General features: G+C 42.8%; 2 protein-coding genes across 2 annotated transcripts; both read left to right on the top strand.

Annotated features, from left to right (window-relative positions):
- Positions 1–7,644: 7,644 nt before the first annotated feature.
- LOC308488625 (lysozyme-like protein 6) lies at positions 7,645–11,069 on the top strand (the record flags this gene model as incomplete). The annotated part of the gene is made up of 4 exons (XM_081028526.1): positions 7,645–7,783; positions 8,682–8,840; positions 9,759–9,837; positions 11,000–11,069. The coding sequence occupies 4 exons, from the start codon at positions 7,645–7,647 to the stop codon at positions 11,067–11,069; spliced, it is 447 nt and encodes a 148-aa protein (XP_080884652.1).
- Positions 11,070–14,939: 3,870 nt separating this feature from the next.
- LOC308488371 (leucine-rich repeat-containing protein 37A-like) lies at positions 14,940–50,121 on the top strand (the record flags this gene model as incomplete). The annotated part of the gene is made up of 13 exons (XM_081028034.1): positions 14,940–15,661; positions 18,022–18,093; positions 24,132–24,203; positions 26,835–26,906; positions 27,564–27,644; positions 32,325–32,396; positions 38,493–38,611; positions 40,222–42,014; positions 42,383–42,484; positions 46,455–46,504; positions 47,868–47,922; positions 48,004–48,146; positions 48,256–50,121. 13 exons carry the CDS (start codon positions 14,940–14,942, stop codon positions 48,299–48,301), a joined length of 3,399 nt encoding a protein of 1,132 aa, XP_080884160.1. The 3' UTR covers positions 48,302–50,121.
- Between the last annotated feature and the right edge of the window lie 2,734 nt (positions 50,122–52,855).

Below are 52,855 nucleotides of genomic sequence, written 5' to 3'. Positions count from 1 at the left end.
TTCTCGTGGGTCAGCTCCCCTTTCCCACTGACCTGGGCACAGTGATCCCAGCCACTTCCAGGTGTGTGCTGTGCTGGGGGAACAGAGGCAGGGAGAGCTGAGGAGAATTCAGGCAACAAGGGCCATCCATCTGTAGAGGGAATAGCATCTGCTAAGGCTCAGAGGCCTGGAGGAGCACGTGGCTGTAGTCACAGAAGGGGGAAGGGGAAGGCAGTGAGGGGGAGTGTCAGCAGAGAAGGCTCCAGAGTAGGCTGGAACCAGGACATGAGAGACTTTCAGTGGGGAGGTATTTACATTACCCTGAATTAAAAAAAACAACAATTTTGGATTTTCAAACTGTTGACAATGAACAAGCATAGCTTTTATAAGTAAAATGATATATTTTTAAAAAGAAAGAAAATGATCACTCTTGCAACCATGTGGAGGTCAGTTGGGAGGCCACCGCTAATGACCAGGCAAAAGGTCATGATGGGGCCCTGTGGCTCATAAAGTCTAAAACATGTATTATCTGGCCCTTTACCGGAAAAGTTTGATAATTTGTGGTTTATCATGATAAAAACTAACAAATTAAATGCCCAAGAAAAGGAGATGGATCAAATTACAGGACCTCCCTTTAGCAAACCCAGTGCAAAGCCACTACTGGAAAACGCTGCTGGAGCACAGGGGCTCTCAAACTTGGCCATACTTTGGAACCACCTGGAGAGTCTAAAAATCCCACAGCCCAACCCCATCCTGACCATTAAATTCGAGTCGATATTTGTTAAGCTTTCCCCGGGGGTGTCTAATGCAGAGCCGCTGTTGTGGGAGAATACTCAGTGACATAGAAATATGGCTACTATATATTGTTAAGTGACGCAAAACACTTTACCTAACAGAGTGTTCTAGTTGACTCCTTGCTGGTAAATGTCTTCAAGCGCCCACACAAATGCACACTGCTGCCCACGTATGAACAACAGATGCCGAAATTCACACTGCTCATCTCTGTAGTGATGAGCAAAAATCTCTGAGATTTTTTTTCTGATTATCTACACTTTCTATGTGTTCTACAATGAACATTACAATCTTGTAATAAGTACAAAAAAGATTTTAAAAATCATATAGTTTGTTTTGGGACAGGGTATAGAAATGAGCATCTAATTAAACAAGGGGTCGCCAGGTCATTCGTGTACACAGCACAGCCTAATGGCTGCTGGCCCTGCAGCCCAACAGAGCGGCACGTCCCAGCCTCATGGAGACACCAGGGCTCTGTGTTTAGGCAGGCCCTGTGGCCTCTAAGCCTCAGACCCCACCAGTGTAACATGGGGGGAGTGTGGCCACCTCACAGGATCAAAATCAAGCATGAATGCTCAGAGTCTGCCACAAAGCAGGTGCTCAGCAAAGGTTGTGTCTTTCTCCATAAGCGGCTCAGAGTCAGCCTGCAGCCAGGCAGCTTGTTGCCATTCTTGCTGAAGGACAAGGGTTGGCTTTCCCAAAGCTGGGCCTGCTCAAGTTCCTCCACAACTGCTGGTCTCTGATGCTGTTACAGCTGAGCTAGCTGGCAGCCACCTCTCATTGACTTTGGCTTGGAATCTCTGCTGCCCCTGGAATTTTCCCACGCTCCCTAGAAAGACCCTGGCTTCTCATCAACACAGCCTTATCCACTGTCCCCAGATGGGTCCCATCTGCACAAAGAAGGGCTTGCAGTCTTCCCGTGGCTGCTCACTTTTAGTGAAAATGACAATAGTAGCTGCCACATAGCGACCCTACCTGTGCCTGGGCTTACAGCCTCTATCTCTCAGCCTTACCTCTGCAGGGTGTGTGACAGGATTCCCATTTCACAGATGAAGATCACAGAGGTGAAGGAACTCAGTCAGGGTCGCCTGGCTAGTAAGTAGCAGTCCTGTCTGGCTCCCAAGTTACTCCTCTGCACCACATGGCCTCTTAGTCGTCTCCCTTCCCTCTTCTACCTCAGAAGGCAGAGGTTCCCTAGCTGATTCTGACATGCAGCCAAGTTTGATAACCATTGTTTTAAAAGCAGTGATTCTCCATTGACTATGGAAACCCCCGGAAAGACATTTTAAAATCATGGTGGGAGGGAGGGGAAAGTATGTGTGCAGGTGTAGTGGGTTGGAACTAGAAGGAGACACTCGGGGATTTCTGGGGTTGTGGTAATGTCCTATTTCTTGATCTGGGTGCTGGCCACTTGGGTGTGTTCATTTTCTCTGAAAATCATTGAGCTGTATATTTATGATTTGTGTACTTGTCTACCTGCATATTATTCTATAGCAACAATTTTTTAAATACGTTTTTTTGAAGTAAAGAAAAAAAGGCAGTTGTCCTCAGCCACTCACGGACTCCCGGGCAAGGCAGCCTGGCCCAGGACACATCGTCTCGGGATGCTTTTCACAGCATCCAGCATTGTTGGCCTTGAATCGGTACCCGTCCTGGACAACAAGGACACCTGGTATCTTGTCCTGACGCTTCTCCCGGGCTGATGCCATGTTTAGCTAAAATGCCCATGCGGCTGCAGGAGCAGGGATTCCCCACAGCCAGGCCCTGTGGGAGCGTCCGCGGCTCCTCCCTCCCCACAGTTGGACACATATGACCCCATCCTGCACAAGCTCCAGGACCTAGGGCAACAGGGATGGAAACAGCTAACGCCCAGCACCTGGTCTAAGCCGTGAGTCCCCTGCTGACCTCTGCCTGGTTACTACATGCACTGTTTACCCTGGTGCCTCAGGAACTGGGAGGGCTGAATATTATCAGCAATCATTTTTACTGAGAGGCCTCCATTATGGCGTCCATGCGTGCTCCATCATCACCCCCACTCCCAATTAAAGCTTCTCTTCCTTATAAAAATGACCTTTCCAGGGCTTCATTCTTTAGCCTGGTTGCCTAAGCCTATGATGTTGCAATGTCTGATGATGGAACCTTGCCTTGCTCTAAAATCGTGGGGTTTAAGGCAAGGTGAAAGGTCAATACAGAGTACCCCCAATCTGGGAGGTCTTCTAAAGGCACCTTGAGAATCACAAGTCTTTGTTTCCAGGTCCAGCTACTTCACATCAGCCCTGCAGATGACAGACTGGAGATGGCTGCTGCCCCACTGCACACAGGACACCCTTTCAAAAGATATGGTAGCACGAGGAGTTCTCTGGGTGTTTGTTCAGGGAGCAACAACGTGTAATCGGGGGCTAAAGGGGGCCCAGCCCAGATCCCAGCTCTACTATACTACTGCGCAAAAGGGAGGTATTGACTCCCACCTCCCTGCTAGTGAGCACAGAGGAAGGAATTCTGTGTTGTGTGTCCTGCAACCCCACTTCCTGTGCGTGGGCCGATGCTGTCCTCTAGTGGTAAATGGATAAATTGCACAGCGAGTGACCTGAACATGGGCATTTGGGAGAAGCTATCCTGTGTCTGAGTATGTTGTGCTGGAGTCTCAGCCTTTTGGTCCCATACTCCCTTTTCATAAACGGACATCAACCTTATGATTTCATAAACTTGATATGTTAATGTCATGTTCATGGTTTAGAAACATGTTTTCTGGATTTTAATTTGCCTTTGACCCAATAATTATATAGGTGGGAAAGTTTACAAGAAACTGAATTTTTAATAATTGCTGCCAGAGTATGGGGCCTGTATAATTTATCCTCTTGGGGAACTTGAAATATTAGTTTTAGTCGGTCTTTTTAATCAATCTGTAAAGAATTGGAGAAGGTATACACGCCGTGTGGTAAAGTACAAGACTGATAATAGAGCCAACATTTCAGCCTCGTTAATACATGTACGTGTAACTGGTGACTGTCCTTTTATCTATTCTTCCTGGGACGGAGCGTAGCCGTCAGCTCTGCACACTCACCTTTGTCAGCGCTGCTGTCCTGTCCAGTGGAAGTCTCTCATCTCCCTTGTTCACCTCCATCTTTGGTCTCACTGTTTTGCACACATCTGTCGGGGACCTTCTGAAATGGGCACCGACAGCCTGGATGGACTCGTGCAGGGTGCTCTTCTGCCTTCAGTGCACATTTTATTTCTGTCACTGGATTTTAGTTCTTTGAATTCTGCATTTCTGCAGGTAGTATTATTTTGGGGGTTTCTCATGTTTCATTGCAAAGTCAAAGCGGGCATTGCCTCAAATTTTCCTCTGTTTTCTATAGCAATTTATTTCCAGAAGCATACTTTTCCAGTACTGCCCTTAGAACCGGCAAGAAGAGCCCCTAACTGGCCCTGTACTTTAGAGTCCCCACATACAAGACAATTAGATTTATTAAGGACCTCAGAGGCCTCTGTCAGTCAGGACCTGGCGCTCAGCACGGGCACAGCAGGATCCAACCGGAAACATCCACTCTCTGGAGTAAGCATTCAGGTCTCAGGGAGGTGCTTCTTCACAGCTTATCCCTTATCCATGGGGAAAAAATACAACTGATTCTGAAGGTTTAATGAAAGCTTATTGGGGCCTCCTGTTATGCTCTGAGGGAGCACAGAGGCTCTGAGTAGAAAATTACTTAGGTAAGAGAAACAAATGAATGAACTTGTCAGAGCTTTCCTCTCAGATAGCCTGAATGCAATAGATTTCAACACAATGAAATATCACTTTCTAGTAGTGCTGAGTGTACAATTTCTTCTTGTTTTCGTGTTCCTGTTAGTGGTTCTGGGGGTACACATGAATTACTACAGTATTTGCCTGAGTTGTAAATAGAAGCTGGAACTATTTTTGGAATATTACATAAGACCCATTACACAGTACTCTTATGTTTGTCGATATATCTAGACTTTAGTCACACGTGATACTGATGATTCTTTATATTGACAACTAGATGGACATTGAATATTAGAATTCTGAATTTTAACATTTTAAAAAAAGAGTTCCTTAAGTTTTCAATTAAATTTTAAGTTAAATTTATAATTTAAAAAATTTTTAAGTTAAAATCTAAAATGAAAAGAGTGAAAATGTTTGGATGTATCTGAATAATTTTGATATGAAAATTTGATATGCATTATTTCTAATTTGTATTTTGCCATTTGAATTATTAAATACTCTTCGATATTTAAAAAAGCTAATTTCTGGGAAAATGTACTGGAAATATTTAATTAAAAAATTTACATATGTTTATATATTTATGAAAATATAAATTTTATACTTTGATTATAATTGCTCTTAATCCTTAAATATATTTTTAAATCTTGATAATAACATGATTCATGATTTTGCTGAAAAGGTAAGAAAATAAATTTCATGGGATAGTTATGCATATAATTCTTTATATACAAATCATAGCTTCATGCACACTTAATAATTTTGCCCTTTATCGGAATTTCTGTCAGAATGTGAGGATAGAACATACTTCATTTAACAGCTTGTTAGTTTGATTTATAACTTGTAAATATTTAGACAAATGATCTGTGGCCTCTATTTGCCTTTATGCCCCAGCCTGTGACTTTCAAAATTTATTCATGGGCCCCAGCTTGGGTTTTCCAGTTCCTTGAGTAGGTAGGAATCCATCCTATGTCGTGTCTGTCACATTTGGGGCAGTGGGGGTACAGGGTCCTTCCGGTCCCCCTTAGAGTCTCACATCATGCCTTCCAAGATTTTAAGAAATTTAGCCTCTCCTAGCCAAATTTCCAGCATGTGGTCCTGGGCTGCAGAAGCCTCTCCCCTCCACACACAAACCCCGGGCTCTAATTCTGTACAAGTGAGTTTATTAGGGTCACAAAAGGCTGCTCATCAAATGGTACTCCCGGAATACCCTCCTCCCAGGACTCTACCTCTTCCCAAGCTTTCTCTGGCTTCACATCCCCAAATGCAATGTGCTGCTGCCCTACTGGGCGAGGGCCACAGGCAGAGGGTAGGGGCAGCACAGCCCCATTAGAAATCGCTCCCTAACTTCCTTCTGTCACACACTGCCATCCTGTCTCAGAAGGTAGAGTGGCCACTGGTAACACAACTTTCTCTTGTCTCCTTTTGCTGCAGTTGGTGGAAATGTCTCCCAGCCTTCCTTGGTGACTAATGATACTAACATGAGTGGCCTTCACGGGGAGGTGACAGGATGTCAGGTCATCAGGTTAAGTCCAATCCGACTCTACCAGGCAGGTCTTTTGGTTGCAGGTGACAGAAACCCAACCTAAACTTGCTCAGACAAGAAGGGACATTTATTGAACTGCAGGATTGCAGTAGGACAAGAGTGTGTTAGGATCTCAGAAAAGGCGAGCTCTGGGACTGGAAGCCTGTGTGGCTCCGCTTCTCCGCTGAGAAGAGGCTCATCTTCTCAGATGGGCTGTATCCACAGGATTCCATACAGTTGGCCTCTGGCTGCCTCATACCAGCAGGCTTCCTGGGAGAAGCTGAGCTGCTCCACGTAGTTTCAATTCAAAATATACTGTCACCTGGAGGGCTCAGCCCGTGACTGGAGCCTCCACTAAAACCCCAAGGGGAATGGAGCTCACCCAAAGGTGGTACTGCTTCCAGAAGGGGAAGGCGGCGGCAGAAAGAACAACCAGAGCTCTCTACCCTTTCCCACCCAGTGGTCTTCATCACAGTTGTCACCTATCCTTCCAGGCCCATCTGCCATTTCTGCCTGAAGCTGCATCAGGCCTGAAGACAGAGCCAATTTGTGTGGTCAAGACCAGAGCATTTCCAGGAGGGTGATGACATCACAGAGCTGGGGTTCCAGAAGGCTGGGGAGTAGGGTGGCTTTACACTCCTGCCTTCTTTAGAATTGGAGAACCGTGACCTGGGTGAGGCTAGAGTATATATAGTTCATGAGGAAAAGCAGGCTCCCACCCAAACGACTTTCTTATACAGATTCTCACAGAAATCCTTGGCTGGCTGCGACCTGGGGGCGGAGAGGGATAGGAGAAAGATAAGCTTTGCAAGGGGAGGTAGCCATGGACGGTATTCCCCCAAGGGGACCCCAAAGGGCACAGCATGGGCAGAGATGGAGCTCCCTGCTTCCCAAGGCTCAGTGACTCCTGTCTGAAGGAAACTACTGAGGCAGGGCAGCGTAAGGTTGCATGAGACATGCTTATACTAAAAGGGGTTTGTTGTTTATCTGAAATGCTAATGTAACTGGGCATCCTGTAATTTTATTTGCTGAATCTGACAACTCTAGGGTGGGAGAGAGACACAAAAGAACGGTTATAAGCTCAGGCTAGTATGGAGTGAGTCTTAGGAGACCTAAGATCTGTGAGGAAACAAGGCCATCTTGTCCAAGCAGAACCTGCTTCATGCCTTACTCGTGAAGCTGGTGGATGAGACACTAGGCATTTGCCCCGAGGAATAATACCTCGTTTAAGGAGAAAGCACACACACACACACACACACACACACACACACACACACACACACACACCTGGTAACAGAAATAGCTCCTTTTTTTATTTCATGTCATTGACTGTTTTAAAGAATATAGGCCCTTTATTTTATGGAAGTTCCTTCTGTCTGGCTTAATCTGACGTTCCCTCAGGATTAGACACAGGTAACGCATCCCTGGCCAGAATACTACATAATAAATGAGAAGAAAGAGACTGGAAACAGCCAGGTGGGGAGCAGTGAGTGACCCAGGACATTTGGCTGCTTTCTCCAGATTCCTCAGAGACTCAGAGAAGACCAGCAGAAAGTCTGTGACACCCAGAGAACCGCGGGCCCTCGGCTGCACCTTGTCCCCTCCAAGGATGAGAAGGGCGCTACTCATCTCCATGGTCACCTGCCTCGTTACCGTTCATCAGGCCAGGCTCATCGACCGCTGTGACCTGGCCAATCTGCTGCACCAGGAGGACATGGACGGGTTTGAGGGGTACTCCCTGAATGACTGTGAGTGCCATTTCCTCACCACCCTCATCTCCCCCTCTCCTGGTCATGCCCTACGTGACCATCTTTCTTTCTCTCTTTGTCTCTCAACCAAGTTCAAAAACCAGCCCTCTCCAAGAAACCTTTCCCGGCATTCTATATTCATTTAACAGTTAATAAGTGAGCACTTATTATGTCCTAGGAACCGTTTCGGTGTTGGGGATATAAACAAGGCCACTTCGCTTATAGTTTCACATTCTCCAGCACAGATAAGCAATACACTCACACAAAAATACAGGAATACTTTTATCACCTGGTGGTGAAAACTGCTAAGCAGAAGAATAAAGCAGGGGAGAGTGGTAGGCGACGCTGTTCCAGAAGGGGAAGTAAGGAAATCCTCTCTGAGGAGGCGACAGTGAGCGGTGCTGAATGAAGTAAAAGACCTGATCATCCAAATGTCTAGGGGAAGAGCATTCCAGGCAGAGGAACAGCCAGTGCAAAGGCTTCGTTCTACTCCATGGGAGGGATCACTCCTTTGGAGCAGGATTGTGCACCCCTGTTTTACAACACTTTCCCCTTTGATCTCGCTTTTTTTAGGTTCACATCTTCATTCTTATACTATAGGCCCCTGAGCGCAGTATCTATGTTTGTTCCAGCTAAACATCCCTCACGGGCTTTGCACAGTTCCTGGTATACAGTAGGTGATTATTAAGTGCCAGAAGCATGGAGGTAGAGATGGACAGATGAATGGTCAGACTGATGAGAAGCTGGATGGACCGCAGGATGGGAGAAGGAGCCAAGGGGTGTTTCCAGCCCACTAGCCCATGTAGCCTCTTAGGCCTTGGTCTTTCCTTTGGATTCCTCATCTTCTTTCTCCTCCATCTCCCTCGGCTTCTAAACATCCTCCTCTCCCTGCTCTAAGGGCTGTGCTTGGCATTTGTGGAAAGCAACTTCAACATATCGAAGGTCAATGAAAACGCAGACGGCAGCTTTGACTACGGCATATTTCAGATCAACGGTCACTACTGGTGCACCGATCACCAGAGTCACTCGGAAAACATTTGTCACCTGGAGTGTCAAGGTCTGGCCCGGGCCCGGGGGAGAGGGGAGGTGAGAGAGGAGCAGGCTCCACTCAGAGCCTGTCTTCCCACTCACAGCCTGGGAAGGCCCCCGGAGGGATGGCTCAAGGAATCAGGGACTTACTTCACTGAGCAGGGGCTTTGACTGGTGGCCCTAGGGCGGGTCCCCTTAGGAGATTCTTCCGTGTCCTGGAGCAGGATGCAGAACGGCTCTGCACAGACAGCAGCCGTAGAGCAGTGGCAGCAGCCAACGATTATTGAGAGCGTATTCCATACTAAGCAGGATACATGCATAGCTCATTCATCCAACTTTCCACGTAGGAGAAACTCTTAGGATCCCCACTTTACACATGAGCAAACTGAGGCTCGTAGAACCAGTGCTGAATGCCAGACTCGTGGTCCTGGAGGCTCAGCTCTAACCACTAAGTGGTGCTGTCTTTGGCTAACGGTCTGACCAAGGCCCAGTGCAAACTCCCCACCTCAGAGCTCCCCACCCAGGAGGCTGCACAGGTCCAGGACTCCGCCCCTCACCTCCTGGTGCGTGGGCACTCTGATGAATGTTGCTGGCTCTTCAGCTCATTAGGCAGGACTTGCCCTCAGTCTCTGTGCTGCCTATTTTACCACTTCCTTTCCCTAGAAACTCCCGAGCAGTGGGTGAAGCACCACCTAATCTGGCTAGGAACTACGGTAGTGAACAGGACCAAATCTCAGTCCTCTTGCCCCTCCTGCCGCCTCCCTTGGGCACCCTGACCTCCAGCAGCCATGCAGGGGACGTCTACATGGGCCTGTGGGCGCGAGGCTTTGCCTAATGTGGAAGTACTCAGCCCTGGGTGGCACCTGCCTGGGCAGGACAGCCAGTGTCCCCCAGTCTTTGGAACTGTCCTCTGTATTCTCACAGGTATTCTCTTTCTCCTTTTCAGAACTGCTGAGCCCCAATCTTCTCTCAACCATCCAATGTGCAAAAACAATTGTGTCTGGAACCGGGGGCATGAAAAACTGGTGAGGAAGACACTGTAGGACTAAGTTAGCGGGCAGAGCCCCACGAAGGACGTGATAACAGAGAAAGGGACAGTAGGCAAGGACTAGACCCTTTCTGCAGTCTAGGAAAGTGTGGGAGACTGACAGGGCTTGGAACTGTGAATTAGAAGAACCTGGGTTGGGTTCTTTTTCTGATATTGTATTAAACAGTACTCTTTTGGTTGCACTAATAAAACAACTTGAGCAGCTGAGGGAGAGGTATTCTGAGAGGACAGTGTCTGGCTGAGCCCACAAAAGGTGCAGCTGGGCCTCGGGAAGAGACTGGAAGCCGGGCGGGAACTCGACAGCAAGCTTTCCCAGGCAGGATTCGGTTTCTCTTGGTGCCTTTGCTTCACGCGTCCCTCTGCAGACCAGCTTTCTCTGACCCACTTTCCTGAAGACAGACTGTGGCTGCCCCCTGTTTATGCTCTAACATCATAAGCAACCATGGAGACTGGCTAAGCTCAGTGCCAACTAAGTGCGTGGGACAGAGATCTGATTGGTTCAGCTCTGACCCCCATGTCCCCACTCAGTTTCATCACCTGTAGTCATGGGACCAATTAAAGCAACACAATCATGGCTGCCACTGGGCTCCTCTCCCCGTAACTGGCAGCAACATTTTTTATAAAAAGTGTGTTACTCATCATCTGGGCAGACACCCCAAAGCTGTTGGCTTTCCATCAGTGGATGTAGGGATGGTTACTTAACCTTTTGAACTTCAAAGCGGACATATAAATAATATAAACAGCTGCCTCTGCCTGAGACTGAGGCTGGAGGAAGTTTAGTGCCTTGCATACTCTAAAAACACCATGCAAAAGAAAGGACATGATGACTATTAGGGCTGGAGGGAGAGTCCATAATTGTACCTGGGAGATAGATACGTATATGGTAAGTGTCAGCCCTTCAGAGGGAGATAAGGATTTGAAAATGTAGAAACACACTGAATGGCAGAAGAGGGCAAACCCCGCAGATAAGGGAAACTTAAAGGAAGAATCAGAGGGGCCACAGGAAGACAGACGAGAGAGCTAGGAATGAAGAGGATGCTGGGCTTCCTCTGCGTGGAAGACTCACTAAGAGCTGGGTCCCGTGTGTGCAAAAGCAGCTACTAAGTGGGAAGCAAGAACCAGTCTTCTTTCTCCCACAGGGTAGCATGGAGGATGCACTGTTCAGGCCGGCCACTGTCCTACTGGATGACAGGATGTCACCTGGGATGAGGCAGGGTGCAGGCCTGCTGTGAGTCATTTCAAAACTCCTCTCCTCCCTCGGAATTCTTTATTTCCTTTTCTTCTTGCCTCCACTTTGTGTTAATTTCTTCCCTTTTCATTTTCAAATAAAATTGACCAGAGCCTCAGGAATTAATGGTTTTCTGGGGATTCCTCCTTGTTCCCATCCAGGTCCAGCCTCCTGGTTCCTGACTGTCATTTGCAAACCAAGAGGACCACAGTGAAGATGTTTCTATGTTTTGGAATTATTACAACATTCCTTGTGCAAAGAATGTGCTAATTTATTCATTATTAATTCCATATATACCTAGGGTGCCAAAAACATGTATATTCATGATTTGTATTCATCTTTGGTGATCGGTATATATTGATTATTCTGATTTTAGTATACTTTTTTTCTTTCTTAAATGTACGTATTTTTTGGCACCCTCTGTATGTGAGTACCTAATACAGTAGGAGTGTGCTGGGTACCAGAAGAAGGAACAGAAGACATAACTGTTATTCTTGAGGCATTCCTAATCTAGGTGGAGAAGCAAAGACATACACGAGTGATGGACACAGTCATTGAATGCATACATACAATAGATTGAGTGGGTAATAACATCTGTAATTGTTGGTGAGAAACAGAATCAGGATTTGACTACTTCTACCAAAGCCAACTATTTTGGAAGTAAAAGAAAATGCTCAGAAGTAGGTAATGGGTGGGGCTAAGGGTCAGGTATATTGAGGTGGACAAAATAGTGGTGGGGTGGGGAAATGGTGCTAGGCGCCAATGATTTGGGGGTGCTTTGGGAGAAAGGGCTAGAATCTAGGTGATAAAAAGACTTCTCTGGGTACGATCTGACTTGCCTGCAAGGTGCTGACGTGGAGAAGAACGTGCTGAAGGACAACGCAGAGGCAGAGAAGGGGCCATTGGAGGAGTGTCCTGCACAAGCCACCATCAGCTGTGTGTGACTGAACTGGGTGTCATCTTAGCCCACTCGTGTCCCTACTTCTGAACTTTCACTTCTTCAGCTATAAAATGAGAGACTCGACTATTCGTGATGCCCAGACTTCTGAATTTCATAGACCAGTAAAATGTGGGCGGGAAAATGAAGATGGTGATAAGATTTCCAACTTTTTATTTTAAAGTCCAAGTAAGAATATTAATCAAAATATAACTGTGATCTTAAGTGTGATTATACTACAGCATTTGAAAACTATTATGCTTTTCAATTGGGGTGTTTTACCCAGCGCTCAGCAGCTCATATATATCTTGTATGAAACATTTTGCTGAAATATTTTGTGCCAGACAATAAATGAGGACTGAAATCAAATAGATTATCAAAATGCCTGTGGCGGAAGCAAACTGGGTGCTAGTTACAGAATCTCAAGAAAATTACTGCACATGCTGGCTTGTAGATCCTAAGTGTCTTCCCCACGTGTGCACATGGGGCAGACCTCTGAAAAGTGGCACTGCTACTTTCTAGTTAATGGCTGTGTTGAGGCAAGGTGGCATGGTGGACGTTTTTCCATTCTCTCCTAAAGGGCTACTCCCTTGGTTTCAGTCCCTGTATTCCAGAATTCATTGCTCACGTCGGAAGGTCCTGTTACGGAAACTGTGGAGTCATCACTGATCCAGTAATAGCCCCATTCTAACAGAGGAGTGAATTACTAATTAGACATGGATACTGGGAATTTAGAGGAAATGGTGACATGTTAGAACTAACTGTAAGGTGTTTCCATCCTACCGCCCTAACTAGCGTTCCTTTTGTAGGTCAGCTACTTTTCCAGCTACTTTCCTGGAAGCACTATGGCGAAGGGGAGGAAGAATGCCTCTCCGATTTCAGCTTTGAGGAGGAAGAGTTCAGATTGCCTGAAGTGGACTAAAACTTCTGAATTTCCTGGGATGCCAGGCCCTGGGGCTTCCTAGGGAAGTTCTGCACCACTCCCCAATCCCCACGTCCTTGCACCACCCCATCCCCCACCCCTGGGCTGCTGGCGTCCATGGCCACCCTGGTGTGCAGCCTAAATCCTGCCTCCTCTGAGGGGAAAGGGAACCCCAATGGGAGGTAGTTGTCACCTGTGACAAGGACCCCTCTGACCCTGGTGATTTTGGGAAAAGGGCTCCCTCCTTTGCAGAGCCCATGACAGTCCCCGCCTAATAAAGGTGGTGACAATGAAGGGTGGGACTCAGGTGAGGGCGGGGTGCAGGGCTGCTCAGGGCTCACAGGTCACAGGCTGTCAGAATGGTCCGGCTCCCGCTTGAAGCCACACTGCCCTTGGTCGCTTGCTGTGCCCACGGACCTTCGACGTTCACACCTCATGTCCCAGCTAAGCCTCTGCTCCCCAGCGGTCATCTTCACGTGGCAACTGCTGTGGCCGCTGGTCATGGCAGCTCAGCCTCTGGAGTTGGCCCTGGACCCTGTCCGGCTGACCTCCGATCCCCCAGGGCCAACCGAGCCCCGGGTTTTACACTCCTCTGACCTCCCACCCACATCACCCCATGTGCTCACCCCCCCTGCAGACCCGGGGAGCTTTCATTTTCTGGGTTCTTCCTCTGCTGCAGCCCAGATGGTGGCTTCCCCTGAGGAGTTGACTGAGCCTTTGGTTCCTTTCCCCGATGCCGCTGGAGAGCTTCCCCCAGGGCCAGATCGGCTTGCTGCTGGACTTCAGGATCCTAAGGACAAGGTAACCCAGCATCACAGGCTCCCAGAGGTGGTTCAAAGCTCAGATGGGATCAGAATCAGGCCCACGTGACGCTGCCTCCTCCACTTGAGATTCAGACTATAGGTCTAGATCAGGCTCACCACACATTTGAAATACTTCTTCCACCTCTAGGTAGTGCCAGTTCAAAGCCAGCAAAGCTTATTGTGTCACCCCCACACCTGGAGCAAGAGCTGGCCCAGCTGCCATGCTTGCCAGAGTTGTTGTTGGAACTCCAGGCCAAGCGGCAAACACACCTCAGCTCTAGAGCAGCTACAGGATGATTATTTAGATCCCAGTATGGATGTCATTGATCTGAGGAGAAGCTACCTGTGGATTTCCGGGGGGAGGGTGGGTTGGGGGGGGCAGATAAACCTCCTGAGCTCCCTGAGAGGCCACAGCTCAGCCTGCACAGTCCCCTGAAGAGGATGAACCTCCTTCAGTCCAGCAGGAAGCCCCAGCTCAGCCTACAGAGGCCCCTGAAAAAGGGAACCCTCTCCAACCCCTCAGGAGGCCCCAGCAAAGCCTGCAGAGGAGGCTGTAGCTCAACGGTTAGTGCAGCATGAGGGAACTATTCCATCTCCAAGTCAGAATGAAGTTCAGCTGCCATATTGGAGTCTGGTGGTGACCGTAATTCCAGAAATCACTAACAAGGTTGTCATTTCTCCAACCCAGCTGGAGGCCCAGGCTCAGCCCTCAGAGCGCCCTGAGGAGGACGAAGCTTCCCCACTACAGATGGAGGCCCAGGCTCAGCCCTCAGAGCGCCCTGAGGAGGACGAAGCTTCCCCACTCCAGATGGAAGCCCTGGCTCAGCCCTCAGAGCTCCCTGAGGAGGTTCAACCTACTTCAATCCAGCAGGAGCCCCAAGCTCAGCCTCCAGAGCCTTTTGGAGCTGAACCTTCTACAACCCAGGAGGAAGCTTCAGCTCAGCCTCCAGAGCCCCCTAATGAGGCAGAATCTTCTCCAACCCAGCAGGAGACCCCAGCTCAGTTTCCAAGGGAGGTAGAACCTTTGGCAACCCTGCAGGAACAACCAGGTCAACCTCCAAAGCATGATGAACTGAGAGTTTCAACTCCAGCTCAGCCTCTAGAATCCTCCCCGGGTGTCCTAGATCAACCTTCAGTGCATCCTGAGGTCACATTGTTCCCTGTAGGTTCAGGTGAAGCTCATCACCCAATGTCGCCTCCTGTCACAATGAAATCTGTGGATCTGGAGCTTTCCATAACCCCCGAGCCCACTGAAGAGATCAAGACTCCTGGCCAGCAGGAGGCCCCTTCACAGGCCCCGGAGAAGACAAAGTCGTCTCCAGTCCAGCAGCGGGCCCCAGCTCGACCTCCAGAGCCCCTTAAGGAGGCAGAACCTTCTCTGCCACAACAGGGGGTCCAGGCTCAGCCTTCCGAGGCCCCTGGGAAGGTGGAACCATCTCCAGTCCAGCAGGAGGCCCCACAACAGCCTCCAGAGCCACCTAAGAAGGTTGTAGTACAACCTCCATTGTATCAGGGCGTCACCGTTCCCCCTTCGGACCTGGGCCTGGCCGTAACTGCAGAGCCTACGACGGACGCTAAGTCTTCTGCAGCCCTGACCAAGACCACAGCTCCGTCTCCTAGGCGCCTGGAAGGGACACTTCCACGTCCAGAGCAGGTTCAGAGCCAGCATCCCAACCCGACTGAAGTCACAGTTCAACCTTTGGACCTAGAAGTTACCGTAACTCAGCAACCAGAGTCCTCTGAGACACTTCCTGCAACAACTGAGCAGAGTGCTTCCAGAAACATGGACATCTGTAAGCTGTGTACCTGCACAGATGGGACGCTGTCGTGCACAGGTCTCAGCCCAGAGCAACGGCTCCGCAGAGTGCCTGAGCTCGCGTCCCACAGCTACAACGGCACCTTCACCATCGTGTAAGAATTCGCTTTCCTCATTCCTTCTCTGCATCCTGCCTGACATGCAGCCTTTCCCTCAGCGTCTCTCTGGACCCTTCTCATCTCCCCAACCCACGCGACTGACTTTCTGTTTTGACTTTAGGCTTGTCAGCTATTCCTTATCTTCATTCTCCTTCTTACTATTGTTCCCCTCTTCTCAAGTCTTTCACTAGTAATTGACTTTATTATTTTTCCTTATCAGTTTTTTAAGCCCCATCATTTCATTCCTTAAACTCTACTCTCCTGTCACTTTTGCTCCATCATCTTTAGAGCAACTTGGCCGTTGCCGGGTCGCATTGGTAGTGATACAACAAAGTGCTTAAGCGTGGAGATTCTAGAGCCAGGCTGACTGGGTTTCAACCCAGGTCTGTCATATCTTTGTGACTCAGCTTCCTCATTTGTAAAATAGGGGTTATCATAGTTACCATGGCATAGGATTGTTGTAAGGTTTTCCTGAGTGAATACATGTAAAGCACTTATATCAGTGCCTACCGTGTGTGTGTGTGTGTGTGTGTGTGTGTGTGTGTGTGTGTGTGAGCTGTTATTATGATTTCATCTCTCAGTTACGCCCAGAACTCATGTTTTATAGATAGCCCCCATTTTGTGCCCAAGCCAGGTTAAGGACTGTGACAGCCTCAGACTTATGACATTTTCTCTAGAACTTGACAATGATAGGGGGGAAGGAAGGGAATACACATAAAAAGGAGGTGAGGGATAATTAAGCACTGAAAGAGATACAGACCATAGGTGCTGTATCTCACCAGAATCTGTTGTCACTGTGGTGTGGGGGTCAGGGAAAGCTGCATGGATTAGCTGGAACTTTCGCTGGGACTTAAAGAATGGCTATGATTTGTAAATAGAGGGGAAAAGGTGAGTACAGTCTAGGCAAAGCCATGGCTGCAGGAATGATGAGGATTTAATAGACCGACGGTCTGACTGTGAAGAATTGGGTTAGGAAGCAGTGAAAGATATGATTATGAAAACCTTGGCTGTCAGCTATACGGGTTTGAGAGTTCCACTGTGAGATAAGGAGAGCCACTGAAAGTTTTCAAGCAAGAGAGACAAATGATTAAAATAAGAGGATTATTTTAAATTCCATATGTAGAGTGGTCTGGAGAGAAAAGCTTGATTCAGGGAGACCAAGGAAACGCTCTAGCAATATCTAGGAGTGACGTGAAAAGGGGCTGAATCAGAGTGGTTGTGACAGGAGTAGAAAGAAAGTCCTGAGACCACTGTAAAGGAAGAACTGGCTAGAGTTGGGGACGGGGTGTGTAGGAAAGATAAAAATCAAATATGACCCTGTAAAGTTCCCGTTCTGGCTGATGAGGAGAATGATGGTGAGATAACAGGTGGAAATACAGCAGTTGGGAAGGAGAGCCAGTTTGAGGGAGACGAGTTCAGTTCTAGGCATCTTTTATTGGTGAGCGTAAAGCAACCAGAGGCCTCCGGTTGTGGAAATGTCCACTAGGCAGAGGGGCAGACAGGTGTCTGACTTTGTGTGACCTTCCTGAAAATCATGTACATAAACTGGGTAGGTAAGTTGCTCCTGAGGAAAGAGGACAAAGCAAAAGATAATGATTCCCAGTCATCCACAGCGTCAGTGGCTGAAAGCGAACCTCAGGATGTTAACAGTTTCTTTTAAACATGTGTAATTCATGACTGCATTCTCACTGTCTTTTTTAAGTCACAGAAATATTAGGATATAATGTAAAAATCCCGTCCAACCCTCCCTACCACTCTTGTTGTCATTTTGGTGTGTGTCTTTCCTTCCCATCTCTCCTTTGCGCTTCCACCCCATGAGGTAATACTTTTCTCCTTGCTCAGTGATTTGTGCTATTTTCTATGCAATATGTCTTTGAGATCTTTCCATTTCAGTCCCTCTCATTTGTAATTGCCCAGATTCTCTAACCCCTGGAGAGATTTCACTAGAGGCCACTGAGCCATACTTTGGTGTGGCCTGGCATAAGGTTTCCTCATGTTTATTTGTTAATCATTATTAATGTTTTTGCCAGTTTTCTGTTGAATCATGTTCTCATTGATTTGTAGAAGGAGTCATGTTAGACGCGAGATCTTGGAAAAACGAGATTCAAAGTCATTAACGGGCTTTGCCTACATAAGATAGGGATTCATGCTCTGAGGAGATGCCTCATTGCTTGGCCAGTGGCCCCACAATTATGTCTTTATTAATTGTGCTAACTGGGAAGCTTATAGCTGTGGGAATTAGAAAGATGTTATTTTTCTGCATGTGAATGTTCCCCACAAGGCTGCCATGATTCTTTTACTTATTCTGTTCATTCTTTTGCTACCTATTGAAGGATATGAACTGTGTTTCTTTACAGAAATTTACAAGGAAACTCTATTTCTTACATTGATGAAAATGTATGGAAGTCATACCGTTGGGTTGAGAAACTGTGAGTATGTTCTCTCTACCTATGAATACAAAAACTGACTGCTTGGTAAGGTCCTTCTTGGTCCAGAATTTTAGTCAATCACTGCGAGATAAGGTGTTTCTCCATCCATATTTCAAATGACTCTCTATTGATTGCAATTCTACGTGTATTTTTAAAATTAAATCTGGCAGGCCCTCTTTCAAATAAAAGTCATTTAAGCGGATTTTCCATTATGACAAATAATACATGATTACATTCTCAATATATAGAAATGAAATAACAGGCATAGTGACAGTCCTCCTTGTGCCCTCGGCCCCCACCCCTGAGGTAACTGCTACTCTGAGTTTAGTATATATCCTTCCTGACCTTTTCCCATGCATTTACTTACAGGCTTATTTACAGATAGCAAAATAGGTTTGTTGTGTGATTTTCATCCTTTTTTACACAAATGGTAATACCCTACAACTTGATTCTTTCACCTCATGATGTGTGTTAGGTTACCTTCCTTCCCAGTACATCCTGGGGAGTTACCCCATTCACTTAATCTCCTGCCTAATATTCCATAGTGTGGATGTATCACAGTTGAATAATTCCCGTACTGATAGTGTTCAGATTATGTCGTTTTCTTGCTACATGTATTGCTGCAACAAACATTCTTGTACATGCATCTTTGTGAACGTCAGCAGGTGTCTCTGTAGAACAGATATTTACAAATGGAATTGCTGGGGTGAAGACTATATAGACATAAACTTTTAATTGCCCTCAAAGAAGTTGTACCAACTCACACTCAGGTCAATAGGCCATGACAGCACTCATTCCCCATACCCGCCACCAGTGCTGTTCTTCATTTGTCGCTGATCTGATCATGGGTGAATAAAAAAGGTCCCGTCTGATTTGAATTTTTGTGATTACTTGTGAATTTGATTATCTTTACATGTTTATTGAACATTATTTCTTGGAATTTGCCCTATCATTTGTCCATTTTTCTGTTGTTTATCTTTTTTTATGATGTGTAGAAAAAGTAAGTTTAGGCATGCAAGTTTTTGGGGGGAAAATATTTACATTTAAAGTAATTAACTGGCACTTTTTTGTGAGTTTATGTCATGTCATTAGTTCAACTTCAGTAGACAAGTCACAGATGACTTCTGAATTAATAATAAAAAACAATAGAGCTAGTAATCTAAAAATAGGAATTATGACCACCTTTAGACTGGTATCTTATTGGTAAGGAGAAAATGCTATAACCAGGCCATTTTTTTTAACTTACGAGTATGTATTTCTTTAAAACTATACATAGTTCCCCTCCCGCCCCCACCGGCACCTCCACTCCCACCCCCAACTCCAGTGCAAGCCGTTGTTCTCAGTCTACCCATGTAGGACGCAGCTCCCTGGCCCTTATTGACATTATGAGCCTGGCGCTCCAAGCGGCTGAGGCAGTCAGTTGCCCATGGCAGCCCACAGCAGCCCACAGTAGCCCAGCTCCAGGTTGAGCTGTTGTTCACAATCTTAGCTGTAGAGGGTGCAGCTCTCTGGCCCATGTGGGATTCGAACCGGCAACGTGGGTGTTAGGAGCACAGTGCTCCAATCACCTGAACCACCCTGCTGCCCAAAACTATACCAAGTTTATATTTCCCATGATAGTATCTGACTTGGAGATTTTATTTCCCAAATTTGTAAGAAAAATGAATGTTATTTGGCACTAGAAATAAATGACATTTATTTATTCTGTTAGAGGTTAATCATGGATGTTTCTTAAATGTTAGTTCATGCCTGGTTTTGGTATCTTCATGGTTAGAGAAAATTTTAGATCTGGTTTTAACTCTGATTCCTGGTAGTTTTAAATTTTGTGCTTCAGGCAAAATGAATATTTGGAGTTCTACAGATCAATGTATTTTATACCACTTAGTTGCTTATTTGAAGTTCTTTTGGGGGGAATTTTTTGGTGATTGACTCATTCTTAGTCTAAACTTTCGTTCTAGGTTAAATTAATTATTTTCAAAAATTTACTATCCAGTCATCCAAACAACTTCACAAAAAGAAACCCAATTGATATAAAATACACACATGCTCCTTAGTTCCTTCCTGTCTTACCATGATATTCAAACTCCTAACCAAACAGTCTGACATGGGCATCAGCCAATCAGAGAAGACGTTGTCATAAACACCTGAGGATCAGCCCCATCTCTTCTCGGTGCTTATTGTCCTCTGCAGTTTCATATTTTTTAAAACACATAATTAGTACTCAGCCATAAAAAAAAGAAATCTTACCATTTATGACAACATGGGTAGACCTAGAGAGTATTATGATAAGTGAAATTAAGTCAGACAGAGAGAGACAAATACCACATCATCTCACTTATATGTGGAATGTAAAGAACAAAACAAACAAACAAAAAGAGAAATGGACTCCTAGAAACAGAGAACAAACTGATGGCTACCAGATGGGAGGGGAGGTGTTGGGGGCTGGGTGAAAAGGGTGAAGGGATTAAGCAGTACACATTGCCAGTTACAAAATAGCCATGGGGATGTAAAGTACACTGCAGGGAATATAGTCAATAATATTCTAATGACAATGTATAGTGCCAGGTGGGTACTAGAGTTATTGGGGGATCACTTCATGAATTATATGAATGTCTAACCACTACACCGTGTGCTTGGAACTAATAGAAAACAATACTGAATGTCAACTGTAACTGAAAAAAAATAATAAAAAAATTTTTTAACAGAGTTCACAAAAACATCGCTCTGAAAAAATAAATAGTAGTAAGTAGTATAGACAACTTTCATTTGGACTTTGTTTTATTTCATATATCATTATTTCCTATGACCATTTTGTATATCATCTATATTATACACAGACAGTGTTGTTACGTGATTGGGAAAGTAGAGTTTTTCCCAACTTTTTATAGTTATGAAAAGGGTTACTATAAACATCATTGGACATATTGATTTGTGTTTTCTTTTCGGATCATTTTCATGGAAATATGAAACCATTACCTAACAGAGGTGAGAACACAATCAATCATAGCATCACCTGTTGACCCTTCCTTCTTCACACAGATTCACACCCGCAAGGCTGTTCCTTTTAATGTTGTAAATTTCAAATTGAGGTCAGGGTCTTTGTTGCATTCTCAGGACTCAGAGTTCTTTGTGGGAATTAAAGTTTTTGAGTTTTTATTTTCATGATCTGTTTTCGATGTGTGAAAGTATATTCTGTTCAATATAACTACCTCATAACTGAGAACTCTCCTTGATTTCAGTTACAGTTTCCAGGCAGTAAAATGTTGTCAAAAGCTATGAGTAAAGCATTAAGCTATGAGAAAATAATGAAGTTATGAGATAGAATTCATTTAAATACGTGGCCAACAGACACTGTGAGGGGAAAGTAGAATGTTTTAAATGCAGAACATGATAGAAATATTACAGTTTCACAAGGCAACATAGCATGTTCTCAGCTCCTCAAGGCTCCTGAAAGATGTACAACTTAACATTAGCTGCAAGGATGGGGATTCTCCCCGCAAGAGACACTTCCTTACCTTTGACATCTTCTACAGTTTCTTCTGTACTGGCTCTCTACTCCCTCACTCCTCTCTTGATGACCCTGACTATGTGCTTTCCTGCTCATCAGCTATAGGAAACGGGTGCAGACTCCCCCCACCCTCTGACCCAAGCATGTTTCTAGTCTTTACTGCGAGGCTGTTAAGCAAAGGCCTTCACATTCCTGGGCTGACCCAGCTGTCAGGCTTGTCTGTGGATCATTCCTGTCCCTTCCTTTTTCATTATGGAGATATCATTGGATGGACCTCTCCGTTTTTTCACTTATTCTCCAACTGTTATTTCTGCCATTCACATACAGAGTTGTTTTTTATTATTAATGATAACACCTCATTTGCATAAGCTTGAGTAGATTCTTTTCAGTAGATGCGTTACCTGCTTACATCTGTCTGAGGATGTTAATTATGCTATTCTGAAGTCCTCTTAGGCTTTCTCTGTTAATTCTGATTCATTGGCTATAAGCTCTTGTGCTTGTTTTTGTTTTGTGTCCTTAATGGAGTTGGCTTTCTCACGTTATTTGATCATTCCTGAGTGCAATTCTTCTTTGTAAGTGAGATGCTACTGCTTCTGTTTTCCAGCTTTAGGGGAGAGGTGAAATGAACTGCTAGGGCTTGTCATTCCTCGTGGATCCCCCTAGAATAAGGAAGAGGTGGAGGTGCCTTCTGGTGGCTAATCAGGGAGTGAGTACTTTTTCTCCAGGCTCCTGGGACCCTGCCCCCTTTCTAATACCAGATGCTCCTCCCTGGAGGAAGACACCCTTTGCTGCCTGGTGCAAGGGGCTGAGGTCTGTGTGCTGCTCCCAGGACATTGCTGGTGGGGGAGCTTTTGTGGAGCTGCTCACAGGCTTTGAGCTAATTCATGTATGTTGTGAGTTTTAAACGATATCTTTTCTATTATTGTTCGAGACTTTGGTAGAGGTCGGAGGGGTAGGACTTGGCATGTTTCAATCTGCCAACTTGAAATAGCATAACTTCTTAGGAAAACAATTTTGTAGCCCTATTATATCTTAGAGAAACTCGGGCAAATCTGTATTAGGATACAAGTACAAGAATGTTGAAAGCAGAACTATTTGTAATAACTAAAAACTAGAAAAATCTAAGTATCCACCAATGGTAGAATGAATAAAGACTGGTATAGTCATACAATGGAATACTATTCATTAGAAACATAATACAAGCCACATAAGTAATCTCAAATTTTCTGGTAGTCACTTAAACAATAAAAGTAAAATGAAACAGTGAAATAAATGGTACTATGTTTGATTTAATCTTTATATCCAAAATATTATCATTTCAGCACATAATCATTTTTTACATTATTCGCAAGATATTTTGCATTTTTTCACATTAAGTCTTCAAAATATCTAAAGGATTGTCATTTCTATATATGATCAGTATAAAAATGGTTAATGAGAGAGTCTACATTCTTTTTTCCACACTAAGGCTTTGAAGTCTCAATTTGGTGGCTAAATGTGTATCAGAAATACTTGATCTGTATTTAGATTTTATAAAATTTACAGTTGAAAAAGTAACATCACATACTCAACTTGTTGCTAGCATACTTCATGTTTTCTAATTGCATTAGCTGTCAGTTTTTAAGTTTAAATATTAAATCAACTAAAATTAATTAGGTTAAATATTCAGCTCTTCAGTGACACGAGCCTCTTTCAAATATTCAGCAGCCGCATGTAGTGGACGTGCAACACTAGACACTGAAATTCACCACACTCGGCCACAGGCGACAATGTAATGGCTTTGCACAATCATGTTGAATGAAGGAAGCAACATAGAAAGTAATACAGCTAATAGGAGTCCATTTATGTAAAGTTCCAGAAGAGGCACAAGTAAACCATTGTTTATGGCTGACATTTAATAGGTGAAAGTACATTACAAAAGCAAGGGTATTTTTATCAAAGTCAGCACAGTGGTCACCTCTGGGGAGTCAGAGAAACGGGCGTGCTGGGGCTTCTGGGATGCTGGCAGTGCTCTATCTTGTTATGAAAGTTGTCACACAGATATTTGCTTTATAATTATTCAAGTGAACGTTTATGTTGCATGCATTTTATGTACATTTTAGTTCTCAAAAAGATTTTTTAATGGGGTAAAAATGGAATGACTTTACTTGCAGCCCTGATATAGTTCTGTATAAGAATTCCGTAAGATTTGGGGAAAGAGAGGAGGAAATGGCAATTCTGCCAATGTTGGTGCCACCCAGAGTTATGTTCTAACAGAGACTTCATGATCTAGAATGCAGGCATAAAGTATCCGATTTGTTGGGGACACTGGATAAGGGTGTGTGTGGGGGGTGGAGCGAGATGGACACAAAGGAGGACACGAGGAGAAAGGTTTGACTGAAAACAAAGCACAGCTCACCAGCCCCAAGTTCAATCAGACTTAGGGTATTTCGGTGGCACCATTCCCCAGGTTCCCCCACAGATAGTCTGTGTGGTAAATACTTGTAGTTATTTTGCATTTTGATCCGGAAATAACCTTTTCGTTTTTCAGAATTCTCAGCGAAAATAATTTGAGTGAATTACATAAGGAATCATTTGAAGGCCTCCTGTCCCTCCAGTATTTGTAAGTTAGTTTTTTATATTTATTTATGAGTTTTTAGTTACATTAGCAGTAAAATAAGTAAGGGTTTCAAATGAGGTAATCTCTACGGTTTCTTTCAGCAATAAAATTCCAAATTGTGTAAGTCTCTTAGGGCTCCAGCCCATCCCCGCATTAAATACCTCCTATGCATTTTCAATTTTTAATTGTGCAGACAAGATGTAGACAGGAACAGCCCTTCCATTATACGGGAAATGGTAATGAGGTCTGAATAATTGTAGACTCCCATATGAACCTTGTTATAGAAGTGTTCACATACCATCTGCGTATATTTATATTTAGTTTATGGCCCATGGATCAAATACGGCCTGTGGTCTGTTTTATACAGCCACTACGATTGGAATGATTTTTACATTTTTAAAAGGTCTGTAAAAGAGGAAAGAAAAGAAAGAAACAAAGAAGAAAACGTATTTATTTGTGTCCGGCACAGCCTAAAACATTTACTGTTGGGTCGTTATAGAACAGGTTTTAAAAAGTTGATTTAGTAAAATGAGAGGAATTCAAGTTAACCTCAAATTGCCACCCACAGGACAAGAAAAGCTCAATTTTTATGGTTTGTCCCTGGATCCAGAGCTGTGTACACTATTAATTTGTATTAATCTAATTAATGATGCTGTAAGAAAATAGATTCTTCTTGCAAATGTACAAGGCTTCAGGGAAGTAGGTATAAAGAGCCCCAAACGACATGAAAGACAGTCCTTTGTGTTATGAAACTTTCCAAACCTTAGGCAGACGACCACTTTTGTATCGGTCTTCTTGGGTACCCCTGCCATCTGGGCTCCAAACCTCATGAACACATTTTGAAGGAAAAAATGAGGTAACTGCTCAATAGATTAGGTCATTCATTACTTCTACTGTGAAATGTTTTGTAAGCTAGTGATTTCGTGTTAGCAGAAGGATTCGTATTCATTTTTAAATGCCAATCAATAAGAAAGCTGCAAAGAATATGCCAACCACTGTACCTAGTATGGTAGGCACAGACGGGTAAAACAGGGTTCCCACCCTTCTAGAATCTCACGATGTCACAGGGAAAATAAACATTTGAGCTCAAACCATAGTGCACAAGCACTAAATGGCCGACAAAGTGCTGCAGAGGCACAGAAGAGGGAGCCATGAAGTAAGAAAACTGCACTGTTTTAAAAATGGTCCTTTTCCTCCTTCTACTCACTCCCCAACTCTTTGTTCATTTTGTAAATATTTGAGTTTGCATTATGTTCATGTGCCAGTTTTAAACATGGCAGACAACGCAGATGAGCAAGACCTAGTCCATATTTTCAAGGAGTTTATGTTCAGAGGAAATGGATGCAAAAATAGTTAACAGCATTAAAAAGGAGAAATAGATATGGGCAATGAGATATGCAAATCAGTTATGGAGCACAGAACAGGGAGCAAAGACTTCATTTTGAATCAGGAAAGATGCTATTAGGGCATGCTGTTTGCACGGGACCTTGAAGGCCACTGGGAATCATCAGATGACATCTTGGGATGAATAAGTTTGCAGCAGGAGGGAAGGACAGAGGCAAAACACAGAGAAAACACCCTGAGTCCCTGTGGAGTACAAGCCAGGAGAGGGGATTAGAGCCAAGTCTGGGGCTTCAAAGGCCAAGCCAAGGATAACAAGCCAGGCTACTATGTTGTCACAGCAGTGCTCTAGGACAGACTTCAGCCTGCAAGGTAATCACTTCCAGGGCTTGCTAAAACTCAGGCTCCACCCCACAGGACTAACTCAGTCAGTCCAGGGTGGGGCTGAGAATTAGCATCTTCAGCAAGTTCCCCAGTGATGCTGGTATTGGAGAACCACTTCCAGAGAGGTAATCTGGTGACGCTGTGCATGGTGGGTTGGAAAGGGAGAGACAAGATAGAAACACCAGTCAGAAGACAGTTATACCCATCCAGGTGAAAAGTGAGGAGCTAAGCTGGAATCTATAGCAAGAAGAGTCAACTATAGTCAGGACTGGGTGTTTTCAAATAAAAATCCAATGCCATGTTGTTGTTTGCTGTCCCACACTGTACAACTGAAGCAGATAAATTCATGGAATATTAAGACAATATAAAACCAAAAATGAATTTCTATTCTTACGCTAGAAAGCTGAATTAGTTCAAAGTGATATATTAGAGGAATAACTTCCTTGCAAGTTATGTGAAAGGGTATCTTTTATTTCTTCTGGTATTGATTGGCCTGGAAAACCAGAACCAAACTAAGAAAAGTGTGTAAATATGAGGATATTCCTTTTAATATTAGAAATTATAATTATAAAATTTATAAAAATATGAAAACTTTGATCTCATAATCCAGAGTTTGATGAGACCACAAAAGGTCATGTAATCAATTCTTCTGCTCTCAGGAAAGAGTACCTTCAAAATCTATCAAGATTATATAGCTGTATGTTTTATTTACGAAGACCATGAAGGTGAGATTCTCAACAGTTGAGGGCAGAGTTAGGGACTCTGGAAGGTTAAAACAACAACTCCTAAGTTTAGAGTTTAGACAAAAGCTACTTCTTCAATATTATCATTCGAACCTCTACTAGTTATTCCTACTAATTAGACATCTGATAGCTAATTGGGGCAATATTTTTCTTTTACTTTTTCTAGAGATTTGTCCTGCAATAGAATAGAATCTATTGAAAGACGTACATTTGAACCGCTACCTTTTCTGCAGTATATGTAAGTTATAAATATAACTTCCTTATATTTGGAGTTTTATAAAAGTTAATTGCAAACTTTGTTGTTATTTTTTTGGAAATATTAACATTTTGTTAGTGGAAAACTACTGAAATTATGTAGCGAAGCCTTTTGTCTCTAGCAAAGATTAGTGTGAGAATTATCTCACAGATCAGAATGAATTGTTCTACAGCATTGGTTCTCAACGAGGGCGCTTTTGCACCCAGGTGACATTTGGCAATATCTGAAAACATTTTGGGGTGTCACAACTGTAGTTGTGCTACTGGCAGAAGTGGCCACGGGCCAGAGTTGCTCCTCAACATTCTACCATGCACAGGACTGCCCCCCATGACAAAGAATTATCCAGCCCAAGTGTCACTAGTGCGGAAGTTATGTAACCCTGTTCTAGAGAAATACTGATCCTTTAATACGTGTATTTACTGAGCACTTACTGTTTTGTATCTAATGCACCACATGTGTAAACATGAAAGTATAAATCATAAGCAAATATCTCCCACAGCGAGATTGTTTTTAGTGTATCGAGGGAGTATTGAGGTTGTTTCATCACATACAAATCAGAATCACTGCCAAAGGATAAACATTCTGAAAGAATATCTTTTATCTTCTTTTGCTTGTGTCTTTTTTGTTTGTTTTTTATAGAAATCTTGGCTGCAATTCAATCACAGAACTGAGCTTCGGAACGTTTCAGGCCTGGCATGGAATGCAGTTTTTACACAAGGTGTAAGTGAAATAGGAGATGAATACATGTGAAAAAAAACAAACTACGTGTAACAACATCATACAGTGATTGGTTAGCTGGGCATGAGCCCAGTATGAACTCTGAAAAATATGTCCTAAGATCCATTCATTTTTTTTCACATGAGGAAACAAAGGTACAAAGAGGCCAAGAGACTTGTCTGACTCATGGATGGCATGCTCTCTTCCCCCGGTACTGATCTCTGGCATGGGCAGTAAAGGCACGAAGCCAATAACACTCGAAGTGGCATTGGCATGGGAATCCCAATGGTGCTGCTCCCATGTGTGAATGGTCCTTGAAATCCCACTTTTGAATGTAACTGATTCCTGCTCGTGGGCAACGCACCTAACTGCTAAACTGTATGCAGCACAGAGCTGGAAGGATTCATTCAGTGCAGAGTTCTCCAGGGAGCAAAAGGTGTGGGTGCTTCCTCAGCCACGAGTGTCTTTGAAATGGGAAAACAGAAAGAATTCCTAAAAACCTGCCCCAGGGCACTTCTCTCCCCAATCACCTAGAACATTAGTTTTCAGAAAAGTATATGCCTCCGACGTGAATTATCTGTGGGCAATGGGAACCTTTGAGTTACGGAAAAAGATGCTTTTTCTATTAAGTTGTAGTATGAAAAAATACTCCTAAAGAGATACATTGCTGTAGCCTCATTCCAATTCCTTTCCTGACTATTCCTCAATAAGAACAGTGGGTTTCATTCCCTTTCAGCTGGAAAATGCTGTGATTTCTCTGTGACAGAAGCAAACCATAGTGCGTACTTTCAATGGTCTAAAAGGGACTTTAGACTCAGGTGAAGATCTTCTTGTAAACCTGACTTTGGGAGAAAACTGTCTCACCTGTCTTGTGGTTCAGAAAGCCGGTTTCACAGAGTTCATTTCAGGTTAGATGAAGGTGTTTAGGGTGCATCTGGAGCTGGAGTAACAGTTCCAGCGGATACCCCACTGTATCGGGCTTCCCTCTTCCCTCATTAACTTGCTGATGTCTAGTTGGGGGAAAGGACACTGAGGGTCAGTTTTCCTTTGGTCAGCGCATCAGAGAGCAGGCTCATTGGGTTTCTCCACCAAGAGGTCTCTAGGAGCGTCAATACAGTGTCTTAAACTACCACCTTTATTAGGCATTTTGTGACATGAGAGTGAGTCCCTTATAAGAATCTGAGTTTCACTGTAGTTCTGAAGACAACGCAGGGGGAAAAAGTGTGGAATCACAGTTGATAACAATTAAGGAATTCTTTCAAAAACATTCACAGAGTACCATGCCCACTGTGTGTCAGCACTCTACTACGTGCTGAGGGTACAAAGGAGAATAGGACAGGGACTTTGTCCCCAGGCTACTTTCATACTGAAAGGATGAAGATGGATGTTGATGGAAAACTCACCACTCCATGTCAGCATCTCAGAGCCACGCCAGCATCTATAGAGCAGGGTAACAAGAAGGGGTGGGGTGGAGTGGGGGGGGGAGGTGACAAAGTAGGGAATGGGTGGTAGGTTCGAAAAGATTCGTCATGGAGGAGTTTCTCTTGAGTTTCTGGGTTCATCTTAAATGTGAGCAAAAGATAATGAAAGAATCAGAGCTACATGGTGTTAGGAATAAATTAATACTCACATCATGTGATCCGAATAGAGCTGTACTCCTAAAACTAATGCACGGTTACTTTCAAAAGATTGTCACAGGACAATAAGTCTGTATAGGAGGCTGTGCTGCTTCATTGTTTGAGGCCAAATATTTTTAGTTGACAAAGCTAATTTGCTGCAGAAAACATTTGCCATAGTGACATATAAACTTTATTGCATCTCTTTCCAAAGGCAAGTTGCCAAGGGAAGATGCCAGCCCTCGAGTTAAGTCATTTTTCATCTATATGACATATTATTGGGGTGTTTATAAGTTGAAACAATATTTTCCCTGCATTAAATAAGTTTGTAATAAGTTTGAGGTGGATTTATCTAGAACTGAATGAGGCTTAAGCTCCAGGGCTCTTCACTTCCATAGGCCCCTTCAGAGGTCTTGGGAGGGACACCAGCAATTTGTATGTTCATAATTTTCCATGTTTTGGTAGGACTTCCTAGAATAGGTGAAGTTCAGGCTCCCCAAAACCTTGATTCACCCCTGGGTTTCAGGTAATTATAACTCAGTAAGCTTGTTGAATGAAGTCTCTATGTTATTGACAAGCACCAAGTGAACAAGGTAGCGGTGTGGTCAAGTCTCTATTTTCAGTCTGAAATCCGTCGCAAGGACATGTCACGAGGGGTATTTACAAAGTACCACTTTTTGAATGGTAGTAAGAATCATGTATCTTTCTGATGAAATGAGGAAGGAAATATGGTATGGAAAGCCAGCAGTGGTTGAGAATCTTAAATGTGTAGACTTTGTTTTCTTTCTGAATTTAAGGTGCTTCTCCTTTATTCGCCTACACAGGTGCAGGCTAATGGCTTATTTAAAAAATTCTGAGTCACTTCTTTGATTCTAACAATAAAAAGCTCCATGATTTCAGAAGCCTGCGGACTCTACAATGTAGGAAGCTTACACCTTTTCCAGGTAGAGCAGTCACAGGCTGGCTGGTCTGAGGTACATCAATTTTGTGCCAAGAACACCAAGGGAAAAGCCAAGCTTATCCCTGATGAATTATTGACCCCACTGTTGAGAACATCAAGGGGGAAGGTGTGCCCACAGTCTGAAGGCCAGTGGAGCTGCTGGCACAGATGCTCCCCTAGTCAACCAGCATTGGTTACCTTTAGCTAGCTGTGAACATATAAAAGTTGACACACTTCAGGGGACTGTCATCTCTTTTTGGTATGGACATCTCATTTCTCAGCTCTTCCTCTTCAGCTTTTTGGTTAGGCTATTTTGTGCCCCAACTATTCTATTATCCATTGCCTCAGCAGCTGCCATGTTAAAATATTAACTGTAATTGTTTTCCAACCCTGAGAAGAGGCTTTTAGCACTAGGCAGCTCTCAGTCAGGTCAAACACAAGCCTTTCAAGTGAGGTCTTCCAGGGAACCACCAGACAGGTAAAGTGACAGTGCTTTGGGAATGAGGTTTTAAAGGAACTTTCACTCCATTATGCTCCCTCTGGTACTGGGGAAATGGGCTGTTTTTCAAGATTACCACTGGGGTGGAGAGCCAAAGGTCTAAGATGAGTGAGAGCAACACAGATCATTGTTCTTACAGAAGTTCGCCATTGTTCTTGAATAAATGCTCCCGGGATTGCTGCAAACTGTTGGTTAAATGTCCAGAGTTTGAAAAATTGATTCTGACAATTTTTGTCAGTTGTTTTTTTGTGGCTTTTTTAGGGATGACTTTTCAGATGTCCTTATTCCACCTTTCATACTGATTTGCCCACAACTTGGTTTTAAATCTCTAAAGTCTCCATGACAATAGGCTAATGAAATATTTAACCATTGAAGATGATTAGAGAAAAGGAATCCAAACGGAAAATGTAATTCTCATAGAGGCTCTGCCAAATGGGCAGATGAAATTTGAAAAAGATGAAATTTGAAATTTCTGTATTTAGTCGTCTCAAAATTAAGGTTAAAGTAGCAGCCATTTTAAACCACTTTTCTTCATAGAGGTTAAACACGAGCTTTGGAGTCGGACCTGACTACAAATTTCAGCTCTGTTTCTTACTAGTTTGACGAGCTAGGACAAGTTATATAACCTGTCTGTGCCTCATTTTCCTCATTTGTAAAATGGGGTAATATCATGTAGAACATAAGGTTATTGTGAAGATTAAATGTGAAATGCTTATCACAGATGCCTGGCAGCCTACTAGATAGTTAGCTGTGATAATTATCTTTATAATATTCTGCCAAAGTACACTAATGATTCTTGAGTAAAGTTAAGATAAAGGCAGATTTTCTTTTCTTTCTCCCTGTTTCTTTGTATTTTGTTTCGTTTTCCTTATTTGTTTCTTTAAAAATGAGAAGGCAATCTATTCCAGCATTTGGAATAAATATCGATGTCAAAAAAACTCATTTATTCATTTCAATTATATGTAAACAAAACGTTATTTATTGAACAAACATTTATTAAATACCCAGTAACAGTCAGGCACTGTGTCAGGTACAGGGACAAAATGGCAATAAAGGTGGTCCCTGCCCTCAAGGAGCTGACAGTCCAAGAAAGATGAGTGTCCCAGACATACAATGTCACAAAGGCTGTAATACAAGAATACACGGGAATATGTCATGGGAGTATGGGTTTCACCAGTTCCTCTGACATTTATCCCTTCTCTGGCTCCAAAACCAAGGGATTGATGCTATTTTTCTGTTGACCTGGGTGATTTAAACTGTGGAATTTTTAAATTGCCGGCAATGAAAGAAAAGCACCTTGAATTAAGGAGGACACTAGAAATAGTATTTCCTATAGAGCAAGAGCTTTCTGTCAGCAGAGTCACTTCTAGGGTTTTCCATCTGAAACGTTCTTTGGCATACTTTTTCTTTGCTATCCACTTTTTTTCTTTCTCTGCTCTCCACTTGATCGTCTAGAGAACTGGGTAGTTCCCAAAGAAATAGTGCTTTACAGGTTCGAAGGGTGATTTTATAGGTAAGGACAGAAAATGTTTTTTTACCTTCAACTTTTATACCAAAAAGATGAATATAAACTTTCATAGCAGTTATTGAAAAGCACAGATAATTTTAATTCCATTGCATTTTTTCAGAATTCTTGATCGTAATCCTCTGACAACTGTGGAAGATTCGTATCTTTTAAAATTGCCAGCACTGAGATATTTGTAAGTATTGGCCATAATCACATGGGTTGTGAGATGATTTCTGCTCTTTTTTTACTTTCATCAAACATTAAGTAGTTTGCATTTTGGCTAAAACATCATAAATAAAATTTTATCTGGGTTATCGAATAAGAGTTATCAACACAGAAAATAATTAGGAAAGAATGTACATGGGCAAGACAGAAAGCAGAGGAGGGAGCAGTGTTGAAGAACACATACAAATATGGAACGTGTAGAAGCATGTAGAAACACCATTTACCCCAGGAAGCAAAGAAGAGTAACTTGCATGTTATATACAGAGGGTTCCCACTCACAAAGTACACACATTTTAAGAAAGGAAAAACTGTATTCAATTTGTAATAATATATACCGATAACAAAAGATGAATACAAGCCATGTGTATAGATTTTTTTGGCACCTCCGGTATATTTTAAAAATAGTAGTTGAGAAATGGATGCAGTTGAGAATGAATAGTAGGATAATGGTAAACAAGAAAAAAGAAAAAAAAGAATGTACTATTCAGCACTAAGGTATTTTTTTGATGAGGCAAATAATTTTTTTCAATAAGAGCTCTCTGAAATGATCATCTATGGCAAGTAAACTCGAGCTGGCTTGACAGAGAAGCAGACTTGATGTAATCACGTTTTTAAGTGTGAATTTTTGTCTTTGGGCCATGTCATGCACATTTGGATTCTCTCCTTCAGAGACATGGGGAAAACGCAAGTGTCACTTACAACAGTTGAGAGCGTCCTCATGATGACCCTTCAACTGGAAAAACTGTAAGTTGCTTTTTTGTACATTTACTTTCACTAAGTTTTTTTTCAGGTTTGTTTTATTATTTTCTTAAATCAGGTTTATTGAGGTATAATTTTCATCGAATAAAACTTACTCTAAGTGTACAGTTCAGTGAGCTTTGAAAAATATATAGTTATGTCACCACCAGCACATTGGAGATTTACAACACTTCTGTCCCCTCAAAACGGCCCCTCATGTTCCTTTGCAGTCAGTCCCTCCTCCCACCACCAGCCCTTAGCAACCACCAACCTGATTTTTGTCCCTATAGTTTTGCCTGAGGTTCATCAATGTTGTTGCACCTGTCCGTAGATGACTCCCTTTTATTGCTGAGTAGTATTCCGGTTGCGTGAATATATCAGTTTGTGTATGCATTCACCAGTTAATGGATATTTGAGTGGTTTCTAGTTTTTAGGCCATTATGAATGAAGCTGCTACAATCTCTCACATGCAGGTCACAAATGTGTGTGAACATATGTTTTCATTTCTTTGGGGTCAAATACCTAAGGGTGGGATTCCTGCATCCTATGTTAAGTGCATATTTAACTTTTTAAGAAACTGCTAAACTGTTTTCTAAAGTGGTTGTACCATCTTGCATTCCCACCAGCAGTATATGAGTTGCAATTGTTCCACATTTTCCCCATCCTTACATTTCAGTTTCTAGTAGTTATGTATTTGTATCTATCTCATTGTGGTTTTAATTTGCATTTCCGTAATAGCTAATGATGTTGAGTGTCTGTTTATGTGAAAATGTCTTTTTCAGTGAAGTGTCTGTTTTTAATTGGATATTTATCTCATTATTGATTTTTAAGAGTGCCTTATATAAGGCCTCTCTCTGAGATATGTGTTTAGTAAATGTCTTCTTGCAGGTTGTGGCTTCTCTTCATTCTATTAAAAGTATCTCTGAAGACTGGAATATTTTAATTTTTAAATTTTGATGAACTCCAGTTTAGCAAAATGTTTCTTATATGGTTTGTGTTCTTTTCTGTTTCCTATCTAAGAAATCTTTGTCTAAGAACCCATTATCTAATCCAAAATCACATAGATTTTTCTCCTGTTCGGTTCCAGAAATCGTCTAGTTACATTTAGGTCTATGATCTATTTTGAGTTAATTTTTATATATGGCATAAAGTAAGGTCAGGCTTCTTTTTCTTTTTTTCTTTTGCAGTTTTAAAAATATATATTTTCTAGGACCCTATTGTGACAATTTATTACAGAACTTACTGCACCTTAAATTGTGCCATCCCCCCTCCAACATGGCAGGCTAACAGAAACCTGCTATTATGCTATGGAGGGGATTACACGAGATTAGTATGGGAAAGGGCTGTGCTCCAACTGTTTTTGACAAGTCAGCCTACAAATGACTGTCTTCACCACATTGTCAAATCTATAGGTCACTCCTCTAGCCTCATGTTCCTCGGCCTGCCACAGCGTCTGCCAAAGTCCATCCCTCCCTTGTCAGCTAGATGGCTCCCTCTCTGGATATTCAAAACCATTTCTGTGTATAACTACAATACTATTAATGCGCTGAATTAAATTCCTACGCAATAATATTATGTAATAAAGAGTTGATATTCAAATTTTACCAGTTGTTTCAATTACATCATTTCTTTTTAACCATCTTTAGACGTGTAATTGAATCAAAATGTCCACCATCTCAAAAAGTTTCTTCATGTCTCTGTAATTCTTCCTTCCCTTCCCTCCCTGCCCTCCCCAATCCCCATGCAACCATTGATCTGCTTTCTGTTGCTATAGATTGGGATGCATTTTCTAGGATTTTATATGAATGGAATCATAGTGTCTACTCTTTTCTAACTGGCTTATTTCACTCAGCGTAATTATTTTAAGATTCATCCATGTTGTGTGTGTATCAATAATTTCTTTTTATTGCTGAATAGTATTCCATTATGTGGCTATGCCCCAATTTATTCACCATAGATGGACATTTGAATTCTTCCAGTTTTTGGCTATTACAACTAAAGCTGCTATGAATATTTGTGTACAAGTCTTTTTAAGGACATATAGTTCCATTTCTCCTGGGTAAATACCTGAAAGTGGAGTGGCTGGATCATACTGTAGGTGTATGTTTTATTTTTAAAAGTGGTTGTACCATTTTACTTCCCTACCAGCAGTGTATGACAGTTCCATTTTCTTCACGTTTGCCAACACTTGCTATGCTCAGTCTTTTTAATTTTATTAGTTTAATAGGTGTGTAGTTATCAGTGTAGTTTTAATTTGCATTTCCCTAGCGATTAATGATGTCAGACATCTTCACATATGCTTATTTTCCTTTTGCATATCTTCAAATCTTTTGTCTATATTTTCATTGAGTTAGGTTCTTTGTATATTCTGAAAACAAGTCCTATATCTAATATGCAAGTGGCTAAGTATTTGCTCCCATTCTGTGGCTTGTCTTTGTATTCTCTCAAGAGTATCTTTTGTGGGGCAGAAATTCTTAATTTTAATCATGTCATTTTATTCACTTTTTATCTTTTATGGATTACGCTTTTGCGCTTTATTTCAGAAATCTTACCTGATTAATTCAAGGTCATAAATGTTATCTCCTTTGTTGTCTTCTATAAGTTTTATCATTTTAAGTTTTACGTTTTGATCTTTCAATTAATTTTACTTCATTTGTGCATGTGATTTGAAGTTCATTTTTTCCATGTAGATATCCAATTGTTCCAGCACCATTTGTTGAAAAGACTATCCTTTCTCACTGAACTGCCTTTGAGCCTGAAAATCAGTTATCCATATCTCTCTACTTCTGGGCTCTCTGTTCTGCTCCTTTGATTTATTTGTCTATCTTTATTTATTTACACCAGTATCACGATGCCTCGAGAGTGTAGCTTCACAAGTCATGACTCAGGTAGTGTTAGTCCTCTAACTTTGTGCTTAGTTTTTCAAACTTGTTTTGGTTATTCTAGGAACTTCACATTTCCATATAAATTTTAGAATTAGCTGGTCAATTTCCACAGAAAAGCCTACTGGGATTTTGATCTATAAGTCAATCTGGGGAGAATTGATATCTTATCAATATTGAATATTCTGATCCATGAATACATTATGTCTCACCATTTATTTATGTCTTCCTTCATTTCTCCCAACAATAGTTTCATAGTGTGCAGTGTGCAAATCTTTTATATCTTTTGTCAGACTTATTCCTAAGCGTTTTCTACTTTTGCTGCTACTATAGAGAGTATTTTTTAAATTTCAATTTCTGATTGCTCACTGCAAGGCATTAGAGATAAATTAATTTTTTGCATATGGATCTTGTATCTTGCAAACTTAATACTCATTTATTCTAGTAGCCTTTTTGCTACTATGTAGTCATGTTATCTGTACATAAAGATAGCTTTACTTCTTGTTTTTCATTCTGAATACCTTTTATTTCTTTTTCTCACACTATTGCACTGGCTAGACTCTTCAAGGCAATGTTGAATAGAAGTGATGAGATCCAACATTTTTGCCTTTGTCCTGATCTTGGAGAGAGAGCAGTTTTTCTTTCGTGATTAAGTATGATGTTAAGTTTTTTGTAGAAGTCATTTATCAAGTCTCCTTCCATTCCTGGTTTGCTGAGGGTTTTTTTTTTTTCTTTAAATCAGGAATGCATGTTAGCTTTTTGTCAGATTCTGCATCTATGGAGATGATTGTGATTTTTTTCCATTTTAGTTTATTAACTTGGGTAAAAAACATTGATCTTCTAATATTAAACCAACCTTGTATTCCTGAGATAAACCCCACTTTGTCATGATGTATCATCTTTTGACATATTGTTGGATTTTATATGCTAAAATTTTCTTTAGAATTTGTATCAGTCTTCACAAGAGATTTTGGTCTGTAGTTTTCTTTTCTTGTAATATCTTTGTCTAGTTTTGATAAGGGGAAAGTTGGCCTTACAAATGGATTTGGAAGTATTCCCTTCTCTTCAATTTTCTGATAAAGTTTATGTAGAATTGCCATTATTTCTTCCCTAAATATTTGGTAGAATTCACCAGTGAAGATATGTGGGCTTGAAGCTTTCTCTGTGGGAAGGTTTTGAACTACACATTCACTTTCTTTAATAATGCTATTTAAGATACATATTTATTCTTGAGTAACCATTATAGTAGTTTCTATCTTTCAAGAAATTTGTCCATTTCATCTTGAATCTATTGGCACAAAGTATTAATATTCCCTTATTGTCCTTTTATTACCTATAGACTCTATAGTGATGTCACCCCTCTCATTACTAATTTTGATAACTTGGGTCTTTTCTTGATCAAGCTGGCTAGAGGTTTATCAATTTTATTCATCTTCTCTAAGAACCATTTTGTCATTTCACTACCTCTCTGTTTTTCTGTTTTATTTATTTCTGCTTTAATCTTTATTTTGTCCTTTCTTCTCCTTATTCTGTGATTAATTTGCTCTTATTTTTCTAGTTCCTGAAGGAAGATGCTGAAAACTGAGTACTGCATTAGTAACATCACACATGTTGATATTTGTGTTTTCAAAATAAGTTCTAATTTCCCTTTTGATTTCTTCTTTGACCCGTAGGCTTGCATGTTTTTTAGTTTTTAAATATTTGGAGATTTTTTCGGATCTGTTCATTTCTAATTATATTTCACTACAGTCAGAGAACATATATTGAATGACTAATATCCTTTTAAATCTATTGAGATTCATTTTATAGCCAATAAATTCTCATGATAAGCAAGAATATAGTCTATTTTGGAAAATGTTATGTGTCCACTTGAAAAAACAATGTGCCTTTTGCTGATGTGGGGTGGAGTGTTCTATAAATGTCAAGTAGGTCAGGCAAGTTGATAGTGTTATTCAAGAGTTTTATATCCTTACTGATTTTCTATCTACTTGTTCTATCAATTATTGAAAGGAGGATATTGAAAAATCCAGATTTCTTTATTTCTTCTTGTCATTCTCACTTTTCCTTCATATTTTGAAGCTCTGTTGTCAGAAGCTTCTTAGAAGTCTTCCCTCTTCCTGTGTACTCTCAATCCAAAGTGAGACTTTTGGAATGGGAGGAGATACTTCTGAATTAAACCACAGATCAGTTACACTCAATTCTAATTCCTATCACCTTTGTTGTAGGCATACCATACTACTGCCATCCTTCTGTTGGATACCCCTGTCCTATTTATTTACAATGTTCAAGAGTAGCAAATAGACAACTGGTCCCTACGCAACTGTCCAGGCCATATGCCCCAAGAGCTCCTTTCTGCACAGCCCTGTGGGAGCTTTGACCTACGCTTCTACCTACTCAAGTAACTCCTTGGCCACTAATTTAATTCTCTATGTTTCTATTTATAGGATCTTACCCAGTCGTATGACCTGCTGTCTCTGCCAATTTAAAAGTGATATTGAGGTCGTCTGTAAGACAGTGAAACTGCATTGTGACACTGAATGTCTGACAGACAACACACATTGTGGTGAGTCTGAATTGCCTGGGTAGGCTATTTTTAATTTTTATTTTACTTATGTGTTAATGTTATGTTTTCATCTATGACAAATTTTTAAACTAATAATGTAACTGCATCTTTTATATTCATTCATGCAAAGTTCAAATCCCTAAATGTCTAAAACGCGTCCCTTGTTAACAGTCAGATTAAGGAACAAGAGAAAAGAATGGAAAGGGGGAGGGAACTAACACTAATGGCCACATATTGTGTGTCCTGCTCTCTGCTTGCTGCTTTACCTCCAGATGAGAATTTATTCATAGAGCGCTTCACAGATTATAAAGCGATTTTTATATGCATTAGGTCTCAAATGCCCTTTGCCTAATGGGACAGGTATAGATACGCTTTATTTATTTTGTTTGTTTTTGCAATTTTATAAAAGAGTACAAGCAATGCTGTTTTATTTGGACCTCTTCCATCCTTTATTTGGTTGAAAGAGTTTCTGCTTCCATCACCAAAAGCTGTCAGCCAGCCCTTCTAATGGATGAGAGGGCTCGTGTATTCTTAGACGGCCAAACCCTCAACTTGCTCTGAAGCTCAAAATTTTCTATCCACAAAACACTTGGGGTTGCTTTTAAGTATTTTTCTATGTATTAGGTTTATTGGCACCTACTTGATAAGTTCCAAACGTGCTTTCATGCCCAGATAGCTTGAATACCAGTCTCTGCCCGTGATCTGGGGGACATCATAAATAATAACACTTTGCTACTGACATAAACAGAGTGCAGCTTATTGATCAAAATAATTTTTTGCCAATTACATTACTGCCTTCTCCCCTAGAGGTGGGCAGAACAGGCATTTTAATCTCCTTCACAGGTGAGTAAAACGGGATCAGAAGTGTTAAGTGCTATGGTCTAGTAGTGCCCGGGCTCCTGCTTCCAGATTTGGGCTCTCTGTAAAGCCATGCTCCTCCTTTCTCCTCTGACCCTCACCACCCTTACTTCCTCCTCTGACCCTCACCAGCACCAGCAATACTTTTAATTCTTCTGGAACCGAAACCAATTGTGCAATGATACACTTGACCTTCTCACAGTCAGCAGCTTTGGATGGTTCCCCAAGTAAAACTGAAAATACAAGAAATGAAATGAATTAAAAGTCAGCACCCAACAAAAGTTGCTTTTTTCCCTTCTGCATTTTAGGACCTCAAGTATTAATCCATAGATTTATTGAACATTCCACATTGGCATACAACCTGGCAAATCTCATAACCTACGTCCTAGAGGCCTGAACGAGATTTAAGCAAAGAGCGAGGGCAGACATAGTGTTTTTTCTGTATTCAGCCTTCTGTTTATGGGGGTAGAGGTATGTGGGAGCAGGGTCCGAGCAAAGGAACCCGGGGTAAGTGCAGAAGCGCATGTCCAGATGGGGAAGTGTTAGCAGTAAGTGTGGTCATGGTCACGTGTGATGGTGACAAGAACACGACCACACAGAAGAGGTGGAGAATGGAGGCCTATTCCTCTCTAAATGGCACTCAAATGTTTGCTGATTCCTAATTTATTTGACTGGCATGTATGGCTGTGGGTGGACAAAAAGCTGTCCCATGAGTCTTTCACTATCAAAAGCGGTCTTTTCTTATTTGACAGATGAAGAAGTATCTATAGAGAATGCAGAAGGATCGTTCATGAAGGCATTACAAGCCCGGAAGAAGAAAACAAGCACTGAGCTGACTATTGAGCCAGAGAAGCCATCCTCAGATGAAGATATCATCAACTTGTCAGCCTTCAGGAACGACCAACTAGACTTCAGTGATGAAACTGATGCTATTAGTGCACTAAATTATATATTGCCTTATTTCTCCAAGGGAAATCTAACAGATGTAGAATCAACATTATTACCACTCATTAAACTCCTTTTTTTAAATATAGAAGATGGAGATAGGCCCCTGAGCCATTTGACAAACAATGCAAGGAACCCTTCCCTTAAGCCTGAATCCAACGATGCAACTTACAAAACTAAATTGAGGAAACTCAATTCTCTGAAAAATTTGTTAGATGCAGAAATTCAAGACAAAATTGATGAGGTTATAAAGAAAGAAAAAACTGCCATGCTCATACATTCGAACCTTTCAGGTCCCAAACTGAAACGCCAAATCTTTCAGAAGGAATTGCAAACTGACCAGCTACAGGGCTACAGCCTAGCAAAGATTCAGCCTGTCAAAAGGCTGCTGAGAGTGCACAGGGTCCTCAAGGGCCCTAAGGGCATCCGGAAAAGGCACTTCAAAGAAGTGGCCCATCAGAGCATCCACAGGAAACACAATGCCACGCCTATTGTGGAGAACACTGTCAGAGTTAGGAGACTCAGAGGGCCACCGCCAAGGGAGCTGGGACAACTGCACATGGTACACAGGCCAAGGAAATTAGTGGGAAATTCCTTCAATACAGAGCCTTCCTTCATAAAGGAACATGAGGCAGCAGTTTCTTCTACCCCGAAACAATACTCAATGGGCAGGCCTTTGGCCTCCCCTGCTCCAAAATCTCTATCTGAGATTAAAAAATCAAAAGACTTAAGCGATACTACTTTTATTTTAGATGAGGCAAATGCTCTAGTTAGGAATATGAAGGTTTCTAAGCCAATCTCACATTCCAGAAAGGAACACCTCTTTCATAAAAGTCGTTCTCATGTGACGCACAAAAAAGCCGAGGCCAAAATGAGTCGAGAGTTCGGAAAGGAAGATTCTCTCAAGAGCCTGCTGCTTGCAAAGAGACCTCCGATATCAGCAGTGAGGAGCCTCATAAATTCCCCTGCACGAGACGCTTTTTCATCTTCAGGAGAATTGACATCTAAGGAAAATCGTCTTCAAGAATCATTTTCTCTTTTGGAAACTTCTGAAGAAAAAAGTACTGCACGGATTCCTTTTCAAGAAAGTATTTCTACACGAAAGGCTACTGTGCCAGAAAAAACTACCCCTGAAATCCCTGCTGGTGAAGATGTTTTCACAGCAGTTTCCGCTGTTACTGCAGACAACTTTCTGCCAACAGTTAACCAAACCCATGAAACACCAGGGGAATACCCCTACGAGGTCACTGACTTACTCTCCAATTGCACAGGCTTCACTTCCCCATTGTTCTCATCCCCGGGTGACCAATTTGAAAATCAGCTGAACCAGCAGCTACAAACCCTCATCCCCAACAATGATGTGAGAAAGCTCATTGCTCATGTTATCCGGACTTTGAAAATGGACTGCTCTGAGGTCAGCGTGCAGCTGCCCTGTGCCAGGCTCATCTCCAGAACAGGCCTCCTGATGAAGCTTCTCAGTGAACAGCAGGAAGTAAAGGTGTCCAAGGCAGAGTGGGATACGGATCGATGGAAAAATGAGAACTACGTCAGTGAGAGCACAGAAGCCCAGAGTGAACAGAAAGGGCAGGAGCCACGAGAGGTGAGGACAGCTCCCGAAACAGGGAACCTGGACTTTTAGGACATGCCACAAAAGCGCCCAAACACAAAAGCCAGGAGCGCCTAGTCTGTAGCTTTTCTTGGCCACGTAACTTTGGCTAAGACAGCGATCTCCCACTTTGCTCCTTTAGAGAATGGTACCACTGTTCCTAGAGTAGATGAGAAGAGGACCTAACACAAAAGATAGAAAAATTGTAGAAGAAAAGGCTAATGTTAAGATTACATAACCCATTAGATTGGGTATCTTCTCTGAGAACGTATAAGATAGCTGGTCTTTAGAATAGGCTTAAGAATGGTTAGTTTGTGTCCTTTCCATTTCTGTTTTAACAAAATTGTTCTCTACTTTTTTAGCGCACAAAAAAAGCTCCAGAATACAGCTATTACAACAAACTGATCTTGGCAATATCTGTGACTGTAGTAGTGATGATTTTGATAATTTTCTGTCTCATTGAGGTAAGCAACAGTAATTTCAGGTTTCCAAAATATATTCTGTCTTTATAACACATTCAGAACCCCAAACTGAAAATCAAAGCCACTTTCCCACCTGCTACTGCTTCATATTCCTGCCCAGTCATCAGGAGTGAGATGTGCTCTGTTTTTCTATTGCAAATTATATCCCGGGAATTTTTAAAGGAACCCCACTCCCAGAGATCTCTGTGGAATTGAAACCACAATAAGAAGACATGAGGCTATTTTGAGAAGTTAAATTTAGTAAGCCAGAGTTGACATGTTAGCAAAATTTGTTCAACTCAAAATGATGTCAATTTGATGTACTCACCAATCCCTCTCTTTCTACCACTGATATGTTTCCTTGGCTGAAATCAGGAGAGATGTATAATCTCCATCCTCATGGAGCCATGTCACTCTGGGAGAAAGGACATGGCTAAAAGATAAAAAGTGTGATCTTGTCGATGCATGAGGTTTACTTAGCAGGTTTCGACTCCAATGTGTAAGGCATTGTATAAATAGGTTCAGTCCACACTGCAGCCTAAATCTGCACCAGGCTGCTCTAAAGCACGTCGTCTTTATAGTCGCCGGGTCCTGGAGCTTCAATTACATAATGGTTTCTTTTCCCAACAGGCAGGTGCTAACATTGAAAAGAGTGAATTAATAAGCTGACAGTCTTGACTGTACCTTACAACCCACCCCATTTCCTGTATTTCCCTTTTACGCTGTCCCGGCAGCCCTCCACTCCAGCCAGCGCAACCCCTCACCATAACCTAGCCATTCCTCCTCTTGTCTGTGCCTTGACCCGTCTCGAATCCCCTTATTTTGCTCTGCCTGTGGACGTCCTATGAATCTCTCAAAAATCAAGGCAATTCATCTTTCCTCATCAGCCTTCTCTAAATACTACAAGCCTCCTGATCCTAGTCCTTCTGTGAGGTCTGTCACCAGTTTGTAGGGGAAATAATGAGGCATTTCCCACCCGAGAACTTAGAAATATGGTAAACAGGTTTTGAGAAGGCGGTTCCCCAAGAGAGAAACACCAAGGTCAACACACATCATGCAGCAGAGCAGAGGTGTGTGAGGACCAGATGACTTCCTGGTCTATCAGACGTGAGGACCTCCTGACTGGAGGTGTTAACTGCTAAAGAGCAGCGTGTGTCTCCGCAGGAGGCTTGGTCAGTGGTGAAAGCACAGAAAAGGTGAAGAAGAGACCAACACGGGCGGTGCTCATCCTAGCACTGCCCTGGAGTGGAGATGGCACCTCAGGCAGCAGACGTGGAGGGTCAGCCCCACTAGCCAGGCTGTGCCTTTCGGGTAGATGGATGGATCTGGCCGCCTCCGTCCTTTCCATTGAATGCTGGATTCATTGGATTCCTACTGTTCTAATTCTATTCTCACCCAGCAGCCTTCCGACTGTGCTTTAGTGTGCCACGGTGGCCCACCTGTACATAATGTAACTCCCTGGTCGTGTAGACAGATGCTGTCTGTGGAACAATGAACTTCTCATTGTCAAGTCACAATCTGGCATTCTGAGTTTTGATCACTCCCGTGTTACTGTTAAGGTGACACTTAAGGTGACACTGCCCCAGTAGGAAGAAGGGAGTCCTCTCTTGGTGAGGACAGTCTGATTTCTCAACCTAGCAGATTGGGGACTCCCATGGCGTCAGCTTGTGCGGGCCGCTGAGAAGAGTCATTGGCCATTGAGCAGACCACACGCTTTCCATCTCCAGGTGGCACACCGCCTTTGGTTTTTTGCAATTTCTATTAACTCCTATACTGCTTATAATTTCTACGTAGTTTAACCTTGCATTTGTATTATTTATATGGTTTCATTATTTTCCCTTGTCACTTACATGACAAGCCTTTGGAGGACAGGGACCTGCAGTGTTTTCCTCTAGTGGACAGTAATGGTTTCAGTGGGAGAGAGATGAGTGTGTCTGTCAATTCCATTCTGAGGAGTCATGCAACCTAATATGTGTTTGAAGTAGCACAGTGCCCGGCAATAGACAGACCCATGTGTTGCTAAGACTTCTGAGATGTCACCTTTTAATAATCTCATCAGTGGAGGAAAATGAATACGTGGTAATAGAACAGCTGCCAAGTATTTGAGGAAAAATAACAGCCAATGTCTATTTCTCACTTTAAGCAAACATATTTATGTGAGTGTAAACAAAAAGAACCCATAAAAGTATTAGAAGAAAATAGCAGCAGCATTTTTATAATCTTGTGGTAATAGCTTCCTGCACCCGATCCCACAGGCAGAGCCTGTGAAAGTTTTCCCCCCGTGTCTGTGACCCCATCAGCAAACGTGGCACCATTTAGGCCAAGCACAGGATGAAGTTTTCCGTATACTGTCTGATTCGATGCCCATGATCCTGTGGGGACGATATTACCACCCTCTTTCATAGATGAAGGACATCAACTTAAGGCCCCAGGGGCAAGACGCAAAGCAGAACCCAGTTTTGTGCGAGTGCAAAGCCTGTGCTGCTTACTCCACTGCTCTGTCTCCGTACAGACAAAAACACTGGGCAATATTTGAAACATTGAAAGTCAGTGAAACCCACCGAAAGGATTAATATATTTCATATTAAACAGAGTTTTGTAAATCCACAGGAAGAAAACAATCAGGGCAGAAGAGGGCACGGGCTGTGAAGAGTGGATGTGTTTTTGTTTACAGTCTGTCCTCTCCTCGTGGCTTATGGGGTGTGTGTTTTGTTAGTAAGGCCTTTGCCCCTTCGTAGCATGAAAACAGTCTCTGATATTGTCTTCTGGAACTTCTATAACATTTGGTTTTTTTTGTATTTTTTAATCCACTAGAATTTGTTGTATTTGTTTTTTAGGATGGCTCATGTAGCCAACTTTGTTTCACTCCATGAAGACCCAATTGTTTTAAAATCTTTCATTAAATGGCTCGTTCTTTCTTCACTGATGTAAAATACTGTCTTTATCTGGACTCGATTCTGTTGATCCGGTTATCTTTTCCTGTACCTGGACCAGTACTAGCATTACACTGTGTCATTCCCGTTGCTCTATAGCGTATTTGGATATCGGGTAAGGTAAGCTCCTGCTCTTTGATCTTGTTTTTCATACATTTTATAGCTATTCTTCATATTTTTTTCTACCAAATGTCAACAGATCGCTTTTGTTAAAAAACCATCTTGGGATTTCAACAGGATGGCACTAAATTTGTCAGTTAATTTGAGGAGAACTGACATGTCTACAACATGTAGGAACATTGGTATCGCATGCCGTGTGTTCCTTTCTTCTTCCTCTCTGTCCTTCAGCAGAGCTTTAATGCGTTCACCACCTAGGTCTTACACAGTTTTTGTTAAGTTTATCCTGGGTACTTTACACATTTTTTATTGATATTATAAATGGGTTCTTCTTTCCACTTTTCAGTCAGTTATTTGTGATGTGTAGCAAAGTTATTGAGGGTTGCATGCTGATCTCTTGATTTCGTATCTAGCCATCAATTCTCATGTTGTTTACAATAAAAGTTCAGTTGATTCATTTGGGCTTTTTAGGTTGTCCATCATTTCATATGCAAATATGTTTTATTTCTTCCTTTCCAGTGCTTCATTTTTCTCATTAAATTGATTAGGACCCTGTACAATGAGGAGCAGGAGCAGTAATAACAGGCATCCTTCTGTTATTCTTGACTGTAAAACAACACTGCGGTCTAGGTGTCTGGTAGATACTTTTATTTTCTTTCCTACTTCTAAGAGTTATTAGGAATTACCTGTTGAGTGTTAGCTAATACAGTCAATAACATGCATTGCCAGCTGCACGCAAGATCCTAAGTCAGGTTCTGTGGACGAGTCAAAGGACTAGTAAACAGGACGGAATGCCTGTCCTCAAGAAAAGAAAAGCAAACGTTATCACCTCCCTGGGTAGATAAGACTTAAAATCCAAAGGAATGAACAGAGACGGTGGCCATAGTGATGGATAATCACGATCATGTTTTCTTCCAAAACAGATTCACTCTCACAGAAGAACATCAGAGGAAGGTAAAGAAGGAAGCTCAAGGTAAATAATAGTCTGGCGATTTTTAAAAGTAGAGTTTTAAAACCAGAGGAGAACTTAGAACTCGTCTATTTCAATCTCCTCATTTTACTGTGAGGAAACCACCAAAGTCAGGAAGAGTACTTCTTTACCCTAATGCTTTCCTGGATTCAGCCCCATTCACTCCTTAGCCAAAGCTGGCTAGAATGAGACTGGCACAGATGCCTGTGCTGTACTAGCCCTTTACGGATAGAGGGTGCAGAGGGAGGGGTTTGGGTTGTACCTGTTGCTGCTGGTGGGAGGCATGAGGCCAGGCCCGAGGCCTTCTAGAGGCTCTGTAAGGGGAAGGGAAGGCCACATGGTCATGGGGTGAGAGGGCTCGTCTCCTTCAAGGCTGATGGGAGAATAATGGGTCCTTTCTGTCAAATAGCAGGAGAACTGCCCTTCTTATCCTACTGGTTTTCAGACCCCCACTCTCTATTCCCTTTATCCCAACCTCATAGAATTTTAACTGGGAGAGACCTTAGACAGTAGTTTGTCTCTTCCTTTTATAATAAGGAAATGGAGGAGAAAGGGAAAAGGTCTTGCCCCATGGTCACACTGATAGTGAGTGCCAGAAAGAAATGCTTCCTTTCCAGGTGGGGACTTCTCTATTGATTATACTGAGCTTGGGCTGTGAGGTAGCTTTTATGTCACAACTCAGTGCACACATGCCATAGAGACATAACTAGTTTCTAAGACACACATTATGCACTCTCATTTTCTTTCTACTCTGTGTGTATTGAAAAAGAATATTTTGTGTTTAATGCTGGTCATGACCTTTAAACTGGTTTCACGACTCCCTCACTCATCAGTGACAGCCAGCAGTAGGAAATCAGCGAGCTGGAGAAGTTGGCTCATTGAACTCAGGCATTTATGGTGTGATTTGACCCATAGGATAAAGCAGCTAGGAAAATATAAGCACCCTCTCCCCTACCCCCAGTAAATGACACATGTGAGACTAAGTCCAAAGGGGACTGAAGTAAAATGCTTCTGGGGAAAGTTAAGTGCTTCTGCCCAGGACTGTGGTACATTTCTTTCCACTGCACGAGGGCAGCTTCTTGGCCAAGACCAAGAAACTGAGTGGACAGAAAATCCTGCCCGTACTCCATGCTAAGCCACATACAAGTCTCCCCAGAGACATTGTGGACCATTGTGGACAGACACACAGAACTTTGGGCAGTGCAGCTCGCATGGAATTACTTCAAGGTCCCAGGTCTGTGGTGATTTTGCTCCTTGTGATTATGGGCCGAGGTACCCATTTGGTCCTAATCAGTCCAGAGCTGTGTGTTGCAGAGATGTGGAATGTGGCATGAATGAGTAATTGTGGTGTGTGTTTTCCTCCAAGGGGCTTCTTTCGGTTTCTGCGGCGTAAGAAATGCCCACCAGAAGAGGAGAGTCAGGTAAATTTGAGGAGGATAAAGTGCCGTGGCAGGAGAAAGCAGGGGAGATGCAGAATTGATATTTCCCTGTCTGTTTTCTAGAAGAGCTCTTTCTGGAGAAGGCAGCCGCTTTGGCTTCAGGATACGTATAAACCTCCCAAAGCCACACTCCAGGAAAACATGAAACAGAAACTACGTATGCAAGATTCTTCTGATGAGAATGAGACCATCAATAAGGATAAAGGGTAAATGATTGGGGACAATTTAGAATTCTTATCTAAAATGAGGAAATGAAGAATAGTTTAACTGCGGCTCTCAATAGTAAAAGCCCTGACGTTCTTCTTCTCACCCCAGGGAGCTCCGCGAAGTCATAGTAGAGAACAATCCGGCTAGTGAATAGACTGCTGACAGCCAGGTGAGGAAAGTGAGACAGCTCAAGACAACACCACGGAGTGAAACCTGTCCTGCCTCAGGCCACCTGCACATTTTGTTTTGTATATTGGCTTCTCAGCATTGCTGGTCAAATACTTGTTTTTCTTGTATTAAAATGCATAAATGCATAACCAACTCTGCCCTCATGATAAGGAATTAAGATGTAAGTAGCTAAGTATTTACATACAAATAACAAGGTTCATGGCAAGAAAAGCAGGACTGAAGTTAGAATCCCTGTGGTAGCCAATACTTCTGCCAGAGGCAGTGTGGGCAAAGGAGGAAGAAGAGGGGCTTCTCTCCCTCGTTTCCCCAGAACATTCAGAACTGGAGGACACATCATCCCCAAGGGATGTCAGTACTGAGTCAAATAACCACTGATTCTGGTGTTCTCTCCCCGGTTCGCCAAGTACCAGTTATGTCCAACATACTTGACCTCCTGCCCATTGAGGACCATCCAGTTCCGACCCCTCCCATCAGGTCTTTGGGGCTGCTGGGATATTTGGATCACTGAACCTACCTCCACCATAGGGGCTGTTTTTGTCGCCAAACTCTTAAACTCATGTAAAAATGTGTGCCCTGTTTTGGTGTAGGGGGTTCTCTATCCTTACAAGCTAGTGGAAAATTCATATTTGGTTTTTTGGTGTTTTTAACCTTAAAAATTCCAACCCTTGGATAGCTAACAGGGAGGTGCTGGACTGATAGGGTAGGGAAGAATGCGTGAGAACAGTAATTGCCCAAGACTGCCCTCTTCAGGGCTTTGCTTTAAAAAACATACTGGTGGGGCCACTTCGCCATTCACAGGTACTACCCTGGCCTCACCGACACCACTGAGGGTCCCGAGTGTGCTGCTCAGCTCCCTCCAGCTCAGCCCAGCACCAAACCCACCCAGTGCCCTCCTTGCCCAACACAGATCCATTGGGGCATGATTTCAAGGGATAATGCTAGCGCAATCTGCAGAAAATGCAAGCGTTCCCCTACTCCTTCCACAAAGAAAATCAGTAAGAAATCACATTTAGTAAGTCAGTGAGAGTTAAATGCCTGAGAAAATAAAATTCTTGAACAAACAAGATTTAATAATCTACCTATATGAGCACAAATAAATGTTGGTGGTTTGGTAACATGTGAGGAATGGTGCCAACCGTGCACGGGACAGAGTCCCCAGAGGAGCAGTGGGACTGGGAAGTAACCCGGCATGTTTTGCTGGTTAGGTAGGGCTCCAGGCACAGTGGCCGGGCTACCAGTCCCTCATCTGGCTTATTAGTTTGTGGATGCTGTTCTCTGGGTGCCGGCCCAAGTTGCCTCCCAAAGTTTCTTACTGAGAATGAGTAACAAGTGTTTTTCTCCGTGTGGTGACTTCTGTGAGCCAACCAACATTTACTGTGTTTAAAGCACTACCCGGGAAGGAGGATCAGTGGAGTGTTGGGAATCCAGGAAGTGAGGAGAAACAGGTCAGATAGTCTTGGAAACTAATTTGCTTTCTCCTTTCAGTATCTCAGCAGAGAGCTAGTTCAGCAGGTCCCAGCAAGCAGTATTAACAATGAACCCCCCTTTCTAATGAGTTCGCTTCCTTCATCAGTTTCCACGTTAGTGGTACAGATGTTCCCTGCCTCACCATCCCTATAAACGGGAAGCATTCCAGGTAGGCTCCCTCTCAACAGGAGCTCTAGCCATGGGACACACAGTGCAGCTAAGTCTGGCCTTCTCTGAATGCTCCGGAATGAGGAAACTCTGTTATTGTTCTGTTTGTAAGTTTCCTCCCAAAACCAACAAAACCCTACTTTATATTTGTACCTTTGGTACTACTGTCCTCTTTACGTGACGGGGTGAAAGCATTTTGTGCCCAGGAAAATCCATGGGTTCTTGGCATGCCAGGTGTTGGGGTGGAAGGGAAGACTTGGAGCTCCGGGCCAAACTCCCCAGCCATTACAAAGGGCATCATGTATTAATATACCAGCTCAGAGAGTCTCAAGTGCATCTGGCTCAACCCCTGTATCAGACAGCGTAGTGATTATCTGGTGCTGTGTAGCAGAGCACGTGAAAACAGTGGCTGAAAACGATCAACATTCCTCACAATGTCTATGAGTCAAGAATTCAGAGTGACTCGGGCAGTTCTAGCTCTGGGCCTCTTGTGAGGTTCTCAAGATACTGACCAGGGCTGCGGTCACCTGAAGGCGTCACTGAGGCTGGACAGCCCACTTCCAAGGTGGCTCACTGACATGGCTGTCCAGGTGATGCCGGTTGTTGGAGGGCGGCCTCAGTTCCTCCCCATACGGACCTGTCCACATGCTACTTGACTGAATGTCTTCACAACACAATGGCTGGCTTCCTCCAGAGGGAGCCATCTAAGAGACAGACACAGAGACACAAGTTACCCTTTTTGTGACCTAACCTCAGAAGCTACATAGCATCACTTCCACTACCCAACATGAATAGTTATCATAGCAGTCAGTCACTAAATCTAGCTTGCATTCAAGGGGAGGGGATTCAGACCCCACCTTTTGAAGAAAGAAGAGTCAAAGAATTTGTGGACATATTTTAAAACCGCCAGAGACAGGAAAAAAAGAAACCACTCTAGATTATGTCCAGCAAAAAAAAAAAAAGGATATATATATATATATATATATATATATATATATCTTTTAAGATTTTATAAGTGCTTATCGTCGGAGGGATTAAGGTGCTGAAAGTTGGGGGTGGGCCAATGGCACCACTACCTTTCAGGTTCCTTTGCCATAGCTGCTTTCCATGGATTCAAAGTCGCTGCTGCCACTCAGCAATCAGGAAACTTTGGGAAACCACTGCTGAGGCGATTGCCATGCCAAGGCTGCTGACAGGTGGGGGAATGGGGAGTCCGATATGCAGCCTGCATGTCTGCTGCTACAGACCAGAGAAGGATGACTTCCACCTCCTTTCCACCTTCCAAATTTCACACAAGTACTTTTCATTGGCAGAAACCTGCTGCCAAGGGAATCTGTGTAATATGCTTCCCGGCCGTTTAGCACCTGCAGAGAAGGGGGTGGAAATGGGTGTCAAGAGCCAACTGACACTAGCCAGCATACCTCCATACACAGGTATGGTGAGGAGACGCCACCTGTACTTGAAGGGGTCCTGGCGCCCTACTCCTTTTTTTGTAGGCTTATGGGTGTCGTGGCTTGGTAAAAGGTGGGTGGTGTCTACATGGAGTAACATGGTGGAGAGGTGGCTAAGTCAGAGGCCTGGAAAGGTGTCATTCTAGCTGGGCAGCAGGTGAGATACTGAATGCTGACGACATACAGCCATCTCCAGAGGTGACCAGAGAAACATCTGGAAGTTGATCCTTAGTTTGGTCTCTGGAATGTTCTCACTGAAGTGAAACAGTGGGTGGGCTGCAGGCAATATAGTGAGGGAGAAAATATAGTCCCCATTCAAAAGGGCTGCCAGAGAAAAGGTTTCCACAGATAAATAGAATTTCTGAAAATGTGGTCTATGGACCTCAATACTCAACCATCCCTGGGATGCATGTTGAAAAGGTTGATTTGGGGAAGGAAGGCAAGAAGGGAGGGAAGGAGAAAAGGCTAATCTTGGACACTTCCCCTTGTCAAAAAACAAACAAAGCCAGACACTACTTAAAGCGTTAAGGACAGATTTCAATCAGTAATGTACTACTGCACTAGTACAGGGGAAAGAGTCCATCGTGAATTTTGTACTCTAAAGGAAAACCACTTAAAGAGAGCCACGATGAACCCTAATGAATGCCACCATCACCACTGAAATGCAGGCATGTGGGTGGAAAGTGTATTCTAGGATCGTGATTCATGGTAAGTTGTTTCTTCCAGGCCCTAAAAGGGACTATTTAATGTCCAGCTAACCGGGCTTATTTTACTATAAGACTGGGTCTTCTATAACACTGGGTCTTATATTACTTTTTGCTCCAAAAGATGCAGTAGAGCTGATGTTCGGGTAGGTCTTATTTTCGGGGAAACAGGGTAGTCTTCCCAATTGATAGGTAAGGAAAATGAGAGGCTGGGAGGGGGAGAATAACTTGTGCAAGTTGACAAATTCCATATATTAGTCACCGCTCTTTATGTTCCAAGTGAAATATATCCAAGCAAAATATGCTTAAACCAAAAATGGCATACAGTATATACTGTCTCATATAATATAACCAGGAAGCCTAAGGCTTTAAAGCTGGCTGCATCCAGGGCTCAAACAACGGTATCCTCTTCCCATCTCTCCGTCGACTCTGCTTTCCTTTGTGATGGCTTCAGCGTCTGGAGGACTCACACCCCTTGGCTAGAAAGATGGTCATTAATAATTCCTATTCTACACCACTAACTGGAGAGCAAATCTCTTATTAGAAGAAAGCCCAGTTCTCAAAAGGTCTCTGATTGGCTTGCTTGGCCCATGAGTCTGAGGAAAGAAGACTCTGACTGGGCAGCCATAGTCACGTGCACATGCAGGGGTGGGGCCTCAAACCACTACTTCCTTCCCATTTAATCACAGGTTGTAGAGGAGGCTGACCAAAAGTCAAGAGGGAGTTTCT

This window comes from Rhinolophus hipposideros, assembly GCF_964194185.1.
Source record: "Rhinolophus hipposideros genome assembly, chromosome: 20".
NCBI classification, from domain to species: domain Eukaryota; kingdom Metazoa; phylum Chordata; class Mammalia; order Chiroptera; family Rhinolophidae; genus Rhinolophus; species Rhinolophus hipposideros.
The sequence above is the reverse complement of the archived record's forward strand: the minus strand, read 5'-3'. Positions and strand labels throughout refer to the sequence as shown.